This window comes from Nicotiana sylvestris, chromosome 2 (assembly GCF_000393655.2).
Source record: "Nicotiana sylvestris chromosome 2, ASM39365v2, whole genome shotgun sequence".
Taxonomy (NCBI): domain Eukaryota; kingdom Viridiplantae; phylum Streptophyta; class Magnoliopsida; order Solanales; family Solanaceae; genus Nicotiana; species Nicotiana sylvestris.
In genome coordinates this window covers 104,626,826-104,698,914 of record NC_091058.1, presented here as the reverse complement: position 1 = coordinate 104,698,914, position 72,089 = coordinate 104,626,826, and the positions used below count along the sequence as shown (strand labels likewise).

Here is a 72,089-nt window from a genome sequence, read left to right as displayed (position 1 = left end):
TTGAATATTGTATGTGTCGTACATGAATCAATTAAATAAATATTTTTCAATTGAACTTTGATCCAAGTTTTCTTTGTAAGGTCTCCATATTTGCTTCTCATGGTTTGACATACAAAAAAAATATACGAATAAACATTAGTATTTTCACAGAAAAAGAAAAAGAAAACAAAGTTAAACCAATGATTCAATAATGACCTTTTAATGCAATTTCGAGCGAACTCTCATTATCATACAAATAATTTGATTTATTTTTCGGAGTGCTAGTTCTACCTATTACAAACGGTTACACATAATTATTCTTTTAGTGACTCAACAATTGTATCGATCCCGACAGTCGTTTTGAGAGTATTAGCTCTGATCCCCTATTTATTGCTTCCTCTATTTTATTTTATGTTTATGTGACTTGCCAGGAGGATTCGTTTTTGATTTTGGAGTGAAATGGGATACTTAGTCCTTAAAATGGAAACTTAAGTTCTAGGATTTTGACCATAGTTGGAGATGTGTGAAGACGACTCAGAAATGGAGTTTCATCGGTTACATTAGCTCCGTTGGGTGATTTTGGACTTAGGAGTTTGTCCGTATTGTGATTTGCAGGCCCGTAGTTGAATTAGGCTTGAAATGACAAAAGTTGGATTTTTGGAAAGTTTGACTGGGAGCAGACTTTTTGATATCGGGGTCGGATTCTGATTCTGGAAGTTAGAGTAGGTCTGTATGTCAAATGTGACTTGTGTGAAAAATTTGAGGTCAATCGGACGTGATTTGATAGGTTTCGACATCGGTTGTAGAAGTTTAATGTTTCAAAGTTCATTAAGCTTGAAGTGGGGTGCGATTCATGTTTTTAGCATTGATTGATGTAATTTGAAGGCTCAACTAATGTCATATGATGTTTTAGGACTTGTTGGTAGGTTTGGTTGAGATCCCGGAGGCCTTGGGTGAGTTTCCGATGGTTAACTGATCAATTTGGACTTAGTGTTATAGTTGAACTTTAGAATTTGCTGGTGTTTGGTTTCTTTATATGCGATCATGTGGGATGGTCCACGATCACGTAGGCTAAGCTAGATAGTAGAATGATTTGTTCTTCGTATTTGTGGGCAGGAGTATGCGAACGCTTAGTTGTTTGAAGTGGTGCTTCCCGAATGCGTGGCCAATGTCGCGTTCGCATAGCATTTATGAGGCAGAAGCTGGACCATGCACTTTGTTCATCGCGAACGCGTGGTGTCGTTCGTTATCGTATAAGTCTGAGGGCTAGTGCATTGTGTTCGCGTGGAGTATTCTGCTTTCACATAGGGTTAATTTCTGGGGCAGCTGAGTTGTGCTTCGCGATCGCGAGGCTATTTCCGCGATCGCGATTAAGGAGCACCTGGGAAAATTTAAACATTTCAAAATCGAGGGTTTGCCATTTTCTTTATAACTTGAGATAGATGTTGATACCCAATTTTTCCCTCATATATTTAAAGATGCATATATACTTTCAATATAGTGCATGAGCATCAACCAGTATTTTTCCATAATTTTTTGTAATTTTTAAAAAAGGATTTTAATTAATTTATTCCAGCATTTTATTATCTAAATAATTACTAATTGCATCACAAATAATTTTGTAATAATTTGTCACTTGATTTTTATTATTTATATTTATATTAAGCTTTAATTATTTAACATCATTTTATTATCTAAATAATTACTAATTGCATCACAAATAATTTTGTAATAATTTGTCACTTGATTTTTATTATTTATATTTATATTAAGCTTTAATTATTTTATGCATAGTTATATTTGTATCTTTAGGCTATAATTGCAATAACTTTGCAATAATAGCCCATATATGCATAATTACATTGTTTACACGGAAAATGACTTTTTATATTTTAATAACATTAAGTAATTATTTTAAATTATTTTCATGCATAAATGACATTTTTATCATTTATAAATTATTTTATTAAATTAATTGGGTATTTAAAATCTAACCCTTTTAATTAACTAACTTCGGACCTAGCCCAATTATACACATCAGCCCAATAACCCAATACCCTAACCAACTACCCAATACCCATAACCCGTCTAATTAAACCCGTCCCCCTAGATATCCAAAATTCCCCAACCTCTTTTAATATATCAACCCCCCCAAACCCTATCTTATTCACCCAAACCCGCCGCCTCAGTATTCTCTCATCTCCTCCACTTCTCTCTTCGTCAAACCCTAACGTCGTCACCATCGTCCTATGATTCCTACCCAAAAATGGAATCATCTCTTGATTCCTTACCATATCTGGCCTTACCTCCTTGCCAGCTACTCGTTTTTTATGTTACTCAAACTGGTTCGCCTCAAATGGCAAGTTGATCTCAAGAGATTCGAACCAGATTTGGTTCAAAATCTCTTATATGTTGATTATTTCCGTCTGTGTTCATCCTAACCTCTGTAAGTATGAATATTTTCGTATCTTTCAGTCAGGGCTTCAGATTTTGATATGGACAAGATTTGGTCCGATTTATGTTTGTTTTATGATTATTTACTATCTATATTTGCTCTATTACTCACAAATCCATTTATTTTAGTCGAATCTTTTACTTACCCTAAAACTAGGGCTCAAGATCTTTCCAGATCAAATATAATTTTTCTTCCTTTGTATTTTTCCTTTAATGTTTCAGTATATCTACCTTTGTGTTCATATTTTCTTTACTATTTCTGGTCGATTCTGTTTACCCTAAAATTTAGGGTTTTTGATTTCTTAAGGACGAACTAAATCTATGTATTTCCATCTATTATAGTTTCCCTTTTTGTTTTCTATGTTGATTTTACTTACCCTATATTCCGGGGTTTTGATTCTTCGAACAAAATATGGTTCAAACTTTAATTATTTCCGTTTATATGTCTTCGTGTATTTTATTAAAGCTTTTGTGTTTCTGCTTTTTCTTTTGCTTACATTAAGTTAGGGTTGTCATTATTTGGTATTTTTTTTCTTTAAATGTTTCTATCTATTTGCCTCTATGCATCTTTCACTCTTGCCGTTAATTGTTGGCTAGTTTTATTTACCCCAAAATTAGGGCTTCTGAAATCTTTACCAAGATTTTAATCTTTCTCATCTCGTATGTACTGATATTTTCCTTTTTCTGTTCATCCTACCTTGTTCCTTTATTTCTTCACCTTGTTTGTTGATTGATAATTGGATCTATATGATACTTACCTTATTCGGAGTAGTACTTGCCTGATTGCTCGTTAATTGACTGAACTCTGTACTATCTGCCCCTAATTAAACTTCAAATTGATTTTGGAATTATTTCTTTACCTTATTTAACATAGTACACAACTATTACATAACTAAAACGGGAGAAAATAAGATAGAGGGAGAAGCACTGGGCTGCGAACGCCGGGCAGCTACCTAGTGAATCTCCGGAATCTGCTAGACAGCTCTCAACCCTCGCAAACAGGACCTGATGCACCTGAATCTGCACACGGAGTGCAGGGAGTAAAGTGAGTACTCCAACTCAGTGAGTAATAAAAATAAATGCAGACTGAGTAATAAGAAACCACGTAAAGACACATCAACAGACTATAAAGAAGCAGTAAAAGCTAGTAAAAATAATGCAACACTGAAAAATAGATAAATTCGCTTTGGTTCAGTTAAAACTTCTTTGGAATGCCTTTTTAACAGTTAAGCAAGTAATGACAGGCAATTAGGGAAGATAAACACATAAAGAACCGCCCCTCGGGCACAATACCAACAGAATCAGCCCCTCGGGCTATATCTCACATCACAATGGGTACACACGCTTACTAAGGTGTGTAGACTCCTAGAGGGGCCCGTTACGGCCCAAGCACAATATCAAGCCATCTCGTGGCATAATCACATAGGCTCTCTGCCTCATATCAACAAGCCACCTCGTGGCATACAAATCTTAAGTCATCGGCCTCATAATCATAATCAGGTGTTTCGTCACAACATAAGCCCTCGGCCTTACCCAGTCAGAATCTCACAAGCCACTCGGGCAACAGTAAAACATGATACTCATCCCAAAATATCATTCAAAATCATTTTAAGTGTTAAAGTAGAGTAACTATGGCTGAGTTATGAAAGCAGTAAAATATAGCATGACTGAGTTCAGGTATAAAGTCAAAACAGTGAAGAAATATCAGTAAGAATACCGTAAGAGTTCAAATAGTTGGCACGAGGCCCAAATATGGCATTCAGCCCAAAACATGATGATAGCAAACAGTTTTCAGTCAAATACGCAGTAAAACAGTCATTCAGGATGGATTAAGTCACAATCCCCAACTATGCACGACCTCACGCTCGTCATCTAGCGTGTGCGTCACCTCAATATAGCACAACGACGTGTAGTTCGGGGTTTCATACCCTCAGGACAACATTTAAAATCGTTACTTACCTCAATTCGGTCCAAACTCTAGCCCGCGACGCCTTTGCCCCTCGAATCGGCCTCCGGATGCTCCAAATCTAACCAAAATCAGTGCAAAACCATCAAAATATGCTAAGGGAACAAAGCCCACTCGAAAGAAATCAAATTACAATGCAAATCCCGAAATTGGCCAAACCCGACCCCCGGGCCCACGTCTCGGATTCTAATAAAATTTACATCAATAGATTCCTTATTACTCCCCGAGTTTATTCATACCAAAAACATCAAAATCTAACCAAAAACAACCCCTCAAATCCCAAATTTTAGGTCTCCAATTACAAGCCCTAGTTCTTCAATATTAGGCTTAATTTCCATGATTAATTAGGTGGAATTCACATTAGAATCGAATATTAAGTCCATAAATCTTATCTCCAAGTGTTTCCCCTTGAATCCCTCTTCAAAAAGCTCCAAAATCGCTCAAAAATGGTGGAAGTTAACCCCAAAATCGCGGACAAGATGACTATTTAAACATTCTGCCCAGGCCTCCAAACCTTCTTCGTGAACGTGGTCAATGCCTCGCGTTCGCGAAGCACTATCTAACTTTGACCAAATTTTCCTCTTACGCGAATGCGTCCAGTCCCTCGCGAACGTGATGGTTCCTCATCCTAACCTTCACAAACGCGCTCCCTCTCTCGCAAACGCGATGAACAAAACACCCTGAACCCCAGCTACTCAACTTCCTCTACGCGACTGCGGCACAACCTCACGAACGCGATGCACAATGACCCCAGCCCTTCGCGAATGCGGAGCCTCCCTCGCGAACGCGAAGGCTAAATCCTTAGCCTCACCATCTTACCCTTCGCGAACGCGAGGGCCTACTCGCGAACGCGAAGGCCATTTCTCTACAACACTGAACAACAGTTTTCGGCATTTTTCCAATACATGAAATAGTCCGATTGACCACCCGAAACTTATCTGAGGCCCTCGAGACCTCAACCAAACATGCCAACATAACCCATAACATCATTTAAACTTGTTTCAATCGTCGGAATGCTCCAAAACACCAAATTCGCATCAGATTCAAGCCTAAGAATTCCAAAATCTTCTAAATTACGCTTTTGATAAAAAACCCAACCAAACCACGTCCGAGTGACCTAAAATTTTGCACACACATCCCAAATGATACAACAGAACTACTGCTACTCCTAGAATTTCATTCCGACCCCTATGTCAACATCTCACCTATCAACCGAAAAATGCCAAATTTCCAATTTCGCCAATTCAAGCCTAAATCTACTCTGGACCTCCAAAACACATTCTGATCACGCTCCTAAGTCCCAAATCACTTCCCGAAGCTATCCGAACCATCGGAACTCACAACCGAGCCTTCTAACACATAAGTCAACATCTGGTTGACTTTTCCAACTTAAGCTTTCTCAAAAGAGTCTAAGTGTCTCAAACCTTCTCAAAACCTTTCCGAACCCGAGCCAACCAACCCGATCACATATAGAACCGATAAACAAAGCAATAAGAAGCAGAAATGGGGAAAACGGAGAGGTAACTCATAAGACCGGCCGGGTCGTTACATCCTCCCCCTCTTAAACAAACATTCGTCCTCGAATGAGTCAAGAAACATACATGGAGCCTCAAATAGGTGAGGATATCTGCTCCGCATCTCCCGCTCGGTCTCCCAGGTAGTCTCCTCCACGGGCCGACCTCTCCACTGCACTTTCACTGAAGCTATATCCTTTGATTTCAACTTTCGAACCTGATGACCCAAAATAGCTACTAGATCCATATTATAAGTCAAATCATTATCTAATTGAACCGTGCTGAAATCCAGAGCATGAGACGGATCCCCAATATACTTCTGGAGCATAGAAACATGAAATTCTCGATGCACACTCGACAAGCTGGGTGGCAAAGCAAGCTCATAAGCCACATACCCAATCCTCTGAAGCACCTCAAAAGGCCCAATGAACCGAGGACTCAATTTACCCTTCTTCCCAAATCTCATAAAACCCTTCATGGGCGAAACCTTCAACACAACCTCCTCACCAACCATGTAGGACACATCCCGAACCTTTCTGTTAGCATAACTCTTTTGTCTCAACGGCGCTGTATGAAGCCTCTCCTAAATTACCTTCACCTTTTCTAAAGCATCCTGCACCAAGTTTGACCCCAATGGCCTAGCCTCATCCGGCTCAAACCAACCAACTACAGATCTACACCGCCTCCCATACAAAGCCTCATATGGAGCCATCTGAATAATCGATTGGTAGCTGTTGTTATAAGAAAACTCTGCAAGAGGTAGAAACTTATCCCATGACCCTCCGAAATCAATGACACAAACACGTAACATGTCTTCCAATATCTGAATAGCGCTCGGACTGCCCGTCCGTCTGAGGGTGAAAAGATGTGGTCAATTCAACCTACGTACCCAACTATCACTGCACAGACCTCCAAAACTGTGAAGTAAATTGAGTGCCGCTATCTGAAATGATGGAAATTAGGACACCATGCAAACGAACAATCTCCCGGATATAGATCTCTGCCAACTACTCTGAAGTATAGGTAGTACACACAGGAATGAAGTGCGCAGACTTGGTCAGCCAATCCACAATCACCCAAATAGCATCGAACTTCTTCAAAGTCCGTGGAAGTCCAACTACAAAGTCCATAGTGATTCTCTCCCACTTCCACTCTGGAATATGCATCTGCTGAAGCAAGCCACCCGGTCTCTGATGGTCATATTTCACCTGCTGACAGTTGAAACACCAAGCCACAAATCCCACAATGTCTTTCTTCATTCTTCTCCACCAATAATGATGTCTCAGATCCTGATACATCTTCACGGCACCCGGATGAATGGATTACCGCGAGCTATGGGCCTCCTCTAGAATCAACTTCCGAAGCCCATCCACATTGGGCACATATATCCGGCCATGCATCCTCAACACCCCATCAACATCAATGGTCATATCTCTGGCATCATCGTGCTGAACTCTGTCCTTAAGGACAAGCAATGAGGATCATCATACGCGCTCTCTGATGCGATCATATAAGGAAGACCGAGAAATCACACAAGCCAATACCCGACCGGGCTCCGAAACATCTAACCTCTGTCCTTTGGAGCTTTTTGAAGGAGATTGAAGAGAGATTCAAGGGGAATCACTTGGAGGTAAGATTCTTGGATTAAAACTCGATTATTATGTGAATTCCACCTAGAAAATCATGGAAATTAAGCCAAAAAAAATTAAAGAACTAGGGCTTGGAAATTTAGACCTTTAATTGAGGATTTGAAGGACCATTTGTGGTCGGATTTGAGAACTTTTGATATGTATGAACTCGTGAGGAGATAAGGAATCTATTGATTCAAAAATTATTGAATTTCAAGATGTGGTCCCGGGGGTCGAGTTTTGGTAATTTCGGGATTCTTGGTATTATGTGATTGTTTTTGCTTGGGCTTCGTTCCCTTAGCATATTTTGACATCGTGATTCTGATTTTGGATAGATTCGACATGAGTGGAGGTCGATTCGAAGGGTAAAGGCATCGCGGAGTAGTATTTTCACCGGTTTGAGGTAAGTAACCATTGTAAATCTGGAACTGAGGGTACAAACCGCGGTATTTGACTTGTTTTGATAAATGCAGTGACGCACATGCTAGGTGACGAGCGTGTGGGCGTGCACGGGTAGGGATTGTGACTTGGTCTATCCCGTAGCGACTATTAAGCTGCGTATTTGATTTTGGAAATGTTGTATTATTTCGTATTTTGGATATTTATACTGTATTATGGGATGTATGTCATGTTTGGGGCATTGTGCCGACCTATAGAAACCCTTAGGGGCATTTTGACTATTTTTTCTCACTTTACTTGCTAAAAACATATCCTCAGTCATGTCTTACCTGTTTAAATCTTTAAAACTGGTTTTATCTTTCCACTTCTAATTGTGAGGACCGTTTGGGCTGAGTTCCCTAATTTCTATTGTTGTGCCCAAGAGGCTATGAAGATAATGACTGAGAGAGTTGAGAACCTAATAGTGAGGATATGATATGTATATATTACGGATTGGGTTGCACACTGCAGCGATACTTATATGGATCGGGTTGCATGCCGCAACAATATATATATACTGGATCAGGCTGTACACCGCAGCGATATGTATATTGGATCGAGCAGCGCGCCATAGCGATATGACACTTGGGCTATAAGATCCCCTCCGGAGTTTGTAAACCTCCAGTGAGTGTAGTCGACTATAAATTACGGATCGGGCTGCACGCAGCAGCGGTTACTATGATTATTACTATTATGAGATATTAATGAGCCTGAGTGCTGAGAGTGAGTACTGAGTGATGAGAGTTGAGTCACGAGTGACCGAGAGGTTGCTTGAGAGGACATATTCTGAGTGATACCTTTCCCGAGGGGCCCATTTATGATATTTTCACTGATTTCACTCTTCTTTTGAAATAAGCCTCTGTTGAAAAGTGGCTAAGTAAAAGATTTAAGTATTCCAATTGAAATTGAAGTTTTTATGACGAAACTGGATTTTAAACTGTGGAGTTTGATCTGTTATTCTGTTGTTTACTCCTTTATATGATTTTAAACTGCTTGTCACTACTTTCAGACCTTATTTACTTTAGTTGCTTACTGAGTTGGCATACTCACGTTACTCCCTGCACCTTGTGTGCAGATCCAGGTGCCCGAGTGGCAGAGTGAGGGTCCTCAGCTGATTCAGAGGTTGCCGGAGATTTCAAGGTAGTTGCATGGCGTCCGCAGCCTTGTTATCTCCTTCTTATCTTTTTCTACTTCCGCATTTTGCTAGACTTTTGTTGTATCAGACAGTCAGTTATGTAGTAGAGGCTCTAGACTTGTGACACCAGATATTTGGGGTTGTGTTGTCTTATGTTTTATTGGATTCCGCATTATTTGAGCTGTTTTAAACACTTCTTATGAAAACTGGTATTTAGTCCTATGTTGGAAAAATGGTTTTATAAAGGAAATTCGATGTGATTGATGGTCTGGGTTGGCTTGCCTAGTAGTGTGATAGGCGCTATCATGACCGAGTATTTGGGGTCGTGACACTTAAAGGGTTACCAGAGACATTTTTGGTAGCTCTTAGAGATGCTAGAAATCTGAATTTCAGACAGTCTCTGATGAGTTCGATTGAATCTGCTATGGCCTATGGTCCAGTATATTTTAATACTCAACCCAATTTGCAGCTATCTCTTTCTGATGTTAATATTCTTGATGTTTTAACTTTAAATGTGAAAACGCATGGTTATAATTATGTGCCTAGTTCTGAACTTATATGTTTATCTTATAGGATCTATTTCAAATTATTATCACTTTGAATCCTCGATGTAAGCTATACGATACATCGGATCAGAGCATATTGGTAGAAACCAATTTTTCTAGGTCTAAGATCACCACTAGGAGACCTATTAAGTGGGAAGAAATTAATTTCCCTACTACTTGGACTTTAAATTCGGTTACATCCCCAAGTCAGATCACTAATGACTTGTCAAATAGTGAATTTTCGCATATTACTCAAAATCCAGATGGTAGGATTTGTATTCAATTTGATGATAAGTCTACTATTTATAATAGACATTCGTTTTCGAATAATAGACTCTTACCTTCTATTCAACATATTTCTCCTATCTTCAGGCCTTGCATTACGGCCTTAAAGGTATTTGTTTATTTTTTTTATAGTATTTTAATTACTTCGTTTCTCTCCCCAGCCGTGACTATGTCCGGCTAAACCGATTCATATCTATGTTGAAGATCTAACTTCTCTTGCATATTAACCATGAAAAATCCAGTCTCTATCAAAATATAAAGGAATTTTAATATAGTTCCTTGGCTTGGTTCCAAGATGGTGGTACAGTCGACTCTGGTATTACTCTTATTGGCTTTGCCTTAGTGGCTCAGTCTAGCCAGCTGTGACACTAAAGCCTGTTGAAGTAGTTAAAAGGGCGTTCTCTTTCACAGTTAGAACCGATAGACACATGGGCTTAATACGTATTGGACCTAGACAGGCCCCTTGCATGGGTAAAAGGATAGATCCTTCCATACAGTCATTAAAGCTATAATAAAATTCTCGTATATTTCGAATCTTTGCTGGTCGTGCGGACTACCGCCAACCTTTAAAGATACTAAACAACTAGATCTGGATGGCCGTGCGGACTACCACCCGCCTACCCATTCCTGGTAGAAATTCGGTTATATCCCCAAGTCAGATCATTAATGACTTGTCAAATAGTGAATTTCGCATATTACTCAAAATCCAAATGGTAGGATTTATATTCAATTTGAAGATAAGTCTACTATTTATAATAGACATTCGTTTTCGAATCATAGACTCTTACCCTATTCAACATATTTCTCCTGTTGAAAAATCAGTCTATGGTCCAGCTCGTAATCGTGCGGCCTCTTTACACACTATCACTACTAAAGTTAGTGATAAGCTAGTTGAAAGGGCTAAAGTTAACCCTCAAACAAACATTGTTCATGACAATGATAATGTTTTTGATAAAAAAATCCGATTTATGAAAACTCTGACATGTTTTTAGGTATGATGCAAATTGTTACTGCTCATAAATGGTACATCAAATGTACTATTTTGATTGATAATAATTTTTCTGTAACTGATGTAGCCATAATTAATAGTGGAGCTGATGTAAGTTGTATTCAGGAAGGGTTAATACCCACTAAGTATTTTCAGAAAACCACTCATTTGGTTAAGTCCGCTTCTGGTCATGCTTTAGATATAGAGTATAAACTACCGAATACTCATATTTGCCAAAATAAGGTCTGTATTTCTCACTTCTTCTTTTTGGTAAACAATCAGTTATACCCTCCAATTATACTTGGAACTCCTTTTATTAATGCTATCTATCCTTTTACTCACATTGACTCAAATGGTTTTGCTGCCATTTATCAAGGTAAGGGAATAAGTTATTCTTTTGTTACAGATCCCGTAACTAGAGATATTAATACTCTGATAATATGAAGCAGAGACATGTTGATTCCTTACAATTAGAAGTATTGAGTATGAATATATTCGATACTTTACAATCTGCTAAAGTTCAGCAAAAGATTAAATTGATTGCTGATCAAATGGCTGTTGATATTTGTGCCGATCATCTTCAAAATCTCCTTGGTCTTGCTCTGCTTTTTATGTGAATAATGTTGCTGAAAAGGAACGTGGCGTTGCTAGATTGGTTATAAATTACAAAACATTGAATAAATATTTGAAATGAATTAGATATCCTATCCCCAGGAAACTATATTAAAATTCCTCTATATACATAGTAGATACACTATATACATATTAAATACAATGTATAAGGGACCCGTGTAAAGGACCCACTTTACTGTGTATACAATATATCAACTGTGTATACATGTATCTGCTGTTGATGTGGGGTCTTCAGTAACCTTATCAGATAATCATAATCCTCTTTCGTCCAATCTTTTCATTTGTTGGAGGAAATCTTCCACGGTAAATATGTAATAGATCTGAAATATTCAACATAGATATGAAGTTTTTGGCATGGATCTGGGAGAAACAAGTACTAAAAGTACTAGAGTTGAAGAGGTAGATATATCTCAAAACCTTGATTTGTTAAACAAATGGACGATTCCTAAGGTTTCTATTAAAACCATTTATGATTAAGGTTGGTTTGATAAACTTTCTTCAAAACAATTGACAAAGACAACTGAACAGTCTTTGGTGTTAAATTCTTCTGAACAGACTATCCGTTTGTTAAACAAACACGATATTGATTTATATAAATATCATTATCACTACCTACATATTGGCATGGTTCAAATTGCGTTCAAACCATTAACCCTTAAAAGGTTACCAGAGACATTTTTGGCAGCTCTTAGAGATGCTAGAAATTTGAATTTCAGACAGTCTCTGATGGGTTCGCTTGAATCTACTGTGGCCTATGGTCCAGTATATTTTAATACTCAACCCAATTTGCAATTATCTCTTTCTGGTGTTAATATTCTTGATGCTTTAACTTTAAATGTGAAAACGCATGGTTATAATTATACGCCTGGTTCTGAACTTATATGTTTATCTTATAGGATCTATTTCAAATTATTATCCACTTTGAATCCTCGATGTAAGCTGTACAATACATCGGATCAGACCATATTGGTAGAAACCAATTTTGTTAGGTCTAAGGTCACCACTAGGAGACCTATTAAGTGGAAGAAATTAATTTCCCAACTACTTGGACTTTAAATTCGGTTATATCCCTAAGTCAGATCACAATGACTTGTCAAATAGTGAATTTTCGCATATTACTCAAAATCCAGATGGTAGGATTTGTATTCAATTTGATGATAAGTCTACTATTTATAATAGACATTCGTTTTCGAATCATAGACTCTTACCTGCTATTCAACATATTTCTCCTGTTGAAAAACCAAACCAATTTCAGTTCATTATCTTCAAGCCTTGCGTCCCGGCCTTAAAGGTATTTGTTTATTTTATTTGTTTTTTATAGTATTTTAATTACTTCGTTTCTCTCCCCAGCCATGACTATGTCCGGCTAAACCGATTCATATCTTTTTTGAAGATCTAACTTCTCTTGCATATTAACCATGAAAGATCCAAACTCTATCAAAATATAAAGGAATTTTAATATAGTTTCTTGGCTTGGTTCCAAGATGGTGGTACAGTCGACTCTGGTTCTACTCTTATTAGCTTTGCCTTAGTGGCTCCGTCTAGCCAGCTGTGACACTAAAGCCCGTTGAAGTAGTTAAAAGGGCGTTCTCTTTCACAGTTAGAACCGATAGACACATGGGCTTAATAAGAGTATGTATTGGACCTAGACAGGCCTCTTACTTGGGTAAAAGGATAGATCCTTCCATACAGTCATCAAAGCTATAATAAAATTCTCGTATATTTCGAATCTTTACTGGTCGTGCGAACTACCGCCAACCTTTAAAGGTACTAAATAACTAGATCTGGATGGCTGTGCGGACTACCGCCAGCCTACCCATTCCTGGTAGAAATTCGGTTATATCCCCAAGTTAGATCATTAATGACTTGTCAAATAGTGAATTTTCGCATATTACTCAAAATCCAGATGGTAGGATTTGTATTCAATTTGATGATAAGTCTACTATTTATAATAGACATTCGTTTTCGAATCATAGACTCTTACCTGATATTCAACATATTTCTCCTGTTGAAAAACCAGTCTATGGTCCAGCTCGCAATCGTGCGGCTTCTTTACACATTATCACTACTAAAGTTAGTGATAAGCCTGTTGAAAGGGTTAAAGTTAACCCTCAAATAAACATTGTTCAGGACAATGATAATGTTTTTGATAATAAAAATCCGATTGATGAAAACTCTTACATGCTTTTAGGTATGCTACAAATTGTTACTGCTCATAAGTGGTACATCAAATGCACTATTTTGATTGATAATAATTTTTCTGTAACTGATGTAGCCATGATTAATAGTGGAGCTGATGTAAGTTGTATTCAGGAAGGGTTAATACCCACTAAGTATTTTCAGAAAACCACTCATTTGGTTAAGGTCGCTTCTGGTCATGCTTTAGATATAGAGTATAAACTACTGAAATCTCCTTGGTCTTGCTCTGCATTTTATGTGAATAATGCTGCTGAAAAGGAACGTGGCATTCCTAGATTGGTTATAAATTACAAAACTTTGAATAAATATTTGAAATGAATTAGATATCCTATCCCCAAGAAACTATATTAAAATTCCTCCATATATATAGTAGATACACTATATACACATTAAATACAATGTATAAGGGACACATATAAAGGACCCACTTTACTGTGTATACAGTATATCTACTGTGTATACATGTATCTACTGTTGATGTGGGGTCTTCAGTAACCTTATCAGATAATCATAATCCTCTTTCGTCCAATCTTTTCATTTGTTGGAGGAAATCTTCCACGGTAAATATGTAATAGATCTGAAATATTCAACATAGATATGAAGTTTTTGGCATGGATCTAGGAGAAACAAGTAAGAAAAGTACTAGACTTGAAGAGGTAGATATACCTCAAAACATTGATTTGTTAAACAAATGGACGATTCCTAAAGTTTCTATTAAAACCATTTATAATTATGGTTGGTTTGATAAACTTTCTTCAAAATAATTGATAAATACAACTGAACAGTCTTTGGCGTTAAATTCTTCTGAACAGACTATCCGTTTGTTAAACAAACACGATATTGATTTATATAAACATCATTATCACTACCTACATATTGGCATGGTTTAATTTGCGTTCAAATCATTAACCCTTAAAGGGTTACCAAAGATATTTTTGGCAGCTCTTAGAGATGCTAAAAATCTGAATTTCAGACAGTCTCTGATGGGTTCGATTGAATCTACTGTGGCCTATGGTCCAGTATATTTTAATACTCAACCCAATTTGCAGCTATCTCTGTCTGATGTTAATATTCTTGATGCTTTAACTTTATATGTAAAAACGCACGGTTATAATTATGCGCATGGTTCTGAACTTATATGTTTATCTTATAGGATCTATTTCAAATTATTATCCACTTTGAATCCTCGATGTAAGCTATACAATACATCGGATCAGACCATATTGGTAGAAACCAATTTTGCTAAGTCTAAGGTCACCACTAGGAGACCTATTAAGTGGGAAGAAATTAATTTCCCAACTACTTGGACTTTAATTTCGGTTATATCCCCAAGTCAGATCACTAATGACTTGTCAAATAGTGAAATTTCGCATATTACTCAAAATCCAGATGGTAGGATTTGTATTCAATTTGATGATAAGTCTACTATTTATAATAGACATTCGTTTTCGAATCATAGACTCTTACCTGCTATTCGACATATTTCTCCTGTTGAAAAACCAAACCAATTTCAGTTCATCATCTTCAGGCCTTGCGTCCCGGCCTTAAAGGTATTTTTTTATTTTATTTGTTTTTTATAGTATTTTAATTACTTCGTTTCTCTCCCCAGCCGTGGCTATGTCCGGCTAAACCGATTCATATCTATGTTGAAGATATAACTTCTCTTGCATATTAACCATGAACGATCCAGGATCTATCAAAATATAAAGGAATTTTAATATAGTTTCTTGGCTTAGTTCCAAGATGGTGGTACAGTCGACTCTGGTACTACTCTTATTGGCTCCGTCTAGCCAGCTGTGACACTAAAGCCCGTTGAAGTAGTTAAAAGGGCGTTCTCTTTCACAGTTAGAACCGATAGACACATGTGCTCAATAAGAGTATGTATTGGACCTAGACAGGCCCCTTGCTTGGGTAAAAAGATAGATCATTCCATACAGTTATTAAAGCTATAATAAAATTCCCGTATGTTTTGAATCTTTACTGGTCGTGCGAACTACCGCCAACCTTTAAAGGTACTAAACAACTAGATCTGGATGGCCGTGCGGACTACCGCACGCCTACCCATTCCTGGTAGAAATTCGGTTATATCCCCAAGTTAGATCATTAATGACTTGTCAAATAGTGAATTTTCGCATATTACTCAAAATCCAGATGGTAGGATTTGTATTCAATTTGATGATAAGTCTACTATTTATAATAGACATTCGTTTTCGAATCATACACTCTTACCTGATATTCAACATATTTCTCCTGTTGAAAAACCAGTCTATGGTCCAGCTCGCAATCGTGCGGCTTCTTTACACATTATCACTACTAAAGTTAGTGATAAGCCTGTTGAAAGGGTTAAAGTTAACCCTCAAATAAACATTGTTCAGGACAATGATAATGTTTTTGATAATAAAAATCCGATTGATGAAAACTCTGACATGCTTTTAGGTATGCTGCAAATTGTTACTGCTCATAAGTGGTACATCAAATGTACTATTTTGATTGATAATAATTTTTCTATAACTGATATAGCCATGATTAATAGTGGAGCTGATGTAAGTTGTATTCAGGAAGGGTTAATACCCAATAAGTATTTTCAGAAAACCACTCATTTGGTTAAGTCCGCTTCTGGTCATGCTTTAAATATAGAGTATAAACTACCGAATACTCATATTTGCCAAAATAAGGTTTGTATTTCTCACTTCTTTCTTTTGGTAAACAATCAGTTATACCCTCCAATTATACTTGGAACTCCTTTTATTAATGCTATCTATCCTTTTACTCACATTGACTCAAATGGTTTTGCTGCCACTTATCAGGGTAAGGGAATAAGTTATTCTTTTGTTACAGATCACGTAACTATAGATATTAATACTCTAATAATATGAAGCAGAGACATGTTGATTCCTTACAATTAGAAGTATTGACTACGAATATATTCGATACTTTACAATCTGCTAAAGTTCAGCAAAAGATTAAATTGATTGCTGATCAAATGGTTGTTGATATTTGTGCCGATCATCTTCAAAATCTCCTTGGTCTTGCTCTGCATTTTATGTGAATAATGCTGCTGAAAAGGAACGTGGCATTCCTAGATTGGTTATAAATTACAAAACTTTGAATAAATATTTGAAATGAATTAGATATCCTATCCCCAAGAAACTATATTAAAATTCCTCCATATATATAGTAGATACACTATATACACATTAAATACAATGTATAAGGGACCCATATAAAGGACCCACTTTACTATGTATACAGTATATCTACTGTGTATACATGTATCTACTGTTGATGTGGGGTCTTCAGTAACCTTATCAGATAATCATAATCCTCTTTCGTCCAATCTTTTCATTTGTTCGAGTAAATCTTCCACGGTGAATATGTAATAGATCTGAAATATTCAATATAGATATGAAGTTTTTGGCATGGATCTAGGAGAAACAAGTACAAAAAGTACTAGACTTGAAGAGGTAGATATACCTCAAAACATTGATTTGTTAAACAAATGGACGATTCCAAAGGTTTCTACTAAAACCATTTATGATTATGGTTGGTTTGATAAACTTTCTTCAAAACAATTGATAAAGACAACTGAACAGTCTTTGGCGTTAAATTCTTCTGAACAGACTATCCGTTAGTTAAACAAACACGATATTGATTTATATAAACATCATTATCACTACCTACATATTGGCATGGTTCAAATTGCGTTCAAACCATTAACCCTTAAATGGTTACCAGAGACATTTTTGGCAGCTCTTAGAGATGCTAGAAATCTGAATTTCAAACAGTCTCTAATGGGTTTGATTGAATCTACTGTGGCCTATGGTCCAGTATATTTTAATACTCAACTCAATCTGCAGCTATCTCTTTCTGATGTTAATATTCTTGATGCTTTAACTTTAAATGTGAAAACGCATGGTTATAATTGTGCGCCTGGTTCTGAACTTATATGTTTATCTTATAGGATCTATTTCAAATTATTATCCACTTTGAATCCTTGATGTAAGTTATACGATACATCGGAAAGTTAGATCTTTAACGGAGATATGAATCGATTTAGCTCCTCTATACGACAGGCTGAAAAAAAAATTATAAGCAGCCTTGGACTGACCAGCATACTATGCTAGTCAAAAATATCAAACAACGTGTTAAGTCTTTACCTTGCTTAACTCTTGCTAACCCTTCATGGCAAAAGATCATTGAGACAGATGCGTCCAGCCATTTACCCTCCTCAAGCACCTTTTATTTTGCCAATGTGATGACCCGACCAGTCATCTCATGAGTTACCGCTCCGTTTTCCCCCATTTCAACTTACTTATGCTTCGTTATCCGTGTTTTATATGATCGGGTTGATTAGTTTGAGTTTGGAGAGGATTTTGGTAAGAAATGAGACACTTAGTCTCTTTTAAGAAGGCTTAAGTTGGAAAAGTCAATCGGATGTTGACTTATATGTTAGAGGGCTCGAGTGTGAGTTCCGATGGTTTGATTAGCTTCGGGAGGTGATTTGTGACTTAGGAGCGCAATCGGAATGAGTTTTGGAGTTGTAGAGAAGATTTAGGCTTGAATTGGTGAAGTTGATAGTTTGGCGATTTCCAGTTGACAGGCGAGATTTTGATATAGGGGTCGGAATGGAATTTTTAGAGTTGCAGTAGCTTCATTGTGTCATTTGGGATGTGTGTACAAAATTTCAGGTCATTCGGGTGAGATTTGATAGACTTTTGATCGAAAGCATAATTTAAGAGTTCTTGGAGTTCTTAGGCTTGAATCCCATGTTAAATTGGTGATTTGATGTTGTAGTGAGCGTCCCGAGGTTTTGAACAAGTTTGAACGATGTCATGGGATGTGTTGGTACAATTGGTTTGAAATTTCAGGAGTTCCGGGTAGGTTTCGGGATGTTTTAGGCCTAAATCATAGTTGTAGCAGGTCCAGAAGGGTTGTAGGCCTCGGAACCCACCCGCGCGGACGGTACAAAAAGAAGTGTGGCCGCGGTATGTGATGTGCGGACCGCACAAAATGAATTGCGGCCGCGGTGGTTTTATGCGGGCTGCGGTAGTTTTGTGCGGACCACGGTGCTTTTGTGCGGACCGCGGTGGTTCTGTGCGGACCGCGGAGGTGGAAACCTGTGGGGGTACTCTATAAATACGAGATTTTGGGTTTTATTTGATATTTTGACCTAGAGAGCTCGGATCTTGGCGATTTTTCGAAGGTTTTTCAAGAAATTCATCGGGGTAAGTGATTCTAACTCAGATTTGGCTAGAGTACATGAATCTATCATTGAATTCATTATTTAATTCGTGATTTGGGATGGAATTTGGAAAGAAAATTGTGAAATCTTTCAGAAATGTAAAATGATGATTTGAAAGACCAAATGGTATCGGAATTGGATAATTTTTGTATGGTTAGACTCGTGAGAGTATAAGGATTCTAGTTTTGCGAATTTTGTCAAATTCCGAGATAGGAGCCCGGGGGTCGGGTTTGACCAATTTCTGGAATTTTGTGGTAATTCGATTGTTTTTGCTTGGGCTTTTTCCCTTAGCATAATGTGACGTATTCTCTCTGATTTTGGATAGATTTGAAGCGCGTGGAGGCCAATTCGAGGGGCAAAGGCGTCGCGAGCTAGAGAATTAGCCGGTTCGAGATGAGTAATGATTGTAAATGATGTCCTCAGGGTTTGAAACCCCGAATTTGCACATCGTAGTGCTATATTGAGGTGAGACACGCGCTGGATGATGAGCGTGGGGTCTTTTACTACTGGGGATTGAGACTTGGTCCGTCCCGACTGATGATTTTACCACGTATTTGACTGAAACTTATTTGTTATCATCATGATTTGGGTTAATTGCTATATTTGGGCTCGTGCCCACTATTTGAACCCTTTGAGGATTTTGACTGATTTTCCTCACTATACTTGTTAAAAATCATATCCTCAGTCATGTTTCTATCTGTTTTAAACAATTCGAGCTGGTTTTATCATACTATTCCTAAATGAGAGGAATTTGTGGGCTGAGATCCCTATCTTCTGTTATTGTGCTCGAGAGGCTGTGAGGCTAATGACTGAGAGGGGTTAAGAACCCAATGGTGAGGATATTATATATGTTATGGATCGGGCTACACGCTGCAGCAATACTTATATGGATCAGGCTGCACGCCGCAGCAATATAGCACTTGGGCTGCAGGAGCCCTTCCGGAGTCTGCACACCCCTAGTGAGCGCAGTCGACTATCTATATGGGTCGGGCTGCATGCTGCAGCGATGTATGGATCGGGCTGCACGCTGCAGCGGTTATTCTAATTGTTGTTATTATGAGAGATATATGGGTCGAGAGCTAAGAATGAGCACTATTGATGAGAGTGAGCCCGGGGAGTTTATACTGTTCTGAGTGATTGATACTGTGACCGAGGGGCAGATTTCTACTCATTATTTACCTGCTAAATTACCTGTTTTACCTGATTTAGAGAGATTTCACTTGACTTATTCACTGATTCACTGCTTTACGTGATTCTTTTACTGCTTTGATATAGAATTGCTTTGTGCCTTATGTGTTTTCATGCTTTCAGCCATTATTTATAATTATTACTCACTGGGTCAGAGTACTCACATAACTCCCTGCACTGTGTGTGCAGATTCAGGCATCGCTGAGTCCACTCCTGAGTGTTGATCTTCCCGTCCAGGCACTGTTCGGAGATCACGAGGTAGTTGTTAGCATCCGCATCCCCCATGCCTCCCTTATTTTATCATTTTATTGTTCTTAGAACTATTGTATCGGGTTTAGTGATTAGTAGACTGTATCAGGATTTCTCTTAGTTGCTCATGCGGTTTGGGCTGTGTCAGAATCGTTCTTACTGAGGTTATCGTTAATTCCACAAATTATGGATATTATATCATGCTTTAGAACTATTTATGATATTTAACTGTTTAAAAGAGCTATTCTGTTTGAGCTGGCTGGCCTTGTCATCACGAGAGGCGCCATCACGACCAGGTTTGGGAATTGGGTCGTGACAAGTTGGTATCAGAGCCTAAGTTACATAGGTCTCACAAGTCATGAGCGATTTTAGTAGAGTCTCTCGGATCGGTACGGAGACGTCTGTATTTATCCTCGAGAGGCTGCAGAACCTTTTTAGGAAAAACTTCATATTCTTGAAATTCTTGTCGTGCGACCTTGTTGATCCGAGAACTAAACTTTTGTTATTCTATTCTCTCACAGATGGTGAGGACGCGAGCTACCGGACGAGGTGGACGACCACCAGTGCCACCCACTGAGGCCACCAGAGGCCGTGGTCTCAGTCGTGGTCGTGGCAGAGGCAGAACAGCGAGGGCAACACCTGTTGATCCACCAGCTGCCCCATCTCCGGATCAGGCTCCAACAGCACAGTTCAGGCACTAGTTGTGCCCATTCCCAGGTCTACAGGAGGCCTTGGCACAGATCTTGACAGTTTGCACTGGCTTGGCTCAAGCATTTTTAGCCACCACCACAACAACAACTACTTCACAGGCCGGGGGAGGCAATCAGACCCCCGCTGCTCACACACCTAAGCAGGTAGTGCAGGGACTACAAACACCGGGGGCACCTCCAGCCTAGCCGGTTGCGCCAGCTTAGGAGTTCATAGTACCAGTTATACCAGAGGATGAGCAGCTTCGTCTTGAGAGGTTTTGTAGAATCTAGCCTCCGTCATTCAGTGGTGCTAAGGGCGAGGATGCCCAAGGTTTTCTTGATAAGTGTCAGCGGATGCTCCGTTCAGCAGGGAACTAGTGGTGTGCCATTTACCACCTTTCAGTTTATTGGGGCTGCCTTTACTTGGTGGGAGGCGTATGAGAGGCGTAGGCCTGTGGGAGCAGAGCCCCTCACTTGGTAGTAGTTCTCCACTCTCTTTTTGGAGAAGTATGTACCGCAGTCTCGTAGAGAGGAGCTGCATAGACAGTTTGAGTGGTTGAGACAGGGGGATATGACTGTGTCACAGTATGAGTCGAGGTTTTCTGAGTTGGCTCGTCATGCCGTTTGGATGGTTCTGACAGATCGTGAGAGGATCAGGAGATTTGTTGATGGCCTTAACTATCATCTCTGTATTCTTATAACTTGAGAGAGGGTGTTGGGTGCTATGTTTGAGGAGGTAGTTTATATTGCTCACGAGATTGAGACGGTTCGCCGTCAGGATCGAAAGGAGAGGGAGGCCAAGAGTCCTCGAAGATCGGGCAGTTATAGTGGTGCTCCTTCAAGGGCCAGTTCCAGCATGGTAGAGGTCATTCTTTCAGGCCTGGTCAGTCAGCCCGTCCAGAGTATCCCGGGGCATCTTCGGGTCATGGTCATCATGGATCTCAGTGGGCCAGTCATCATTCAGTGCCCTATCAGCCCAGAACTCGTCACGTGCCCCATCAGTCCAGGGTTCTTTCATGCCAGGTCCTTCTACTAGTCATTCCGGTGCCAGGGGTTCCCTTCAATCCCATCTCCAGCGCCGGGTAGTTGTTATGAGTGCAGAGAGTTTGGACATATGAGGAGGCAGTGTCCTTGACTTCGTGAGGGTCATCTTCAACAGAGGGGTCAGCCCTCGACTTCTACTCCAGTTACTTCACCACCCACCCACCCAGCTAGGGGTAGGGGTCAGGCAGCCAGGGGTCGCCCCGAGGGGGAGGTCGATCAGGCAGTGGCCAGGCTTGTTTTTATGCACTTCCAGGCAGGCCAGATGCCATTGCTTCAGATGCTGTCATTATAGGTATTGTTTTAGTCTACCACAGAGATGCTTCTGTATTATTTGATCCCGGTTCCACCTTTTCCTATGTGTCATCATACTTTGCTCGTTATTTGGGTACGCCCCGTGAGTTTCTTGCTTTACATGTTCATCTATCTACCCCGGTGGGCGATACTGTTATTGTAAATCGTGTGTACCGGTCATGTGTGGTGACTATTAGGGGTCTGGAGACCCGAGTAGATCTATTGCTATTGAGCATGGTGGATTTTGATGTCATTTTGGGCATGTATTGGCTATCTCCATGTCGTACTATTCTAGACTATCATGCTAAGACAGTTACTTTGGCTATGCCGGGTGTACTGCGGATCGAGTGGCGTGGTGTGACTGATTATGTTCCTAGTAGAGTGATATCTTTCTTGAAGGCCCAGCGTATGATTGGGAAGAGTTTCCTTTCATATTTAGCGTTTGTGAGGGATGTGGGAGCTGAGACTCCTAGCATTGATTCTGTTCCAGTTGTGAGGGATTTTCCCGATGTGTTTCCTGCAAACCTGCCGGGCATGCCATCGGACAGGGATATTGATTTTGGTATTGACCTGGTACCGGGCACTCAGCCTATTTCTATTCCGCCGTATCGTATGGAACCAACAGAGTTGAAAGAATTGAAAGAACAACTTCAGGAACTCCTAGATAAGGGGTTCATTCGGCCTAGTGTGTCACCTTGGCGTGCGTCCGTTCTGTTTGTGAAGAAAAAGGATGGCACAATGAGAATGTGCATCGATTATAGGCAATTTAACAAGGTAACAATTAAGAATAAGTATCTTTTGCCTTGCATTGATGATTTATTTGACCAGCTTCAGGGAGCGAGGGTGTTCTCCAAGATTGATCTCTATTTGGGTTATCACCAGTTGAAGATCAGGGATTCAGATATTCTTAAGACTGCTTCAGGACGAGATATCATCATTATGAGTTCCTTGTTATGTCTTTCGGGTTGACCAATGCCCCAACAACGTTCATATATTTGATGAACAACGTGTTTCAGCCTTATTTTGATTCGTACGCAGAGCATTTGAGAGTTGTATTGCAGAGATTGAGGGAGGATAAACTTTATGCAAAGTTCTCCAAGTGTGAGTTTTGGCTCGGTTCAGTGGCTTTCTTGGGGCACGTGGTGTCCAGCGAGGGTATTTAGGTTGATCCAAAGAAGATAGAGGTGGTTCAGAGTTGGCCTAGACCGTCCTCAGCCACAGAGATTCGTAGCTTTCTTGGGTTGGCAGGCTATTATTGCCGGTTTGTTCGGGGATTCTCATCTATCGCATCGCCCTTGACCAATTTGACTCAGAAGGGTGTTTCATTTGTATGGTCTGATGAGTGTGAGGAGAGCTTTCAAAAGCTCAAAACAGCCTTGACCACAGCTCCAGTATTGGTTTTGTCATCAGCTTCAGGTTCATATACCGTGTATTGTGATGCCTCGAGAGTTGGGATTGGTTGTGTATTGATGCAAGAGGGTAGGGTTATTGCTTATGCTTTTCGTCAGTTGAAGCCCCATGAGAAGAACTACCCTGTTCATGATTTGGAGTTGGCTGCCATAGTTCATAAATTGAAGATTTAGAGGCATTATTTGTATGGTGCATCTTGTGAGGTATTCACCGATCATCGCAGTCTTCAACATTTGTTCAAGTAAAAGGATCTTAATTTGAGGTAGCGGAGATGGTTGGAGTTGCTTAAGGATTATGATATCACTATATTGTACCATCCGGGAAAGGTCAATGTGGTGGCCGATGCTTTGAGCCGAAAGGCAGTGAGTATGGGAAGTTTGGCATATATTCCAATTGGGGAGAGACCCCTTGCAGTTGATGTTTAGGCCCTGGCCAACCGGTTCGTAAGGTTGGATATTTCGGAGCCTAGTCGGGTGATGGTGTGTGTGGTTTCTCGATCTTTCTTATATGATCGCATCAGAGAGCGCCAATATGATGATCCGCATTTGCTTGTTCTTAAGGATAGAGTGCAGCATGATGATGCTAGAGATGTGACCATTGGTGATGATGGGGTGTTGAGGATGCAGGACCGGATTTGTGTGCCCAATGTGGATGGGCTTCGGGAGTTGATTCTGGAGGAGGCCCATAGCTCGCGGTATTCCATTCATTCGGGTGCCGCGAAGATATATCAGAATTTGAGGCAGCACTATTGGTGGAGAAGAATGAAGAAAGATATAGTAGGAATTATAGCTCGGTGTCTCAATTGTTAGCAGGTGAAATATGAGCATCAGAGACCGGGTGGCTTGCTTCAGCAGATGGTCATTTCTGAGTGGAAGTGGGAGAGGATCACTATGGACTTTGTTGTTGGACTTGCACGGACTTTGAAGAAGTTTGATGCTATATGGGTTATTGTAGACCGGCTGACCAAGTCCGCGCACTTCATTTCGGTGTGTACTACCTATTCTTCAGAGCGGTTGGCAGGGATTTATATTCGGGAGATTGTTCGGTTGCACGGTATTCCGATTTCCATCATCTCAGATAGAGGTACTCAGTTTACTTCGCAGTTTTGGAGAGTCGTGCAGAGAGAGTTAGGTACTTAGGTGGAGTTGAGCACAACATTTCATCCTCAGACGGACGGGCAGTCCGAGCGTATTATTCAGATATTGGAGGACATGTTGCATGCTTGTGTCATTAATTTCGGAGGATCATGGGATGAGTTTCTACCGCTCGCAGAGTTTGCCTACAACAACAACTACCAGTCGAGTATACAGATGGCTCCATATGAGGCTTTGTATGGGAGGTGGTGTAGATCTCCAGTTGGTTAGTTCGAGCCCGGCGAGGCTAGACTATTGGGGACAGATTTGGATCAGGATGCCTTAGAGAAGGTGAAGGTGATTCAGGAGAGGCTTCGTACAACGCAGTCACGTCAGAAGAGTTATGCGGACCGGAAGGTTTGAGATGTGTCCTACATGATTGGCGAGAACGTCTTGCTGAAGGTTTCGCCCATGAAGGGTGTTATGAGATTTGGGAAGAAAGGGAAGTTGAGTCCACGGTTCATTGGGCCTTTTGAGGTGCTTCAGAGGGTTGGGGAGGTGGCTTATGAGCTTGCTTTGCCACCCAGCTTGTCTAGCGTGCATCTGGTATTTCATGTTTCAATGCTCCGGAAGTATATTGGGGATTTGTCTCATATGTTGGACTCCAGCGCGGTTCAGTTGGATGATGATTTGACCTTTGATATGGAGCCAGTAGCTATTTTGGGTCATCAGGTTCGGAAGTTGAGGTCAAAAGATATAGCTTCAGTGAAAGTGCAGTAAAGAGGTCGGCCCGTGGAGGAGGCTACCTGGGAGACCGAGCGGGATATGCAGAGCAGATATCCTCACCTATTCGAGGCTTTAGGTATGTTCTTGACTCGTTCGAGGACGAACGTTTGTTTAAGTTGGGGAGGATGTGACGACCTGACCAGTCGTCTCATGAGTTACCGCTCCATTTTCCCCCATTTCAGCTTTTTTACGCTTTGTTATCCGTGTTTTATGTGATCGGGTTGATTAGTTTGAGTTCGGAGAGGATTTTGGTAAAAAATGAGACACTTAGTCTCTTTTAATAAGGCTTAAGTTGGAAAAGTCAACCGGATATTGACTTATGTGTTAGAGGGATCGGATGTGAGTTCCGATGGTTCGGTTAGCTTCGGGAGGTGATTTGTGACTTAGGAGTGCAATCAGAATGAGTTTTGGAGTTGTAGAGAAGATTTAGGCTTGAATTGGCGAAGTTGATAGTTTGGCGATTTCCGGTTGATAGGCGAGATTTTGATATAGGGGTCGGAAAGGAATTCTGAGAGTTGCAGTAGCTTCGTTGTGTCATTTGTCATATGTGTACAAAGTATCAGGCCACTCGGGTGAGATTTGATAGACTTTTGATCGAAAGCATAATTTAAGAGTTCTTGGAGTTCTTAGGCTTGAATCTCATGTTAAATTGGTGATTTGATATTGTTGTGAGCGTCCCAAGGTTTTGAACAAGTTTGAACGTTGTCATGGGATGTGTTGGTACAATTGGTTTGAAATTCCAGGAGTTCCGGGTAGGTTCCGGGATGTTTTAGGCCAAAATCATAGTTGTAGCATGTCGAGAAGGGTTGCAGGCCTCGGAACCCTCCGGCGTGGACCGCACAAAAAGAAGTGCGGCCGCGGTATGTGTTGTGCAGACCGCACAAAATGAAGTGCGGCCGCGGTGGTTTTGTGCGGACCGCTGTGGTTCTATGCGGACCGCGGAGGTGGAAACCTATGGGGGTACTATATACATACGAGGTTTTGGGTTTTATTTGATATTTTGACCTAGAGAGCTTGAATTTTGGCGATTTTTCGAAGGTTTTTCAAGAAATTCATCGGGGTAAGTGATTCTAACATAGATTTGGCTAGAGTACATGAATCTATCATTGAATTAATCATTTAATTCGTGATTTGGGATGGAATTTGGGAAGAAAATTGTGAAATCTTTCAAAAATGTAAAATGATGATTTGAAGGACCAAATGGTATCGGAATTGGATAATTTTCATATGGTTAAACTCGTGAGAGTATAAGGACTCTAGTTTTGTGAATTTTGTCAAATTCTGAGATGTTGTCCCGGAGGTCGGGTTTGACCAAATTCTGGAATTTTGTGGTAATTTGATTGTTTTCGCTTGGGTTTTGTTCCCTTAGCATAATGTGACGTATTCGCTCTAATTTTGGGTAGATTTGATGCGCGTGGAGGCCAATTCGAGGGGCAAAGGCGTTGCGAGCTAGAGAATTAGCCGGTTCGAGGTGAGTAATGATTGTAAATGATGTCCTGAGGGTTTGAAACCCTAAATTTGCACATCGTAGTGCTATATTGAGGTGAGACACACGCTGGATGATGAGTTTGGGGTCTTTTAAGACTGGGGATTGAGACTTGGTCCATCCCGACTGATGATTTTACCGCGTATTTGACTGAAACTTATTTGTCATCATCATGATTTGGGCTAATTGCTATATTTGGGCTTTGTGCCCACTATATGAACCCTTCGGGGATTTTGACTGATTTTCCTCACTATACTTGTTAAAAATCATATCCTTAGTCATGTTTCTATCTGTTTTAAACGATTCGAGCTGGTTTTATCATACTATTCCTAAATGAGAGGAATTTGTGGGCTGAGATCTCTATCCTCTGTTATTGTGCTCGAGAGGCTGTGAGGTTAATGACTGAGAGGGGTTAAGAACCCAATGGTGAGGATATTATATATGTTATGGATTGGGCTGCACGCCGCAACAATACTTATATGGATCAGGCTGCACGTCACAGCAATATAGCATTTGGGCTGTAGGAGCCCCTCCGGAGTCTTCACGCCCCCAGTGAGCGCAATCGACTATCTATATGGATCGGGCTGCACGCCGCAGCGATGTACGGATCGGGCTGCACGCCACAACGGTTATTCTGATTGCTGTTATTATGAGAGATATATGGGTCGAGAGTTGAGAATGAGCACTAGTGATGAGAGTGAGCCCGAGGAGCCGATATTGTTCTGAGTGATTGATACTGTGCCCGAGGGGCAGATTTCTACTCGTTATTTACCTGCTAAATTACCTGTTTTACCTGATTTAGAGAGATTTCACTTGACTTCTTCACTGATTCACTGCTTTACGTGATTCTTTTACTGCTTTGATATAGAATTGCTTTGTGCTTTACATGTTTTCATGCTTTTAACCATTATTTATAATTATTACTCACTGGGTCGGAGTACTCACATTACTCCCTGAACTATGTGTGCAGATTCAGGCATCGCTGAGTCCGCTCCTGAGTGTTGATCTTCCCGTCCAGGCAGTGTTCGGAGATCACGAGGTAGTTGTTGTCGTCCGCAGCCCCTGTGCCTCCCTTATTTTATCATTTTATTGTTCTTAGAACTATTGTATCGGGTTTAGTGATTAGTAGACTGTATCAAGATTTCTCTTAGTTGCTCATGACTTATGACACCCCGGTTTGGGCTGTGTCGGAATGGTTCTTACTGAGGTTATCGTTAATTCCATAAATTATGGATATTATATCATGCTTTAGAACTATTTATGATAGTTAACTGTTTAAAAGAGCTGTTCTTTTTGGGCTGGCTGGCTTTGTCTTCACGATAGGCGACATCACGACCAGGTTCAGGAATTGGGTCGTGCCAGCCTAATAATACAGGTATCACATTAGCTGTTTTTCAAAAATTTGTTGATGAAAATGTTGCAGCAATTAGTATCGCTGAGATCAATAAGTTGATTTCTCAAAACAATTATTTGGGTTTATATGTAAAAATTTTGGGAGAACATATCAGTTCTCTTGAAAAAAAGCTTGATGATTTGACTGTTTTGATAAAAGAAATTAGTACTAACAAAGGAACAATGGATATTGTCTCCACTTCGGGAAGCAAACCAATTGATCAAACTGTTCTTACTCATGTTTAAAGACCTCCTAAAGTTCAGGATTTTAAATTCAAATCTCTTGATGACTTAGCTGAACTACTTGATAAAAATCTTTCTGGTTTAAATATTAAATCGATTGATTTGTCAAAAAAAATTGCTGATAAAATTGAGACTGTTTCCGATTATAAAAATGAAACGTGGTCAGAGTTTAATAAACTCAAGGGTTTAATTAAACCCAATAGTAAGTATGCTGACAAACCCAGAATGCAAACTTACTACTATTCCCATCCTACTCCTCAAGACGTATCGATAGAGGAACGAGATTGGGATCAGACTAATACGTCTTACAACGGTTCCGAAATTTATGAATGGAATCTTGATGGTTTAACTGATAGACAGTTAACTATTCTTGTACATAGAATGCTTATGTACTCAACTATCTATATTAAACCTAGATATGCCCCTTGCTTGGGTAAAAGGATAGATCTTTCCATACAGTCATTAAAGCTATAAAAAAATTCTCGTATATTTTGAATATTTACTGGTCGTGCGGACTACCGCTAACCTTTAAAGGTACTAAACAACTAGATCTGGATGGCCGTGCGGACTACCGCCCGCCTACCCGTTCCTGGTAGAAATGGTATCAGAGCTTAGGAACTTCCATGGTAAATATGTAATAGATCTGAAATATTCAACATAGATATGAAGTTTTTGGCATGGATCTGGGAGAAACAAGTACTAAAAGTATTACACTTGAAGAGGTAGATATACCTCAAAACCCGCCTACCCGTTCCTGGTAGAAATGGTATCAGAGCCTAAGAACTTCCATGGTAAATATGTAATAGATCTGAAATATTCAACATAGATATGAAGTTTTTTGCATGGATCTAGGAGAAATAAGTACTGAAAGTACTAGACTCAGATATACCTCAAAACCTTGATTTATTAAACAAATGGACGATTCCTAAGGTTTCTATTAAAACCATTTATGATTAAGGTTGGTTTGATAAACTTTCTTCAAAACAATTGATAAAGACAACTGAATAGTCTTTGGTGTTAAATTCTTCTGAACAGACTATTCGTTTGTTAAACAAACACGATATTGATTTATATAAACATCATTATCACTACCTGCATACTGACATGGTTCAAATTGCGTTCAAACCATCAACCCTTAAAGAGTTACCAGAGACATTTTTGCCAACCTTTAAAAGTACTAAACATCTAGATCTGGATGGCCATGCGGACTACCGCCCGACTACCCGTTCCTGGTAGAAATGGTATCAGAGCCTAGGAAATTCCATGGTAAATATATTAGATCTGAAATATTCAACATAGATATGAAGTTTTTGGCATGGATCTGGAGAAACAAGTACTAAAAGTACTAGACTTGAAGAGGTAGATATACCTCAAAACCTTGATTTGTTAAACAAATGGACGATTCCTAAGGTTTCTATTAAAACCATTTATGATTATGGTTGGTTTGATAAACTTTCTTCAAAACAATTGATAAAGACAACTGAACAGTCTTTGGCATTACATTCTTCTGAATAGACTATCCATTTGTTAAACAAACATGATATTGATTTATATAAACATCATTATCACTACCTGCATATTGGCATGGTTCAAATTGCGCTCAAACCATTAACCCTTAAAGGGTTACTAGAGACATTTTTGGCAGCTCTTAGAGATGCTAGAAATCTAAATTTCAGACAGTCTCTGATGGGTTGGATTGAATCTATTGTGGTCTATGGTCCAGTATATTTTAATACTCAACCCAATTTGCAGCTATCTCTTTCTGATGTTACTATTCTTGATGCTTTAACTTTAAATGTGAAAACGCATGGTTATAATTATGCGCCTGGTTCTGAACTTATATGTTTATCTTATAAGATCTATTTCAAATTATTATCCACTTTGAATCCTCGATGTAAGATATACGATATATCGGATCAGACTATATTGGTAGAAACTAATTTTGCTAGGTCCAAGGTCACCACTAGGAGACCTATTAAGTGGGAAGAAATTTATTTCCCAACTACTTGGACTTTAAATTCGGTTATATCCCCAAGTCAGATCATTAATGACTTGTCAAATAGTGAATTTTTGCATATTGCTCAAAATCCAGATAGTAGGATTTGTATTCAATTTGATGATAAGTCTACTATTTATAATAGACATTCATTTTCGAATAATAGACTCTTACCTGCTATTCAACATATTTCTCCTGTTGAAAAACCAGTCTATGGTCTAGCTCGCAATCGTGCGGCCTCTTTACACACTATCACTACAAAAGTTAGTGATAAGCCTATTGAAAGGGTTAAAGTTAACCCTCAAACAAACATTGTTCAGGACAATGATAATGTTTCTGATAAGGATATTCCTTCTGCATCTGAAATGGATTTTAACCCCAACGAGATTTAATGATTCCACACCAAATTGATTTTAGCCCAGGTTCTCGGGCAAGAAAATTTATTCAAAAAGAATTTTTTAGTGATAAGTGGAGCCAGTTTAAAACTTGATTTTTTGATGCTTATAGCAAAGATGATTTGAATAGTATTTCTCAAGAGTTTTACGAAACTTGTGCCTTGCATAATCAAATTATGTATTTTTTCCCGGGTTTATAACTACTTTTTTACCTCTTTATATAAAGGTTTTGGAAAGATCTTATAAAGATGGGAGCGGTAGTATTACTAAAGCCATTTACCCTCCTCAAGCACCTTTTATTTTGCCTAATAATACTGGTATCACATTCGCTGTATTTCAATATTTGTTGATGAAAATGTTGCAACAATTAGTATCGCTGAGATCAATAAGTTGATTTCTCAAAACAATTATTTGGGTTTATATGTAAAAATTTTGGGAGAACATATCAGTTCTCTTGACAAAAAGCTTGATGATTTGACTATTTTGATAAAAGAAATGAGTACTAACAAAGAAACAATGGATATTGCCTCCACTTCGGGAAGCAAACCAATTGATCAAACTGTTCTTACTCATGTTCAAAGACCTCCTGAAGTTCAGGATTTTAAATTCAAATCTCTTGATGACTTAGCTGAACTACTTGATAAAAAGATTTTTGGTTTAAATATTAAACCGATTGATTTGTCAAAAAATTTTGCTGATAAAAAATTGTGACTATTTCTGATTATAAAAATGAAACGTGGTCAGAGTTTAATAAACTCAAGGGTTTAATTAAACCCAATAGTAAGTATGCTGACAAACCCAGAATACAAACTTTCTACTATTCTCGTCCTGCTCCTCAAGGCGTATTGATAGAGGAACGAGATTGGAATCAGAATAATACGTCTTACAGCGGTTCCGAAATTTATGAATGAAATCTTGATGGTTTAACTAATAGACAATTAAATATTCTTGTACATACAGTCAACTATTCTTGTACATAGAATGCTTATGTACTTAACTATCTGTAAACGTGTTAAAAATACAGATAGAACTATTTGCAAAAAGATTATTACAAGCTTTACTGGCCAACTTCATGGCTGGTGGGATAACTATTTATCCACTGAAGAAAAGGCCTCGGTTATTAATACTATAGCCACTGACGAGGGAGTTGATAACTTAGGCATGGCTCTAGTAAAAAATAGATAAGATGTTGTTTATACCCTTGTCCTTACAATTTTAGAACATTTCAACAGTGGATTTACCAATCAGCATGAGACTGTCCGTACTCTGTTAAATGGGCTTAGATGTAAGACCCTTAGTGAATTCAAATAGTACAAAGATACCTTTATGAGTAGGGTTATGGAATTACCCGAAAATAAGTATGAACATTGGAAAGCTAAGTTTATAGATGGCCTTCCCTCCTTATTTGCTGAGAGAGTTAGAAAAGCTTTAAGGGGTAGTTACGGTGAAATTCCGTATAAGAATTATACCTATGGTAAGCTTATAGGACTTTGTACACAAGAAGGATTAAACTTGTATAATGAGCTGAAACTATCTAGACAGCTTAAGATAGATAAGCTTACAGAGAAATCCCAATTAGGAGATTTTTGTACCCACTTCGGTCTACCCGGAACTTCCACCCATAAGAAGAAGAAGAGTAGATAGCATGGTATCCTAACTCAGATAGCCCGTATAAGAAAAAGAGGTCTAGATATAGATCTAAGGAAGAGCGTGATGCTAGAAAAACTCATCATAAATCTACTAGATTTGCGAAGAATAGATCTAAGAGAGATCTTGCTGACATTAAGTTCTATAAGTGTGGAAAATTTGGTCATATTGCTCCAAATTGCAAGCTTAAAAAACTGAAGACCCTAGAACTAGATGATGAGTTACGTAATAAGGTCTATAGTTGTTATACACTTCGGGATCAGAATCTGATTATTATTCTGAGACTGAATCTGAAGATGAAGTTGATTTACTTGATTTATCTGATAGTGATAAAATTATTGATAATACTTGCACAGCTTGCAAAGGTAATATTTGTACTTGTGATGATGATGAATTTTATAAATTGCAATCACAATTTCAAGATTTGAATATAAAAACCATTACATCTAATAATGTAATAGATCTTTTAAAGGAAGTTACTGATGAAACACTTCGTGAAAAATTATTAATTTGGCTGCATGTTCTAGTTCTAGTAGTTCAAAGCCTTTTGAAAAACAAAAGAATGAATTTGAATATTTTGCGTCTTATTCTTTGTCTGAAATTAATAAACGTCTTCATAAGACAAATACGCCAAGCAGAGATGCTTCTTTTGATGATTTAAAGGTCGAAATTGAAAATTTGATAAGAGATATTAAGTCTCTTAAACAAAATCAAATGATTTGTGATCACCGGATTACTCAAATTGAGAAACATAATTCTCTACCTGATTTTTCAACTAAAAGAATTTCTGAATTTTCTAATGACAAAGGAAAATAAATTTCTGATAATAAAAATCCGATTGATGAAAACTCTGACATATTTTTAGGTATGATGCAAATTGTTACTGCTCATAAATGGTACATCAAATGTACTATTTTGATTGATAATAATTTTTCTGTAACTGATGTAGCCATGATTGATAGTGGAGCTGATGTAAGTTGTATTCAGGAAGGGTTAATACCCACTAAGTATTTTCAGAAAACCACTCATTTGGTTAAGTCCGCTTCTGGTCATGCTTTAGATATAGAGTATAAACTACCGACTACTCATATTTGCCAAAATAAGGTCTGTATTTCTCACTTCTTCTTTTTGGTAAACAATCAGTTATATCCTCCAATTATACTTGGAACTCCTTTTATTAATGCTATCTATCCTTTTACTCACATTGACTCAAATGGTTTTGCTGCCACTTATCAGGGTAAGGGAATAAGTTATTCTTTTGTTACAAATCCCGTAACTAGAGATATTAATACTTTGATTAATATGAAGCAGAGACATGTTGATTCCTTACAATTAGAAGTATTGAGTATAAAATTCTATACTTTTCAATCTGCTAAAGTTCAGCAAAAGATTAAATTGATTGTTGATCAAATGGCTGTTTATATTTGTGTCGATCATCTTAGTGCCTTTTGGAATCGAAAAAGGCATATTGTCACTCTTCCTTACGAAGAAAACTTCTCCGAGGATGATATTCCTACTAAATCTCGACCTTGCCAGATGAACGCTGAATTGGTCGAATTCTGCAAAAAAGAAATTGATAATTTGTTACAAAAGGGTTTGATAAAACCTTCAAAATCTCCTTGGTCTTGCTCTGCGTTTTATATGAATAATGCTGCAGAAAAGGAATGTGGCGTTCCTAGATTGGTTATAAATTACAAGCCTTTGAATAAATATTTGAATAAAAGGGATTTGCTATCTAGATTATATGACACCAATATATTTTTAAAATTTGATTTAAAATCTGGATATTGGCAAATTCAAATTTTTAAAGAGCATACTTATAGGACTACTTTCAATGTTCCATTTGGTCAATATGAATGGAATGTCATGCCCTTTGGTTTGAAAAACGCCCCTTCTGAATTTCAGAAAATTATGAATGATATTTTCAACCCTACCTGGATTTTATCATCGTTTATATTGATGATATATTGGTATTTTCTAAAACCTTTGAGATGCATATTAAGCATCTTGATATTTTTAAAAAAATTGTTATACAAAATGGTTTAGTTATTTCTAAACAGAAAATGAGTTTATTTCAAACTGATGTTCGATTTTTAGGTCATAATATTTGTCAAGGAAAGATTACTCCTATACAGAGATCGATTGATTTTGCATCAAAATTTCCTAATGTGATTACTGACAGGACTCAATTACAGTGATTTTTAGGAAGTTTAAATTACATATCTCCTTTTTATAAAAGCTTATCCCGAGATTTAGCCCCTCTATACGACAGGGTGAAAAAGAATTATAAGTACCCTTGGACTGACCAATATACTATGCTAGTCAAAAATATCAAACAACGTGTTAAGTCTTTACCTTGCTTAACTCTTGCTAACCCTGCATGGCAGAAGATCATTGAGACAGATGTGTCCAACATTGGCTACGGTGGGATTTTGAAACAAGTAAATCCCAACAATAACTGTGAATATTTGATAAGATTTCACTCAGGAAAATGGACTGAAGCCCAGAAGAACTATGCTACTGTGGCTCATGAGATGTTGACTATTGTTAAATGTGTTTTGAAATTTCAAGATGATTTATATAATCAAAAGTTTTTGATAAAAATTGATGCTCAATCCGTTAAGTATATGTTTAACAAAGATTTTAAACATGATGCTTCAAAATTAATGTTTGCTAGATGGAAGGACCAACTACCGCCTTTTGATTTTGAAATTCTGTACAAAAGGGGAATTGATAATTCTCTTTCGGATTTCTTATCCCGGGAATACTTAGATTAATTATGAATTTCTACACAGCCTGTCTCAATAAAGAATTGTTAATCACTATTCTTAAAGTGGTTAAGTTAAATAGAGACTTACAAGGTTTCATCATTGAAAAAATCATAGATATTATGGCTGTAGATGAATTTTCAATTCATGATTATTCTGAAGAAATCAGAGATGATATGCAAGATTATTACTTCTCTAAATAAACTGGCTTATTATCTATGCAGAATGGACCCTTCGTGGGCCACCAGAGGCAGAGGTAGAGGAAAAAGAGGAAGATCATCCTCCTCCTTAGGAAGATCATACTCGCAAGGATCGTCATACGGATCCTCATCTAATTTCCCAGTAATAAAAATGGGAAAGAAAAGCTTGATTAACTCAAAGGTTCCTCTCAAAGGAGAATCTTCCTCAACACCTTCTATTCATCTGGAAAATATTCCAGAAGATAGTCCGTTATACGGTCATCTGCAGGCATTTTTAGCCGCTAAAAAGCAAAGTGATACATTTGCTTCAGTTGCTAAAGAAGAAGATACTGATGATATTAGATCTTACGAAAAGTTAGTAAACAAAGAAATGATATTTCTTTTAGAAAACTCTGAGATTCAGAGAAAAAATGAGCCATGGAGGATATTCCAAAGATATTTGATCAATGGGATATACTATCTAGAGGAGTCATATAAAACCCGTTTGTATTATGAGACTATTCTCATCAGTAAAAGTAGTGTAGAATTTCAGCACTTTTCTGGTTACAACACCAATGAGAATGTTTATAACTTCTCAAAGATTATTATTAAATAGATTATATCTGTTGAAGATTGGGGAATATCCATAATGAAAGAAAGTGTGACGACTTGGCCAATCGTCTCATGAGTTACCGCTCCGTTTTTCTTATTTTTGCTTCTTTATGCTTTGTTTATCCGTGTTTTGTGGTACGGGTTGGTCGGATCGAATCCGAAATGATTTTGGTAAGATTTGAGACACTTAGTCTCTTTTAAGGAAGTTTAAGTGGGAAAAGTCAACCGGATGTTGAATTTTGTATTAGAGAACTCGGATGTGAGTTTCGGTGGTTTGGTTAGCTTCGGGAGGTGATTTAGGACTTAAGAGTGCGATCGGAATGGGTTTTGGAGGTCCGAAGTAGATTTAGGCTTGAATTGGCAAAGTTAATATTTTGGCGATTTTCGGTTGGTAGGCAAAATTTTGATATAGGGGTCAAAATGGAATTTCGAGAGTTACAGTAGTTTCGTTGTGTCATTTGGGATGTGTGTGCAAAATTTCAGGTCATTCGGACATGGGTTGGTTGGGTTTTTGATCAAAAGCGAAATTCGGAAGAATTTATAAAGTTTGGCTTGAATCTGATGTGTTTTGGTTGATTTGATGTTGTTTGAGGTGTTTTGAAGGTTGGTACAAGTTTGAATAAGTTTTTGGGTTATTTTGTGCCTTTGGTTGAGATCCCGGGGGCCTCGGGTGAGTTTCGAGGGGTTGAACAGATCATTTTGAAGTTAAGAAAGTTGCAGATTTTGAGTTCCAGCAGTTGCAGGTATTTTGGTCTTCGCATTCGTGAGTGGACCCTCGCATTTGCGAAGGGTCAGGAAGGGAGGCATCACATTTGGCCTTCGCATTCACGAAGGGGAGTCCCGCGTTCGCGAAGGGCCGGGTTAGTATGCATCGCGTTCGCGAGAGGCATTGTCGCGTTCGCGTAGGTTTGAGAGGCTGAAGCATCGCGTTCGCGAAGGAGAGTTTTGGTCAGCGGAATTTTTGTGCTTCACGAACGCGAGGCTTTGACCGTGTTCGTGAAGAAGGAATTAATGCCTGGGCAGAAGGTTTTTGAGCTCGTCACGTCCAAGATTTTGGGGCTTATTTCCTCCATAGTTGGTCGTTTTTGGAGCTTTTTGAAGGAGATTGAAGAGGGATTCAAGGGGAATCACTTGGAGGTAAGCTTCTTGGACTTAAAACTCGATCATTATGTGAATTCCACCTAGAAAATCATGGAAATTAAGCCAAAAATTGAAGAACTAGGGCTTGGAAACTTAGACCTTTAATTGAGGATTTGAAGGACCATCTAGGGTCGGATTTGAGAACTTTTGATATGTATGAACTCGTGGGGAGATAAGGGATCTATTGATGCAAAAATTATTGAATTCCGAGACGTGGGCCCGGGGGTTGGGTTTTGGTAATTTCGGGTTTTGTATAGCATTTTGATTATTTTCGCTTGGGCTTCGTTCCCCTAGCCTATTTTAACGTCCTCGTTCTGAGTTTGGATAGATTCGACGCGAGCGGAGGCCGATTCGAGGGGCAAGGGCATCACGAGCTAGAGATTTGACCAGTTCGAGGTAAGTAATGATTGTAAATGATGTTCTGAGGGTTTGAAACTCCGGATTGCACATCGTAGTGTTATATTGAGGTGGGCACGCGCTCGATGACGAGTGTGGGGTCGTGCACTATTGGGGATTGTGACTTGGTCCGTCCCGATTGATGATTTTACCGCGTATTTGATTGAAAACTATTTTCTATCATTATTATTTGGGCTGAATGCCATATTTGGGCCTAGTGCCAACTATTTGAACCCTTCGGGGTTTTTTATTGATATTTCCTCACTGTTTTGACTTTATTCTTGAACTCAGTCATGTTATTTTCCATTGTTTTCATACTCAGCCATGTTTACTCAGTTTTAAGACTTAAATGATATTTTAAATGATGTTTGGGCTTAGAAACACTATTTTACTATTTCCCGAGGGGCTTGTGAGATTTTTGACTGAGTAAGGCTGAGGGCCTATGTTGTGAGGAGACATTTGATACTGATTATGAGGCCGAGGGCCTAAGATATGTACAACACGAGGTGGCTTGATTGATATGAGACCGAGGGCCTAGTGATGATGCCATGAGGTGGCTTGATATTGCGCTTGAGCCGTAAGGGGCCCCTCCATGAGTCTGTACACCCCCAGTGAGCGTGGGTACTCATTGTGATGTGAGATTGAGCCCGAGGGGTTGGTATTGTTTCGAGATGTTGCCCGAGGGGCAGATTTGTTAATAATGTTCCCGAGGGGCGAGCCTTTATGTGTTTATATTTCATATTTGATTGTCAATTACCTGCTTAATTATTGAAAAAGGCTTTTCATGAAACTACATTTGAGTTAAAGGATTTTACCTACCTTTCACTGTTTAGTGATTCTAAATGGTTTTACTGCTTCTTTATAGAATGCTTTGTGTCTTACGTGATTTCTTGCTTTCAATCTTTATTTACATTTGTTACTCACTGAGTTGGAGTACTCACTTTACTCCCTGCACCTTATGTGCAGATTTAGGCGTAGCTGGTTCCGCTCCCGAGTGCTGATCCCACCAGCTTCAGGCGGACATTCCGAGTTCACGAGGTAGTTGTTGGCATCCGCAGACTCATGTCTCTACTCCTTTATCACTCCTATCTCTTTTCAGACAGTTGTACTAGTTTATTGACTTAGCGGATTTGTGTTATGACTTATAGATGCTCATGACTAGTGACACCCCGGTTAGGGCTGTGTATTTCCGCATATTTATGTTATCATTATTATTTTGGATTTATTTTATCATGTTTAGACCGTATCTTAAATGCCTAACTGGTAATAATTGGAAAACAGGAAGTGTCGGCTGGACTTGTCTTCACGAGAGGCGCCATCACCACCGGGACCGGGTTAGGGTCGTGACAAGTTGGTATCAGAGCCTAGGTTACATAGGTCTCACGAGTCATGAGCAGGTTTAGTAGAGTCTCGCGGATCGGTACGGAGATGTCTGTATTTATCCTCGAAAGGCTGCAGAACCTTTAGGAAAAACTTCACATTCTTGAAATCCTTGTCGTGTGAATTTGCTGATCCAAGTACTAAACTTATGTTGTTTTATTCTCTCACAGATGGTGAGGACACGCGCTACCGATCAGGATGGACGACCACCAGTACCACCGGTTGTGGCCACCAGAGGCCGAGGATGCGGTCGTGGTAGGGGCAGAGCAGCTAGGCAGCACCTGCAGATCCACCAGCTGCCCCGGTTCAGGATCAGGTCCCAGTTATGGACGCTCCTGCAGCACCAGCTCAGGCACCCGTTGTGCCCATTGTGATTCCGGGTCTTCAGGAGGCCTTGGCTCAGATCTTATCAGTTTGCACTAGCCTAGTTCAGGCGGTTTCATCCACTACAGCCGCAGCTACTTCTCAGGACGGGGGAGGCAATCAGACTCCCGCTGCTTACACACCTGAGCAGGTCATGCAGGGACTTCAGACGCTGGGGGCACATCCAACCCAGCTGGTTGTAGCTGCTCAGGACTATGTAGTTCCTGCTATGCTGGAGGATGAGCAGCGTAGGTTGGAGAGGTTTGGTAGACTGCAGCCTCCGACCTTCAGTGGTGCAGAGGGCGAGGATGCCCAGGGTTTCTTAGATAAGTGCCAGAGGATTCTTCGTACAACGGGTAATTTGGATACCAGCGGGGTCACTTTCACTACTTATCAGTTTTCTGGAGCTGCCTTCACTTGGTGGGAGGCTTTTGAGAGGCGTAGGCCTGTCAGTGCATCACCCCTTACCTGGCAGCAGTTCTCCGTTCTCTTTTTGGAGAAGTATGTGCCGCAATCCCGCAGAGAGGAGTTGCGTAGGGAGTTTAGGTGGTTGCATCAGGGAGAGATGAATGTGACGCAGTACGAGATAAGTTTCTCCGAGTTAGCTCGTCATGCTATTTGGATGGTCCCGACAAATAGAGAGAGGATTAGGAGGTTTGTTGATGGCCTCACTTATCAGCTTCGTATTCTTATGACTAGGGAGAGGGTGATTGGTGCTACTTTCGAGGAGGTTGTGGATATTGCCTGTGATATTGAGTCTGTTCATCGCCAGGAGCGAGAGGAGAGGGAGGCCAAGAGGCCTCGAGGGTCTGGTAGTTACAGCGGTACTCCTTCGAAAGGTTAGTTTCAGCACGGCAGAAGCCATCCATTCAGGCATGCTCAGCCAGCTCGCCCAGGTTATCGTGGGGTGGCATCGGGTCATGGTTCTCACAGTTCTCATCAGGGCCAGTCATCACTTAGTGCCCTTCCAACTCAGAGTTTGTCCTGTGCTCCGTCAGTTGAGGGCTCTTCTATGCCGAGTGCATCTGCTAGTCACTCCGGTGCGAGAGGTTCCCTTCAGTCCCCTTCTCCAGCACCTGGGAGTTGTTATGAGTGTGGTGAAATGGGTCATATATGGAGTCAATGACCTCGTCGTCTTGCGAGCTCATCTCAGCAGAGGGGTCAGTCGTCGGCTTCAGCGCCAGTTACTTCACCACCATCCGCCTAGCCAGCTAGGGGTGGAGGTCAGTCAGTTAGGGGTCGCCCCAGAGGGGGAGGTCGATCAGGTGGCGGTCAGGCCTATTTCTATGCACTTCCAGGTAGACCCGATGCTATTGCTTCAGATGCTGTCATTACAGGTATTGTTTCAGTATGCCACAAAGATGCCTCTATATTATTTGATACCGGTTTCACCTTTTCTTATGTGTCATCATACTTTGCTTGTTATTTGGGGCCCGTGAGTTTCTTGCTTCACCTGTTCATGTATCTACCCTGGTGGGCGATACTGTTGTTGTAGACCGTGTGTACAGGTCGTGTGTGGTGACTATTGGGGGTCTGGAGACCCATGTGGATCTTTTATTATTGTGTATGGTGGATTTCGATGTCATTGTAGGCATGGATTGGCTATCTCCGTGTCGTGCTGTTCTGGACTGTCATGCTAAGACAGTTATATTGGCTATACCGGGTGTGCCACGGATTGAGTGGCGAGGTGTGACTGATTATGTTCCCAGTAGAGTGATCTCATTCTTGAAAGCCCAGCGTATGGTTGGGAAGGGTTGTCTTTCGTATCTAGCTTTTGTGAGGGATGTCGGAGCTGAGACTCCCAGTATTGATGCTATCCCAATTGTGAAGGATTTTCTTGATGTGCTTGTCACACCTCCTTTTTCCGCCCCGGCGAGGGTGCGTGGGGGAGTTTTCTCCAATTGAAGGACAGTCAAAACGGGATTTGTTTGTTTGTTTCAGAGTCGCCACTTGGGAATTTTAAGGCGTCCCAAGTCACCAATTTTAATCCCTGAATCGAGGAGAATATGACTCTGTTTATTATTCTGCGAACCAGAAATCCTGAGTAAGGAATTCTGTTAATCCGGAAGAAGGTGTTAGGCATTTCCGAATTCCGTGGTTCTAGCACGGTCGCTTAACTGTTTTTATTCTTGGCTTAATTATCTCGATTTTACATTTTTTATTGCATGATTTTGTTATCGCTTCTGTTTAGATTGTTTATAATTAAAGACCCTTCTTCGAATCGAATCACGCATACGTGTATCCGTTTTATATATTATATATATTTTTAACGTGAAAAATCGTGTCACGCGTACGTATACACAATGATATTGATAATATAATAATTATTTTTTCGAATTTTTTTTATTATAAAAATAGACTTAAGTTCGAAATTGTGCTTAAAATAAAATTAAGAATGTCCGTCGCTCTTGTATGATTAAATAGCGAACTGCACATCTCGGGTTATATGAAATTAATTTAAGATCCTCCGACGAATCTCTTTTTATTAAAAATTTGCTCGAAGTTGCGCGAACGCATAATCCGAATTGCCTTTAGAAGTATAATCAAGTCACGCGAACGCATCCCTAATTATGCAAATATTCTTGACAATAATATAAATTCTCTACAAATGTTTATTGCATCCATCTATTTTTAAATGGAAGTCATGAGAAATCACTATTTGAGATGCCTCTAAATTCCTTGAAAAGAATTCACAATACATTAAGTGTTGACCGCAAATTATATTTTTACGTGTGAATTATATTCCTCAAAAACCATGAGTTTAAAGAGTAAAAATAAAAAATAAACAACGTGTGATTAATACTACCATTTTTATTGTAAATACAATATTTATCTACCCAAAAAGCGAATTGCGTATAAAACTTAGGAAAACAATTGATTTAATAAACGAAGTAATATTTTTTGAAGAATTTTCATTGTTATATTTGGAGCAAGCGCTATTTACACATTTTTTGACTTAAAATGTTACAATCTATAAATCCCATCCTTCTTTTACACCACTTGTTTTTAGTCAGAGGTTATAATTGTTTGGTTAATTTTGCTTACGAAGATTGAGTTTGAGATAAATAAACCAATTCTTATTCTCTGCCTATGCGAATATTTGCAAATACTAACTATATATTTTGTAAAAAATTCATTGACATTATTTCATACATTAAAAGAAATGAGTTGATCGCGTTCCTAAAATAACTAAGTCATTTGTTATTAAGAAAGAGAACTAATCTGCCAATTGATTTAATAAGACGACATCACATATAACGTAAACATACATCATGACATGTTCGCAATATTCCAGCATTGTAATAGTAATGGATTATATTAATTCACCTTTAAACTATGGGTTATACACATAACCGTTATTACGCCATATACGAACAAAGTACGACTGACATCATCTAGTCTTAAACAAAATTGGATATTTGACAGAATAAGCTAGTAATGTAATTTCTGGGTATTTTCGTACTATTCTTTACTTAACTAACAATATCACAAGATTTAATTAATGGTCAACTTTCTGCCATGTTCCCTATCTCAACAATTCAAACAGTAAATGTCATCACTAGTCCTCAAAACATATATGATTATCGTGGAATTTATTACTCCAGAAGGTTAATTAGTTAACAGTTTATCATGTCAAGTATAATACTATATTAACCAACTAAAACAAAACTGAAACTTAAACTAATAAAATTTAAATGAGTAGAAGACATCCTTATAATTCCAAACTTCATTTACTTGTCATGTTGAAGCTTTTCATGACATGAATTTACAGATATGTACCTGATATTGGAAGCAAAAGAAAATGATGATGAGAATCAGCGGTAGTAATAACAATACAGCAACAACAATCCAGCAGCAGTAACAACCCAGGAACAGAGTTTGCAAACCAGTAGAACAGTAATCCCAAAAACAAAAGCTTCAAGCTTGGAATGAAACAACAACCATTAATACTAATTTCAAACAAAGAAAGAAAGCAGAAGATTTTTTAGTTTTTATTTTTATTTTGAAAGCTTAAATATTTTTCGGAATTTTCTTTCTCTTAAATGTTCAGCCCTTTTTTCTCTCTTCTATTTTTCTTCTCAGATTCGTTTCTCTTATCTGTGTTTTTTCTCTATTTGTCTTTGTGTTTTTTTCTCTTATGATTTCAAGACTTCTTATAACTCATCCCATAAATCTTTCAATTAATTAAAATCAATACTTTTTCTCTACCCAACCCATTATCTTCCCACTCATCCCCATTACATTAAATAAACATATCACACCACCCCATTATATTTTGTCCCCCATGCCTAACATAAAATAATACAAGATTCCCCCCACTAAATTTTGTCTTGTCCCCCCTTTATATTAAATAACCATATCACCTCCGACCCTATTGCAAATTACTATTTTACCCCCGAAAGTACTATAAATTACCAAACTACCCATCAGCTATAACACATCAATTAATCAAACTTAACCAAAATATAGACAATATGATTAATTTCTAACAATGTTCAAACAACAAATTTCATGAACATGATTTCTTCAACATTTCAACAACAAATCACATGAACATGATTTCAACAACATTTCAACAACAAATCACATGAACACAAATTGAACAACAAAGAACAACTAAAATTTGATTGAACAATATTTTAGCAACAAACAATCCTATTTTCGGATTCAATAATAACAACAAACAAGTATATTTAGATTTCTAAATTCAATAATATTGAACTTAAAATCAACTCTAACAACATTACAACCAACAATTCCTATATTAAACTTAAACAAGATTATGAGACAAATTCAAGAAATAATCATAAATGATAAACAAGAAATCAAACTATACAAATTTCGGATTCAAGATCATCCAAACAAAGTACGAACATGAATTAAATCTATTTTAAACAACAATCATGATGGATTTAAACGATTAAACCAACATATTTCCCTAACACAACTAAATTCTTTTAGACAAATAACAAGATCGACGAAGAAACAATTATGAACTTAAACTTGAACTTAACAATATTAACAATTTCTAACAATACATAAACACATGAAACAAATTGAAGAAACAATTAATTAAATTTCAATTTGTATCTTACCAACATTAAACTAACAAAATCTTACCTAAACAATAAAACAAACATGAAATAAACATGAAAAACAAATTAATTAATTTACCATTTGAATCTGAAAATTAAAATCAACAAAACACATGAACAAACTAGAAAATTATCTCAACGATGAACAACGAACAAAACAAGAATCAAATATTTAACGATTTTAACTTCGAGAAATATAAAAACGAAATATGGACAAAATAAAACTCAAAAACAACTAACCGGAGATGAATCAACGAAGAACTTTGATTGTAAACAAATCTGTCCGAAAGCGATTATCGCACCAAAATCGACTCGAATCTGCCCGGAAACTTAAACAGTAGACGAAGCTCGACGGAGGGGTGTTTGGAAACGTGGGGTTCTGAAGCAGCAGCAGCACGTTGCTGCCATGCTGCTGAAGCAGTAGCAGCACGAGCAACAACATGGAGAAGAAGAACGCAGCAGCAACCCGCGAAGGAGCTGCCATGGCAGCGATGGGGGAGCATCCGCGACATGACGAAGAAAACATAGCCATGGCAGTCGTGATGCAGTGGTGACACTGCTGGTGGAGCTCGACGGAGCAGCAGCACGGAACAGTAGCAGCAGCAGTGTCGGAGAAGATGCAACGGCAGTTCGAGCTCGATGAAGCTCGTCCATGGCTGGACGCGGCGGGCAGCAGTTGTGGTGGTTTGTTTGGACGATGCAGCAGCAACATGAAGGATGAAAAACACAGCAGCAGCAGTGTCGGAGAAGAAGAAAACGCAACAGCAGGAGGAGAAGCAACTACGGGCAACAATGGTGGCGTAAAAGTTGCTCGACGAATCTTGAAAAACGCAGCCATGGCAGCGAGGGGATGTCGTGGGGGTGAGAGTGGTTGTGTTGTGTGTGTGTTGACGTGAGGGGGCAGGGGTGTGAGGGGGAAGGGCTGCCATGGGAGGAGCTTGGGGTAGGAGGAGAAAGAGAGGAAGAAGAAGAAGATAGGAGGGGTGGGGGCGGATGACTTAGTCTAGGGTTTTCTTCTTTTATTTTTTTTGTTTTGTTTTTGTTTTGTAAAAAATGAAAGACAAAGGGGGTTTGGGTCTTTTGGGTTATGGACTGGGTCGACCCAGTTCGAAATGGACTGGGTCGTAGGGAAGATTGGGCCTGTGGCTTGAAATTGAAGAAGAGGCCCAATTCCGACTTTCCTTATATTTTTGCTCTCTTTTCTTCTTTTATTTCTCTAAAACTAAATTATAAAAATACTTAACTTATTATTAAGAACTAAATTAAGTTATAAAAGCGCAAATTAACTCCCAATAACAATTAACGCACAATTAAGTAATAATTAAGCATAAAATTGTATATTTGGATATTAAATGCTAAAAATGCAAACGATGCCTATTTTTGTAATTTTTAATTTTTGTAAAACAAATTTAATTACTAACAATTGTAGAATTAAATCCTACATGCAAAATGCGACATATTTTTGTATTTTTTTATTAATTTAGCAAATAAACACGCACAGACAAATACAAATAATTATTCAAAATATCACAAAATTGCACACCAAAGAAAAATCATTTTATTTTTGGATTTTTTGGGAGTAATTCTCATATTGGGCAAAAATCACGTGCTTACAGTGCTTCCTGCAGACCTGTCGGGCATGCCACCGGACATGGATATTGATTTTGGTATTGACCTGGTGCCGGGCACTCAGCCCATTTCTATTCCTCCGTATCTAATGGCACCAGCGGAGTTGAAGGAATTAAAAGAACAACTTCAGGAACTCCTTGATAAAGGGTTCATTCGGCCTAGTGTGTCACCTTGTGGTGCGTCGGTTCTATTCGTGAAGAAGAAGGATGTCACTATGAGAATGTGCATTGATTATAGGCAATTGAACAAGGCAACAATTAAGAACAAGTATCTTTTGCCTCGCATTGATGGTTTATTAGACCAGCTTTAGGGAGCGAGAGTGTTCTCCAAGATTGATCTCCGTTTAGGTTATCACCAGTCGAAGATCAGGGACTCGAATATTCTTAAGACAGCTTTCAGGACCCGATATGAGTTCTTGGTGATGTCTTTTGGGCTGACCAATTCCCCAGCAGCATTCATGCATTTGATGAACAGCGTGTTCCGGCCTTATCTTGACTCATTCGTCATAGTCTTCATTGATGATATTCTGGTATATTCACGTAGTCAGGAGGAGCATGCGGAACATTTGAGAGTTGTGTTGCAGAGATTGAGAGAGGAGAAGCTTTATGCAAAATTCTCCAAGTGTGAGTTTTGGCTCAGTTCAGTTGACTCATCGCCCTTGACCAAGTTGACTCAAAAAGGGTGCTTCATTTGTATGGTCGGACGAGTGTGAGGAGAGCTTTCAGAAGCTCAAGACAGCTTTGACCACAGCTCTAGTGTTAGTTTTGTCATCAGCTTCAGGTTCATATACCGTGTATTGTGATGCATCGAGAGTTGGTATTGGTTGTGTTTTGATGCAGGAGGGTAGAGCTATTGCTTATGTTTCTCATCATATGAAACCCTATGAGAAAAACTACATCGTTCATGACTTGGAGTTGGCTGCCAAGTGCATGCATTGAATATTTGGAGGCATTACTTGTATGGTGTGTCTTGTGAGGTGTTTACTGATCATTGTAGCCTCCAGCACTTGTTCAAACAGAAGGATCTTAATTTGAGGCAGTGGAGGTGGTTGGAGTTGTTTAAGGATTATGATATCACTATATTATACCATTTGGGAAAGGCCAATGTAGTGGTCGATGCTTTGAGCCGAAAGGCGGTGAGTATGGGAAGTTTGGCATATATTCCAGTTGGGGAGAGACCTCTTGCAGTTGATGTGCATGCCTTGGCCAATCGGTTCGTAAGATTAGATATTTCGGAGCCTAGTCAGGTATTAGCTTGTGTGGTTTCTCGGTCTTCCTTATACGAACGCATCAGAGAGCGTAAGTATGATGATCCGCATTTGCTTGTCCTTAAGGATAGAGTTCAGCATGATGATGCCAGAGATGTGACCATTGGTGATGATGGGGTGTTAAGGATGCGGGGCTAGATTTGTGTGCCCAATGTGAATGGGCTTCGAGAGTTGATTCTGGAGGAGGCCTATAGCTCGCAGTATTCCATTCATCTGGGTGCCGCGAAGATGTATCAGGATTTGAGGCACCGCTATTGGTGGAGAAGAATGAAGAAAGATATTGTGCGATTTGTAGCTCGGTGTCTCAATTGTCAGCATGTGAAATATGAGCATCAAAGATCGGGAGGCTTGCTTCAGCAGATGGCTATTCCTGATCGGAAGAGGGAGAGGATCACTATGGACTTTCTAGTTGGACTTCCACGGACTTGGAAGAAGTTCGATACTATTTGGGTGATTATGGATCGGCTGACCAAGTCCGCGCACTTCATTCCGGTGTGTACTACCTATTCTTCAGAGCGGTTGGCAGGGATCTATATCCGAGAGATTGTCCGTTTTCTTGGTGTCCCAGTTCCCATCATTTCAGATAGGGGCACTCAGTTTACCTCGTAGTTTTGGAGGTTTGTGCAGCGAGAGTTGGGTACTCAGGTTGAGTTAAGCATAGTTTTTCATCCTTAGACAAACGGGCAGTCCGAGTGTACTATTCAGATATTGGAGGACATGTTGCGTGCTTGTGTCATTGATTTTGGAGGGTTATGGGATCAGTTTCTACCGCTTGCAGAGTTTGCTTATAACAACAGCTACCAGTCGAGTATTCGGATGGCTCCATATGAGGCTTTATATAGGAGGCGGTGTAGATCTCCAATTGGTTGGTTCGAGCCCGGTGAGGCTAGGCTATTGGGGACGGATTTGGTGCAGGATGCTTTGGAGAAAGTGAAGGTGATTCAGGAGAGGCTTCGTATAGCGTAGTCGAGGCAGAAGAGATATGCAGATAGGAAGGTTCAGGATGTGTCTTACATGGTTGGTGAGAAGGTTTTGTTGAAGGTTTAACCCATGAAGGGTGTTATGAGGTTTGGGAAGAAAGGGAAATTGAGTCCTCGATTCATTGGACCTTTTGAGGTGCTTCGGAGGATTGGCGAGCTTGCTTTTCCACCCAGCTTGTTGAGTGTGCATCCGGTATTTCATGTTTCCATGCTCCGAAAATACATTGGGGATCCATCCCATGTTTTGGATTTCAGCATGGTTCAGTTGGATGATGATTTGACTTATGATATGGAGCCAATAGCTATTTTGGGTCGTCATGTTCATAAGTTGAGGTCAAAGGATATAGCTTCAGTGAAAGTGTAGTGGAGAGGTCGGCCCGTGGAGGAGGCTACCTGGGAGACCGAGCGGGAGATGCGGAACAGATATCCTCACCTATTTGAGGCTTCACTTGACTCATTCGAGGAAAAACGTTTATCTAAGTTGGGGAGGATGTGATGACCCGGCCAATCGTCTCAAGAGTTACCACTCTGTTTCCCCCATTTCTACTTCTTTATGCTTTGTTTATCTGTTTTATGTGGTATCGGGTTGGTCGGATCGAATTCGGAAAGGATTTGGTAAGGTTTGAGACACTTAGTCTCTTTTAAGGAAGCTTAAGTTAGAAAAGTCAACCAAATGTTGACTTATGTGTTAGAGAGCTCGGAAGTGAATTCCGAGGGTTCGTTTAGCTTTAGGAGGTAATTTGTGACTTAGGAGCATGATCGGAATGGGTTTTGGAGGTTCGGAGTAGGTTTAGGCTTGAATTGGCGAAGTTGAGATTTTGGCGATTTTCGGTTGGTAGGAAAGATTTTGATATAGGGGTCGGAATGGAATTCCAAGAGTTGCAGTAGTTCCGTTGGGACATTTGGGATGTGTGTGCAAATTTTTAGGGCATTCGGACGTGGTTTAGTTGGGTTTTTGATCAAAAGCAGAATTTGGAAGATTTTAGAAAGTTTGGCTTGAATCTGATATGTTTTAGGTGAATTGATGTTGTTTGAAGTGATTTGATGATCAGAACAAGTTTGGATAAGGTATTAGGATATGTTTGTGCTTTTGGTTGAGGTCCCAGGGGCCTCGGGGTGATTTGGGATGGTTAACGGAGAAGTTGGATTTTTGTTGCACCTGCTGAATTTGTTGCTTCTAATCTGCGGATTGGGGACCGCAGGTGCGGCGCCGCACGTGCGGGAGAGGAACCGCAGAAGTGGATTTTGAGGATTTGCCAAGAACCACAGATGCGGTGTGGGACCGCACCTGCGGAGCTGCACGTGCGGAAGGCTGAGCGCAGAAGTGGCAGTGGGCTTTTAAGTGAAGGACCGCAGAAGCGGCGGTTTGGCTGCATATGCGGTACCGCAGAAGCGGTTAAAGGATCGCAGATGCGAAAATCCCTGGTCAGAAGGTATATATTGTCTTCTTCGCAAAATTTTGCCAAGTTCATCATTTTTTAAGATAGGAAAGAGGCTAAGGCATAGGATTTCGAGAGGAATCAAAGGATATCAGTTGGGTAAGTGTCACGATCCCAAATACCCGGTCGTGATGGCGCCTATCACATTACTAGGCAAGCTAACCCAAACCATCAATCACATCGAATTTCTTTTATAAAACCATTTTTCCAACATAGGACTAAATACCGGTTTTCATAAGAAGTGTTTAAAATAGCTAAAATAATGCGGAATCCAATAAACACATAAGACAACACAACCCCAAATATCTGGTGTCATGAGTCTAGAGCCTCTACTACATAACTGACTGTCTGATACAACAAAAGTCTAGCAAAATGCGGAAAAAGAACAAGATAAGAAGGAGATAATAGGGCTGCGGACGCTATGCAGCTACCTTGAAATCTCCGGCAATCTCTGAATCAGTTGAGGACCCTCACTCTGCCACTCGGGCACCTGTATCTGCACACAAGGTGCAGGGAGTAGCGTGAGTATGCCAACTCAGTAAGTAACTAAGGTAAATAAGGAGAAAGCAGTGACAAGCGGTTCGAATAAAACATATAACTGAATACTCAACAGAATATCGGATCAATGTTACAGTTTAAAAACCAATTTCCTCACAAATCAACATTTTCAGTTTAAAACACTTGAAATCATATACTTAGCAATATTTCCAACAGAGGCTTGTTTAAAAGCAAGAGTGAAATCAGTGAAATCGTCATAAATAGGCCCCTCGGGCAGGGAATTACTCAAAATACAGACCCTCGGGCAGCCTCTCAGTCACTCATGACTCAACCCTCGTCACTCAGTACTTGCTCTCAGCACTCGGCTCATTAGTACCTCATAATAATAGAAATCATAGTAACCGCTGCGGCATGTAGCCTGATCCATAATTTACAGTCGACTACGCTCATTAGGGGTGTGCAGACTCCGGAGGGGCTGCTACAAACCAATCGTCATATCGCTGCGGCGCGCAGCCCGATCCAATATACATATCGATGTGGCGTGCAGCCCGATCCATATAAGTATCGTTGCGGCGTGCAACCCGATCCATAATGTATACATATCATATCCTCACTATTAGGTTCTCAACCTCTCTCAGTCATTAACCTCACAGCCTCTCGGGCACAACAATAGAAATTAGGGAACTCAGCCCAAACAGTCATCACAATTAGAAGTGGAAAGATAAAACCGGTTTTAAACATTTAAACAGGTAAAACATGACTGAGGATATGTTTTTAGCAAGTAAAGTGAGGAAAAATAGTCAAAATGCCCCTAAGGGTTTCTACAGGTCGGTACAAGGCCCCAAACATGGCATACAGCCCATAATACATCATAAATATCCAAAGTACGGAATAATATAATATTTCCAAATCAAATACGCGTCTTAATAGTTGCTACGGGACGGACCAAGGCACAATCCCTACCGGTGCACGCCCAGACGCTCGTCACCTAGCATGTGCGTCACCGCATTTATCAAAACAAGTCAAATACTGGGGTTTGACCCTCAGTTCCAGATTTAATATGGTTACTTACCTCAAACCGGTCAAATCTCTAGCTCGCGACGCCTTTGCCCCTCGAATCGGCCTCCACGCGCGTCGAATCTACCCAAAAATCAGAACGAGGACGTCAAAATATGCTAATGGAACGAAGCCCAAGCGAAAAAAATCAATAAATGGCACAAATTCCGAAATTACCAAATCCCGACCCCCACGCCCACGTCTCGAAATTCAATAATTTCTACATCAACGGAATCCTTATCCTCCCACGAGTCTATACATATCAAGAACATTGAAATCGGAGTCCAAATGGCCCCTCAAATCTCCATTTAGAGGCCTCTTAAACTCAAGCCCTAATCCCCAATTTTTCTTCCTTAATCTCCACTAAAACTATGATTAAACAATTGAAAAATGATCTTAAACCCAAGTAATTAAGCTTAGGGAGCTTACCCAAGTGATATCCTTTGATTCCTCTTGAAATCCTATGCCTTAACCTCTTTCCCGTCTTCAAAAATGATAAACTTAGCAATATTTCGCGAAGAAGACAATTTATACCTTCTGCCCAGACCTTTTCGCATCTGCGGTCCCATACCCGCTTCTGCGGCACCGCAATTGCGGTTCAACTTCCGCTTCTGCGGAATAACTTAAGTTCCCATCCATCCACATCTACGGTTCTCCTAGCCGCTTCTGCGGTCCCAGTCCAACATACATGTGGTCGCTTTTGCGGCCACTCCCTCGCATATGCGGCGCCGCACCTGCGGTCCCCAATCCACAGGTGCGAAAATACCAGAAGCAGCAATTCAACAGCTGCAACAACAATCCAAACTTCCCGTTAACCTTCCGAAATCACCCCGAGGCCCCCCGGATATCAACCAAAAGCACAAACATATCCTAATACCTTATTCAAACTTGTTCCAATCATCAAAACACCTCAAACAACATCAAATCACCCAAAACATATCGGATTCAAGACAAACTTTCCAAAATCTTCCGAATACCGCTTTTGATAAAAAAACCCAACCAAACCACATCTGAATGACCTGAAATTTTGCACACCATCCCAAATGACACAACAGAACTACTGCAACTCTCGGAATTCCATTCCGACCCCTATATCAAAATCTCGCCTACCAACCGAAAATTGTCAAAATATCAACTTCGCCAATTCAAGCCTAAATCTACTCCAGACCTCCAAAACCCATTCCGATTGCACTCCTAAGTCCCGAGTTTCCTCCCAAAGCTAACTGAACCATCGGAACTCATATCCGAGCCCTCTAACACATAAGTCAACATCTGGTTGTCTTTTCCAACTTAAACTTCCTTAAAAGAGACTAAGTGTCTCAAACCTTGCCAAAATCATTTTGGATTCGATCCGACCAACTCGATACCACATAACACGGATAACAAAGCATAAAGAAGCAGAAATGGGGAAAATAGAGCGGTAACTCATGAGACGACTGGCCGGGTCGTCACAGTAAGTATAATCTTAATTACTTGGGTTTAAGATCATTTTTCCATTGTTTAATCATGGTTTTAGTGGAGATTAAGGAATAAAAATTGGGGATTGGGGATTAGGGCTTGAGATTAAGAGACCTTTAAATGGGGATTTGAGGGGCCATTTGGACTCCGATTTCAGTGTTCTTAATATGTATAGACTCGTGGGAGGATAAGGATTCCGTTGATGTAAAAATTATCAAATTCCGAGATGTGGGCCCGGGGGTCAGGTTTTGGTAATTTTGGGATTCTTGGTAATATTGGATTGTTTTCGCTTGGGCTTCGTTCCCTTAGCATATTTTGATGTCCTCGTTCTGATTTTGGTTAGATGTGACGTGAGTGGAGGCCGATTCGAGGGGAAAAGGCATCGCGGAGTAGTATTTTCACCGGTTTGAGGTAAGTAACCATTGTAAATCTGGAACTGAGAGTACAAACCCCGGTATTTGACTTGTTTTGATAAATGTGATGACGCACATGCTAGGTGATGAGTGTGTGTGTGCGTGCACCAGTAGGGATTGTGCCTTGGTCCGTCCCGTAGCGACTATTAAGCCGCGTAATTGATTTGGAAATATTATATTATTCCGTATTTTGGATATTTATACTGTATTATGGGTTGTATGCCATGTTTGGGGCCTTGTGCCGACCTGTAGAAACCCTTAGGGGAATTTTGACTATTTGTCTTCACTTTACTTGCTAAAAACATATCCTCAGTCATGTTTTACCTGTTTAAATATTTAAAACTGGTTTTATCTTTCCACTTCTAATTGTGAGGACTGTTTGGGCTGAGTTCCCTAATTTCTATTGTTGTGCCCGAGAGGCTGTGAGGTTAATGACTGAGAGAGGTTGAGAACCTAATAGTGAGGATATGATATGTATACATTATGGATCGGGCTGCACGCCGTAGCGATACTTATATGGATCGGGCTGCACGCCGCAATGATATGTATATTTGATCAGGCTGCGATATGACGCTGCAGCGGTTACTATGATTTCTATTATTATGAGATACTAATGAGCCGAGTGCTGAGAGTGAGTACTGAGTGACGAGGGTTGAGTCATGAGTGACTGAGAGGCTGCCCGCGGGGTCATATTCTGAGTAATTCCTTGCCCGAGGGGCCCGTTTATGATGATTTCACTCTTCTTTTAAACAAGCCTCTGTTGGAAATATTGCTATGTATATGATTTTAAGTGCTTTAAACTGAAAATGTTGATTTATGACGAAATTGGTTTTTAAACTGTAACATTGATCCGATATTCTGTTGAGTATTCAGTTATATGTTTTATTCGAACTGCTCGTCATTGCTTTCAGTCCTTATTTACTTTAGTTACTTACTGAGTTGGCATATTCACGTTACTCCCTGCACCTTGTGTGCAGATCCAGGTGCCCGAGTGGCAGAGTGAGGGTCCTCAGCTGATTCAGAGGTTGCCGGAGATTTCAAGGTAGCTGCATGGCATCTGCAGCCCTGTTATCTCCTTCTTATCTTGTTCTTTTTCCGCATTTTGCTAGACTTTTGTTGTATCGGACAGTCAGTTATATAGTAGAGGCTCTAGACTTGTGACACTAGATATTTGGGGCTGTGTTGTCTTATGTTTTTATTGGATTTCGCATTATTTTAGCTATTTTAAACACTTCTTATGAAAACCGGTATTTAATCCTATGTTGAAAAAATGGTTTTATAAAAGAAATTCGATGTGATTGATGGTTTGGGTTGGCTTGCCTAGTAATGCAATAGGCACCATCACGACCGGGTATTTGGGGTCGTGATATGTATATTTCGAATCTTTACTGGTCGTGCGGACTACCGCCCGCCTACCCGTTCTTGGTAGAAAGTATTCCCGGGATAAGAAATCCGGAAGAGAATTATCAATTCCTCTTTTGTACAGAATTTCAAAATCAAAAGGCGCTAGGCCTGAAGATGATGAACTGAAATTCTTTATTTACTTCAAATGAATACTTACAAAAGAAAGAGAGATTTACAGTAGAGAGATGAATTCAAGAGAGAAAGGGGATTTTTTCTGATGCCTCTTCTAAATGAATCCAGATCTAGTTTTTTAGTACCTTTAAAGGTTGGCGGTAGTCCGCACTTAAAGTGGTTAAGTTAAATAGAGACTTACAAGGTCTCATCATTGAAAAAATCATAGCTAGTATGGTTGCAGATGAATTTTCAATTCATGATTATTCTGAAGAAATTAGAGATGATATGCAAAATTATTACTTCTCTGAATAAACTGGCTTGTTATCTGTGCAGAATGGACTCTTCGTGGGCCACCAGAGGCAGAGGTAGAAGAAAAGGAGGAAGATCATCCTCCTCCTCAGGAAGATCATACTTGCAAGGATTATATATATATATAGTTTATATGTATTAGATATATATATAGCTTATATATATAGCTTATATATATATATATATATTGCCTTATATATATGTAGTTTATATGTATTAGATATATATATATAGCTTATATATATCATATATATATATATAATATATATACTATATCAAATTTAAACACAAAATAAATTGCAAAGAAATATTCAAGGGAATGTCTTATAATTTTTATTATTACGACATTAATAAAAAATGGCAATATCTCTCTTAGTCTTCCTCCCTCCAATGGAATGAGCACAACAAGGTACTAATACCACCATTAAAAGGAAAAAAATTAAGGAAGTGTGCCAAAATACAAGTTACATATTAGTCTATGTATTATCTCTAACAAATTTCATAAATCCTTCAAGGTTCGGAGGAATTTCCGTTGGTGGTGGCGGAAAAGAAACTTGTTCATCACCGCTTCCGGGCGAAGCAGCATCCTGTGCAAGTTCCGCTAGCATTTCTTCATAAGCTTCGTCTATCTCCGGTTGTGATTCTGTAAGTTCAAAATTTCTTCTTTCCGAACGGATCCAATCTCTGAAGAGTACTGATTTTTCCAAGCTCTCCCTCATAGACGCTCTATGATCACCGATTTGAAGTCTCATTTGACTGAAAGCGCTCTCTGATGCCACTGTTGAAGCTTGAACACTTAAAATATCTCGAACCATCCTTGAAAGAATCGGATAGTGTTTTTGTTTGTCCTTCCACCATTCCAAAACATCAAAGGAGCCGTCGGGATTCTCTGATTTAAGTCCCTGCGACAAATAAACTTGAAGCTCATTTAGTTGTGAACTATCACCAATATTATCACCTTGAGAACCCCTGAACTCCGTCCAAACATTAAGGGCATTAGATGATTGCGAACTAGACGAAGTAGGAGTTGGAACATTTGGTCTAGCATGATCTAAGGCAAGTTTAAGCGTTATAAATTGTTTAATCATTTATTTTAATTGAGGCTTTTGCATCTCCAAGTGTAGCAAATTCCTCATCTTAAAAGTGATAAAGTGTTATAAATTTTTGTGTACCAAAAGTGAGGACCTCCTAATTTCATTGTAGGATTTAACATGGCAGCAACACCAAAAATAGGGGGGATAGAGAAAAAATATTTTTTAAACTTATCTTTCATAGAATTAATAGCAAGTTGATAACTTACCCCACCCTCTGAAAATTGAGTAAACAAATCTGCAAGTGCTGCAATATAAACTAAACAGTTAGAAATAGTAGGATAATATTGCCCAGATAATTCATTTGTAGCAACATGAAATTGTTCTAAAAAGTCTACAAGCATTTTAACATTAGTCCAATCCTGATTTGTAAGGTGCTCATTATCATTATCATCATCACCACCAACACGAGCATTATACGTTGCGTTTATTGGGTTTCTATATTCATATGCAACAACTAAACTTTCATACATGTAATTCCATCTAGTCGGACAAGGTTTAGGAACCTTTCTTTCTCTAAAGCCAAATTCATCACATTTTTTAAAATATTCCCTAAGTCTACTTCTACGGTTTGAATAAAAAGCCAATTAAGAACCATTTTAACCTTTTCAATTTTTACATTTAAAATTTTCATACCATCACGAACGATTAAATGGTAAATATGACAAATACATCTAACATGAAAAATATTACTAAATGCAGGATTTAGTGTAGTTATTGGCAAGCCTATAGCATTAGTGTTACTAGAAGCATTATCCATTGAAACCGACATTATTTTATCTCTAATGCAAAAATATCTACAAATATCTGCAACTGTGTTAACAATAAACTTACCTGTGTGGCGTGAATCAATTATTCTATAAGCAATAATGCGCTTTTGCATTATCCAGTCCTCATCAATCCAATGACTTGTAACAGTTAGATAATCACAGTCATTACCGCTTCTACCAATATCAGTAGTAATAGCAATGCGACAATCCATATGAGTAAATAAATAGCCAAATATTGTTCATATTCATATTTATATTTATATATATTGCTCTTTACGGTTGCGCGAGGTCATCCTTTATAAGTAGGATTAAACACTCTTCTAATATTATGCACAAAGTGAGGGTTAGAAGGAAAACTATAGGGTAAGCACATAACAGTAACTATTTTTGCTAGTTCTTCACGATCTTTATTTGGATCATAATATAAAATGCCACCGGTAACAGTGTTAATTCCGTTTGAACTAGATTTGACCATATACTAGGGTTAACCTCAGTATCTAAACTTCTACCCTCTTGCGCAGCTTTCATTTGTAAATATCTAGTTTTATCTCTAGGGTGTTTCTTTATGTGTCTAGTCAAAGTACCCATACAGCTACGGTATCCAGTATATTTATGAGCCATCAAAGACCCACAAGTTTTACATGTAGCCTTATTGTTTTCTCTTAGTTGAGTAAAAAAGTGCCAAACAAGAGATGTTTCGGTCCATTTAGAAGGTTGTCTGTTAAAAGTAGGAGTTACTACAGGAGGGTCAGGCGGGGCATCATTTGGATTATTATCAGTTGGTTTATTAACAGGATTAGTAGGTGTATCATCTAAATCCGGTTGTGTTTCATCTAAATCATTATTTTCCTCATCATTTTCAAAGATAGTTTGATTAGGATAAAGAGCATTCATAACTTCATCATTTAATTATTGACCTGGTGCAACATCATGGCAAAATTGACTATCGAAAAATTGAAAACAAGGGTTATCACTATCAAGAATAACAGGTGGAGGAGGACGGGTAAGAAGTCTGGGTCGGGGAGCCAGGGGAAGAGTAGTAGCTTGGCGACTAGATTCACCAATTTTAGATTTTTCCTTACCCTTACCACCAAATATTTTTTTCAAAAAAAAGTCCATATTAATTATAATTACACTAACTAAAACAAACAAAACTATAATATTAAAACTTAAGAGTTGGAATGAGTTTACCGAATTGACGAACAACTTCTTGAAAATTGAATATCGTTGAAGACTTGAATACTTCAATTCACCAACTAAACATTTTTTCACAAAATTGCAATAATAAAGTAAGCAATTATAGAAGAAAATTAGAGAGAGATTGATGAATTTGTGAGTAAAAATGAAAGAATGAGGGGGTATAGTTGAGAATAGGCAAAAAGTGAAATTATAAAAAGTTTGGGGTTAAAACAAAGTTTGGGGGCCAAATGGCTATTTTTTAAAAAGCCAAACGGCTAAAATTGCAGGCCAACGACTAGTTTTTAAATTTCAGATCGTTGGCCTATTTTTTTTTAAAAAATGAAAAATAGTCGTTGGGCCCGTTAGGCCCGATTGAACCGACCCAGGCCCGCTTGCCGGTCCCGGGCTCGCGGTCTATTTGGTGAGGACCGGCCCACAGTGGGCTTTTAGGACCGTTAGGGACCGGCCCGTTTGAACCGCCCCATTTGGCCCGTTTGCTAGCGGTCCCGAACCGGTCCCGGGCTGGGCCCGACCCATAATACACCCTCACGTTAAACTATGAAACTCTATTTGAAGTATTTGTTTGGAAAAGAAAAAAAAATTGCCTTCAAAACACCTTTAGGATACTTTGCAAAAACTTTCTTGGAAACATTAAAAAATTAAATGGTTTATGTCTTTTGTGATGGGAAATACATCCTAAAGGTCGGAGGCTGGAACTAGGATTTGAATCTTATGGGTTGGGGATTATAATCCTTTTAAGTTACTGAGTTTTGAATTAATAATTTGAACATATTAATTGGATTCTTATACAAAATATAGGGTTTGAATAAAAGTTACTGGGTTCGGCCGTACCCGCAACCAACGGTGTAGCTCTGCCCCTGCTTAAAGGTGTATACGAATATTGTTGCAATGAAGTTCACGGTGAAATTAATAAATGAGTAAGTTTATTATATGCAGCTCGTATAACTTGTGATTTGTATCTCTAGTGTTTCCCCATGTAACTCTAGATGGCTTAAAAAAAAAAAAAAAAAAAAAAGATTAAAGTAGGAGGTGATAAATGGAGAAAACAAAAGTAAAAAAAGTAGAAAGTGATGGTTTATTTCTTTAGTGATGGGAAATAAATCCATAAATATCGGCTGATGAGGGAAAAGGAAAGCTTACGCCGAAAGAAAGAAGTGGATCAAAGGCCTAAAAGGTGGTCAAAATTATCGCAATTTGCGAGTAAGCCCGTAAATACCGCATACCTATATAGGCACTCTCCTTTCATTTCTCACTTTGTCCAGTCCTTTGTAGTATTAGTGTGTAAAACAACAGAGGAGATGGAGTCAAGACTTAGAAGAATAATCCCACAACTCTGTTGTACACAGAAGAATAACCAAAAGTTTCTTAGCATAAATCTAGCCACAAGCTATCCTAACCTTAATGAGCAAGTCAAGGCATGAATTTTCTTTTCTTTTGTCTCCACTACCTTCATGTGTTTCTCTATTCTTGGCCCCATATGCCACTTTTGTTTTTTTTCTTCTACCTCAAAATCAAGATCATAGAGTATATCATGCCGAAATCACATGGAATGGTTCTTGTTCCGTTCATTCTTTTATTAATTTCAACAAATATGGTAGCCCAAAAATCTATTGTGTTTGGGTTCATTGATCATGATCAAGTTTCAAAAAGACCTGATCCTCTGCACCAGTTCAAGTTATATAACGGAACTTATAATCTTGGCAACAAGCACTATTGGGCTGTAAGTTTTATTTATAATGAAATAAATTAAAAAAGTTAGTACATATTTTTGATAGCTAACAAGGGAAGCTGCTGATATGTGTATTTGTTTTTCTTCCTGAAATTTATAGTCTGCGGCTTTCACAGGCATTCACGGCTATGCAATTGCTGGGATTTGGTTATTTTTTGGATTGGGATTTGGGAGTTATATGATATATAAGTATTTTCATGGCAACTCAGCAACTCCAATTGTTGACTATCCACCTTCTTCCTACATTTTGATGTTTTTGCTCGTTCTTCTGTTTACCATTCTTGCCATGTAAGCTGTGCTTATTTCTTGGTTTTTGGATTTCGACTATCAAGTATGTTGGAGAACTATTTTTGAACTGATTCTGTGCTCTGTTACAATTTTAGAAAGAAAATACACAAACACACACACGTTTGTTAAGATGAGAAGGAAGTTGTTTCAGGAAATAACTTTAGTAGTAGTAAATAATATCGTATTCTTAAGTAAATAAGTAAAAGGACACGTTGATTACAAAGCCAGAATTTTGCTTGTTATCTTGCTAACAACTTTGTGTATGCATTATGGAAACCACTCTAGAAGTTTTCTATTCATGAATTATTCGTATTTATGTTGGAGTAAGTTGTCTTGTCTTATTTTCACGCAACTAGTTCACTTATTACGGAAAGTTAACACTGTCAATACAAAGAAGTTCAAAGTCATTATTAAATGCATTTTTCTCCGATGAATTAAGGGAAAATATATTGTACAGCTGCTCTCAAAATAATAGCCAAAAAACCGTATATTTTTTGTATCAATATACATTTTATATGTTATATACAAAAACTATACAAATTTTATAGATGTCTACCTAATCTCTTAACTAAAATAGCCGACGGATATATAATATATGTATAACAGCGTGTAATCAATGCATACCGTTAGAAAAAAATAAACATTGAATCTGACCGGCTATTTGTGTAACAATCCCTTTCTTCTCCCCTAGTTGAAATGATGATTAATGACGTCTGGTAAAATGGGAATAAAGTAGAAATTACAACACATTTCATTCATGTTAAGTTTTACGAGAGGAGTAAAAGAAGAAGACCGATTGATGTGTCTACTTTTTTGGTTTGGAAGAATTGCAAGCAGTGTTATTTTGGCAGCAAATAATGGTTTTGAACATAGAGTGGAAACGCTTCGCCAAACAATTTTTGATGCTGGTGGGGATACTCGTCATACCATTAGAAGAGTAATAAAGGTTTTGCTAAATATGCAAACTGCTTTAAGCCCTTATGATTCAGTAGCAAACCAGATGTTGAATGTTACAACTCATAGGCTTCGAAGAGGATCTATTATGATTCAACAGTTTGTTGACAAAACCAGACATTCAAGTAATGAAGCAATTACAAGTCTGTAAGTCATGACTTCATTCCCTGTGCTATTGCCCTTCTTATGTTCAATATATCTCTTTCATTAACCTATTGCTCTGTTCTGCAGGTATGTTGCAAATATTGTTGTTGTGACTGTCAATTTGGTATTTTTGGTTAGTGCATTAGGTGAGATTCATTGCATAAATTTTTAGTCTTATTAGAATGTTTGAAACTAAACATACTTCAATTCAATGTTTGGGTGTCAAACTAGAGAGCTAGTGATTTTGTGTGAGTTATAATAATATAAGCGAGTGTTACACAATTTCTACTTTTGCTATTGCTTTTTTCTCTTTAGTTCTTTCTAACGTACGTGTAAATCGATCGATGACATGGTTAGACTAATGGAATGCTGCTTTGGCTCAGTTTTGCTCATTTGGCATTGGCCTCTTGGATTTATAATGTAAGTGAGATTTTGGCACTTCTAATCACCTTTATATTATGAGGAAGCCTAAACTGCTGTTAATCTTTATTATTGTGTTTAATTTTAGAATAATCTTTTGCTGCTGGATTTTGACAACTCTGAGTTGGGTGCTGACTGGCTTTGATTTCTTCTCCCATACGTGAGCACATATCCTACTCTCCCTCTCAATTAAGGTTATTTTTCATATTATGTACCATATATAACTTTAGTACATGTTACATATGTAGCTTTGCAGAAGACACGTGCTCAGCTTTAGAGGACTTTCAACAGAACCCTAAGAACAATAGCTTGCAACTTATACTTCCCTGTGCAGAAGCTGGAACTTCTGATAAAACATTGGCGCAGATTGGCTCCACTGTTCACAATTTCATAACTCAGGTACTGTTATCTACTCCCATTATAGAAGAAACAATACACACAGCATTACTGAGTCAGATTTTTTTGTTTTTTTGTTTTTGCTGTTGATTTCCAGCTAAATTCTAAGCTGACAGAGGTGCAAGGATTAGGATTAAATGATATGGGGGAAAATAACTCAGGAAAAAGAGGAATTTGCGACCCCTTCTCCGGTGCACCTAATTTCAGCTTCACACCTGATCTCTGCCCTAAGGATACTATTCCAATTGGAGAACTGAAATATGTAAGTTTTAGGCAGTATCTTACACAACATGAATAAGAATCTTTATGGCTCATCTAGTCTAGTTAAATATTGGAAATTTCTTCCTGTTTCCGTATCACAATGCTATTGCATTCGAATTTTTAGTTATATACACAAACAACCATCAATTCAATTCATTTCCAGTTATTACTTTTTGTCACGTTACTATGGGCTCTATATGAAAAGTTAACCGTTGTTAGTTTATAGAACTTAAATTCGTTTATTTCTTCCTCATGGCACCCCATTTTCTTCCATCTGTCAAGGTTATAGCTTTACAAAGGATTTTAACATTTGATCTCTTATACACACTACCGGTGTAAATAATTTTTGCACTATTAGTATATTTTAACCTAGATTACCTATTTTATTTTTCTAAAGTTATGAATCCCACAAACTATGGACGATTACCTGTAGTAACTTGATAGTATATCTTATGTTGTCATTGTAAAAAAAAATTGAACTCTATTAAGAATGCTTATGTTTGCCTGTAGGTTCTGTCAAGAGTCACATGTTATGGAGAAAATTCTACAGGTGATTGCTTGGGTGAAGGAAGATTCATTCCACAGGCCTCATCTGTGGTGTTATTTGCTTACACTGAATCTATTCAAGACCTAATAGAAATATTCCCTGATTTATTGAGCCTAACTCAGTGCTCCACAGTAAAACAAGCATTTTCCAACATTTTACAGCACCAATGCAGGCCATTTAGAATTTCAGCACGAATACTATGGTCATCTATGTTGTCACTTTCTATTATTATGGTACTTCTGGTATTAACTTGGATAGTAAAAGCTCATCAAGAAAGAGGAAGAAGCTTTGATACGTGTTCCATTGTCCCTAAATCCGTCTAACATGGCAAGAAACTTGGCCAAAAAAACAGATAATTGTGCAGGCAATGTAAAGATGTAGATGGTTTGCCTTTTTTTCTTTTGATAATTATAGTTGAAGTATACGGTATACTCTTTCCCCTGAAGTCGCAAGACGCCAAACAAATGGGGGTTAAGCTATACAAGAAATATAGAATATCTACCAAAAATGTACTTGGTTTATTAATTGGTTCTTGATGGGTACTCGAGGCTAAGTGTTGGCCATGTATATTTGCTAACTTTGCAGATTTGATACGCTACCTCTTGATTAATTTTAGTTCTGTCTGTTAGTTGGATTGTTTTGAAGGTTACTGGATCACTTTCTGCAGATTGGTAAAAAGCTTTAGAAAAAAATATCAGCAGCATTTAGTGTTTGCACTAAAAAAATATAAGACATGTCACACATATGAATATTTTATCGCTTGATTATAATTAAAATGATATATATTTTTTATTTATTAATTTACAATTTTCAAAGTTAAATTGTTATTATATGGTATAAACTCCAGAGTTCGAATGAGTATTTTTCCTAGAACATACATGATGACAATGCACAATTAGTGTAACATTCCTCAAATTTATTGTTTACCTCGAAAAATTTGAGTAACAATTAAAGGTGATCTGTGGTTTTAAAGATATGTGATTTATTCCAATACTAGTGAATATACAAGTAATATTAGATTTAAATAAGAAGAATTGATGAACTAAACCAGTGTTGTTAGAGCAACGGGGACCTCGAGCTCGATTATCTCGGGGGCCTCGAGGCGAGTTAAAGAGCAAATAAAGTAAGAACAATAAAATTAAAATAATAAAGCTGAAGAACAATTGTGGAGCACGAGAAAAGCAAAGTAGAATATTCTATTGCAGTGATAATATGTTCTTTACAAATGATTGGGGTCCCCTTTATATAGGAGGAGAAAACCCCAATATAGTACATTTCTAATTGTGGTAAAGAATTCTATTGGTACAGCTATATAACGACCTAGTACGGACCTGTACCAACTCGTACAAATCTTATCCTTAGATATTTATACGTTTAAAAAATTCCCCCTTTTTCTTGAGTGTCATCGAAATTATACTGTCCTCGAGGCAGATCATGACGGGTCTCCGATTGGCTTCTCGAGGTGCGCATATCCGGCCAGGCTCGATTCTTACTTCGAGCTTCCGAACTCGAGCTTGGGGTATGATCAAGTCTTCGAAATCGAGCTTTCCGATTTAGACCGTATACAGATAGTCCCCACGTTTCTTAGAATGACATGATATGAAACGATTTGAATTTTCGAAGTCCTTCATGATGGCATCACTCTTATGACGTAAGCGTTGAAATGACCGAAGCGTCCCGTCGGTTCTCTTCCCCAAAAAGCATTAAATGCACGTCAGAGCCGGTCGGCCATCAATATTAACGAATCGTCGCCGCCTTCCTCTATATATACTTGTTTCTCATTAAGAACTTTTCCACCTTGCAACACCTATTTTCCTCTATACGTTTCCTTTTCACCACCAGTTTCTCCGACGTATTAGCTCAAAACCTCGCCGATTTATTCATTTCTTCCTTCTTTTTTTAAAGAACCGATGGCAAAAACTTCCAAGTCTGTTCCTCAGAAAGAAGGAACCTCCACTTCTACTTCCCGTCCGGCCGGTGGTAAACCACCGGCGCTTCACGAGATCGTACCGAGCAGTTTTTCCTTGAAAAAAGACTTTATAGTTGAGAACCCTCCCGATGTCCCTGGCCATCGAGAGCATGTATCGAGGTACATAAGGCCAATTGAGAAAGAACTCCTCGACGCTGTGAGGAGAGAGTGCAAATGGGAAGAGAAGGTCGTTCTGCAAATACCTTCTTGTGAGGAGGACATCACAACTTACGTAAATGGGTTCCTAAGTGTGTATACATACCCCTTTACGTTGGGTCCTCTCGATCCGCTCATGCTTGAATTCTGCCAAAGATATCAAGTCACCTTGGGTCAGATTCATCCATCCTTTTGGCGGATCGTAATGATGATGAGGTTTTTCATTGAAAAGGACGGGCTCGAGTTCACCCTCAGCCACCTCATCCGATTATATCGACCTCAACATTTTCGAGGTTTAATCAAACTCCAACGCCAATTAACCAATTCCTTCTTTGCCAGTAACGACGAAGACAAGGATCGAGGTTGGATGATCTGGTTCATCCGGGTAAGGACCGTCGATGTTATTCCCAAGGAGTCCCTTTCGAGCGTGAGTGGAATTCTTTGCTTTAGTTCTTTTCCATAAATTTTGCTAAACTTCGCATAATTATTCCTTTCCCTTTTCCGCAGCGGTCTCGTGGATGCCTAATGTGGTCCTCGATCTCGAGGTCTGGGTTCGCAAACTAGCTGCTACTTCATCATACGACAAACGCAAGTGGCGAAACTTGTCGAAGGGCAAGTGGGAGGCGAAACACCATGGTACGCGTTATAATGTTTTCTTTCCTTATTAAGAATGTCTTTCTTCATGCGACCTAATTCCTCCATCGCAGGTATTGGTGAGTTCTTCAAGATGAGGCTGCCCCCTTCCGGGGAGGAAGTAGGATCTTCGGCTCCAAAGCCAAAGAAGGATAACAAGAGAAAAGGGTCCTCGAATATCAAGGACACTCAAAGCCAAGAAAAGACCGCTCGGAGGCGCAGGAAAAGCGTCGTCATCAATATGGATATTAACTCGGTCCACCAGTTCATGGACAATAATGGTGACGAGATGGAGGGTTCGACATTAGTGACTCGAACCAGGAAATCTTCCGTAGATATCAAGCCTGCTGAGATCGGGGCCTCTAGCCTCGAGAAAGTAACTTTAAAAGAAAATGGGGATGAAGGCCCTGCATCACCTGACGCGGTAACTGCTTCTCAAACTTCTAGAAATACCCCAAAGGGAGCAAGCTTCAAAGCTCCTTTGCCTAAATAGAGCACCTCGGGCGATCTCCCCGAGGCCATGACAGTAGGTTATTCGTCGTCATTTTCAGCCTTCTCCGAGGATGCCATTAGGGATGCTCAGAACTTGAAGGCGTCCGAGCTAGGAGGAGTCCCGAGTGAAAATGACCTCTTCCAGGGTTGCTTTGCTGGGGTCGGATGCAAGCTCAATCTTCGAGGAGGCTCAATGTCTTTGCTCAATTGTAAGTTTTTAGTGGCACTGCAATTTCTTTGACGTCATACTTTCCTATTTTGTCTAATCAATCTTTCCTTTCTATAGGCCTTCGATAAACTTAAGACCGAGTTGCGTCATTGTGAAGTCGAGTTGCGTAGAGCTTCGAATAAGGAGAAAACCCTTAGGCTTCTCCTCGACAAAAAGGAGGAAGAACTGAAGCATCTTCGATCGGAGTTGACCAAAGCTCGGGAATACGAAAATGAGTTAGAAAAGCAGGTAACCTCTGTTCTGAAAAAATACGGGCTACCTCTCCCGTCTTCGGAGGCTAATACTTCACTGTCACAGCTGCATCAAAAGCTAGATATGATTGGGTAGCTTCGGGGCGAGGTAGATCAAGTTCGAGCTGAGTGCAATAATTCGAAGGCAAAGATGGACACCCTCGTTGTGGCTAAAAATGATGCACTGCGAAGGTATTGACCCTCGAGGTTCAACTTCAAAATGCTCAAGGGAGCAACTTGATTTAGGCTAGCAGAATAGCCGAGCTCGAGGCTGGTCTTGCGAAGGCCAAAGCCGAAGTTGTGGAAGTTTGGGTCGAAGCCAAAGAAATACAAGCCAAGGCCGACAAGACGGTGGCCATCTATTTGAAGGATTCTACCGATACTCAGATAGAGTTGACGGGGGCTTCCGACCGAGAGAAAAGAAGCAATGACTATGCCCAACGCCGATCCCGAAGGGAGACCCTCGAAGAGATCCATGCTAAGGGCTTTGATCTTTTCGAGAAGATAGAGCAAGCTAAGGCAGATGAGGCTGATGCCAAATTTGTCCTTTCCTCCGACAATGATGATGACGTCGAAGATGATGAAGAGGAGGGGGTTTCCGAATAGCTACCCCAGGGGAAGATGTTGGTCCTGGGGGAGGGGGGATGCCCCTTCGGCGTAGGTAGAAATTTTTTCTATCTTTTTGTAATTTTTTGCTTTGTAAGAATCCTATGTAATATCTTTTTACATATATAAAAAGGAAAGGAGTTTCCTTGATTGTTTGTCTTCAATTTTTCTTCAAAGTTTTCTTGATTTTTGATGCTATAATCTCTGAGCGTTGATTCAAATTCGGGGTAGAGTACACCCTCAAGTTTTGTGTTTTGATCAACGATCGATAATAGGTTACCACTTAAGGTTCCGAGCTGGGTTTTAGCTTAGGACTTTAGAGTCTGAGCTGGGTAAGGTCTCGAGCATGGTGTGCTTCGGCCTTTAAACTCTTTAAATATTGGCCCTTAGGCTCTTTTAGGTTGGACCTTTGGCTCTTTTGGGTTGGCCCTTAGGCTCTTTAGGTAGGGCCAGTTCGGCCTCTAAAATGGCTATAATTTTTCCCTCTTTCTCGCTAAAGACTTAGTGAAAATTTTGGTATGCCTTAGCATGTATTTTTGTATTCATTTTCGTTCGATTTTCTCGAAGGTTCGATTGATTGGAACCTCGTTTGTAATTTGATATGCAACGTTAATCGACTACCTTTTGAGGTTTTTTCGAAGGCCGATGTTATCGAAGCCTTTGCATTATTCGAGGGCTGATTTTATCGAAGCCCCTTATAATTTGCTTTTGCCAAGGGTAGCCTGATTTAACCAATTTTTTCAAAGTATTTGAAGGCCTTTAGTTTTATGGCGGAAGTCGGATGTCTCCGAGCCGCATTATTTCGGTTATAGCCTTTTCATATGACCGTAGTCTTTTATATGGTCGTAGCTTTTAGTCCCCGAGTGTGATGGCCTTGGCCTTAATATCGAGGGGATGCCTCTTTGAGGTCTTGTGAGCTCGAATGTGCCTCTTTGAGGTCTTATAAGTTCGAGTGTACGATGGCTCGATATGTCGATCGTCGATAACAGTCCCCCAGTGTTCGGGTGCATTTGGGGTTTTGGCCCTTGAGCCGTTAAATGTGAAAATAGTAGACTTCTTTGAGGCACAAAGTGTTTTTATATAATAAGAGTGCTTCTTCAAATAATGGATATGTGCATACATATTTTGCCGCAGGGGGATCGACTATTCTATATGGACACGGTTCATTTGGCCATTTGGCCCATTACAACATTCCTCTATCGAGGCCCTCCTTGGCATGAATTACTTTCTTCGAAGATGCGTCCTCCGAGGGTGATGCCCCCCCGTGTTCGAGGTTGATTGAAAAGAAGCCTTGAATACTTGTTGAATATTTCTTAGGTAGCATATAGGTGTTGCCTTGTTAAAAATCTTGCCAGTAAAATTCATTTGGGATAAAACCCGATCTAAGGAAAAAAGAGTGCAACACATGCTTTAAAACCCAAGGTCTTCGAGCTGAAAGGTGCCTCGATGTTTCCAATCGAACATCTGCAAGGAGTTAGATTTAAATACGAATGGAAAAAGGGGAGGAATTGTCACGACCCAAACCGATAGGCCGCGACGGGCACCCAGTACCTTACTCAACCGAGTACCAACGTAACGTATCTTTCTTATTACATCATCATATACATGTGACATACGGGCCTAATAGGGCAACATGATTATTTATAAACTCAAAACATAGGCCGACAAGGCCGTACAATCTTTCACGTACACGATATATGTCTACAAGCCTCTAAGGGTACATAAATGTCATAAAGATCGGGACAGAGTCCCGCCATATCAAACAATACACGTCTAAATCATACTAACTAAACAAGCAACTCCGAAGCAAATGGAGCGCACCAACGTCTTCCGCTGAACTGATAGCCTACTTGAAGGGCTCTAGACCTGTCTATCGGGACCTGCGGGCATGAAACGCAGCGTCCTCAGGCAAAAAGAGACGTTAGTACGAATAATGTACTGAGTATGTAAGGCATATAAATAAGTACATAACAGACATGGAGGAAATATATAGTAAATGACTCCACCTAAAAGTCTGAATAACTTTGTAAATCGTGAAATAATTATAGTATCATGTATATGCGTATGAATGTCATGTCGTGCATATGTACATGTTTCATAACATCATCAGTCTCTGAGGGCATCCCATCATATCATCTTGGCCACTGTGGGCAAAATCATCAACGTATACCAGCTGATCAGGTGGTGGTGCGTATATAACGTCATAACCTTTCACATATCTCATATACATATATATACATACATATATATGCATATATAACACCGTCTGAGTCATGGGTCAATGTACATGAATGCAATGCATGAAAAGTACATTAATAAATCTTTCGTAATTTCATAAGACCATTTTGTCTTTGAGTAATATCATAAAGTAAACTCTTTTCAACTTTCGTATTTTTCTGGGACCCATGAACAGATGATAAAATATTATGACACATGGGAGAACAAGAATATACACATCTCTAGCATTTCTACGAATAGAATAATTTATGGAAGTTGTGCATTTACTCGTTTCGTTCGTTCGTATAAATTATGCCAAAAACAAAGAAGGGGTAACATTAACATACCTGAAGTAGGGAAAACTCCGTATAATATTCCGTTGGAAAACATTCGTTGATTGAACAAAATTTGCCCAAGACTTGAATATCATATCGTAAGCAACCCCGTATGGACCATAAGTAGTCACTTGTATTCCTTTACTATCATATACATCTTCATGTTCATGCAACATTGGTAATATAAAAGCTATGACTTTGTCTCTATTCAAAGAAAGCCTGTTGAAGTTATCGCTTAAATATGTCTGTGTCAAGTGCTTTTCGAAGGGTTCACTGCATATTCCAAAGATTCCTCTTAAACTTTGTATTAGTGGAATTCTTGGCAATCTTTTGCTGAAGCTATCTATTGCCTATCACTTTTATATAAGACCTCTATTTAAATTAGAGTGGTTTTATGCCTTAAATGGTGTGGCCCCACATATCAATGACTAAGCCACATGATCTATTATTGTGCCACCTTTCAATTCTAATATAAGAATCACCCATTCTTGGAATAGGGGCGGCCACGTTCTCACCTTAGTATTTATCCAAATTTTTTAATTAATTTAATTAGGTAATATCCCGCTACCAGGTAATTAATCAATTACCCGCATAATTTAAAAATTGCATCAAATTACTTAAATTCTATTTATTTTTAATATACTTTATACCTTATACTACCGTGGTCATATGGTACCTTGCATGGTACTTATTTATAATTATCGGGTATTATCGCTCGAAATACCGCTCGACCCGTATTTTATCTCAAATGCCAAACTTGGACGAAAATTCGTTTCCTTTGAATTGCTTCCCCTCTCACCTTCACGAATTTACTTATTACTTATTTGAAATAGCATAATCCTTATAATCTCCGGATAATCTTTTCCTTGGAGTGATGTCAATTACCTTACGATAAATTTCACGTACAATACTATAGGGTACAACATCATCGTAATGTAGTATTGCGGAACGTGACATCTCACTTTCGGTCTCTTATTAATTTATTTATGGCGTGTTTTCATGTACGAAAATATGGGGTGTAACAGGAAGTCATACCTCAGCAGTAATAGCGTTTGAGCAACGATATATTTCAATTGTTTGGTAGTTGCTCGCCTTCCATTGTGCTAAGTCTGTAGGATCATTTCCCTATGACTCCGAGGACACGGTACGGTCCTTCCCAATTGGGGCCTAGTTTCCCTTCGTTTGGGTATCGGGTATCGAGGGTGACTTTCCTTAGGACTAAGTCCTCGACTCCGAAATATCGAAGGTTCGTCCTTCTATTGTAATACCTTTCGATCCTTTGTTTTTGCACGGCCATTCGAATTACTGCAGTCTCATGTTTTTCATCTAGTAGTTAGAGAGAAGTGTTCATAGCTTTGTGATTTGAGTCCTCGGTGGCATGCTAAAACCTGACACTAGGTTCCCCGACTTCAACCAGGATCAATGCTTCGGACCTGTATACCAAAGAAAACGGGGTCTCCCCCGTGCTCGACTTTGATGTCGTTAGATATGCCTATAACACCTTGGGCAATACTTATCTCAATTTCCCTTTTGCATCATCTAACCTTTTCTTTAAGTTTCGAATGATGGTTTTGTTTGTGGACTCGGCCTGACCATTTGCACTTGGGTGGTAAGACGCTGATAGAATCCTTTTGTGTTTATGGTCCTCGAGGAGTTTTGTTACTTTGATGCCGATGAATTGTTTTCCATTGTCACATGCTATTTCGGCAGGTATCCCGAACCGACATATGATGTGGTCCCATATGAAGTCGATGACTTCTTTTTCTTATATTCTCGAAGGCCTGTGCTTCTACCCATTTTGAGAAGTAGTCAGTCATAAATAAAATAAATTTAGTTTTACCTGGTGCCATTGGTAGGGGGCCGACGATGTCCATCCCCCATTTCATGAATGGCCACGGGGATAGGACTGAATGGAGTTGCTCACCGGGTTGATGGATTATCGGTGCAAATCTTTGGCATTTATCACACCTTCGAACGAACTCCTTGGTATCCTTTTCCATGCTATCCCAATAATACCCCGCTCTGA

At 39.1% G+C, this 72,089-nt stretch overlaps 1 protein-coding gene across 1 annotated transcript; it reads left to right on the top strand.

The window, feature by feature from the left end:
- The first annotated feature begins 59,599 nt into the window (after positions 1–59,599).
- Positions 59,600–63,845, top strand: LOC104230305 (uncharacterized). Its single transcript, XM_009783071.2, has 9 exons — positions 59,600–60,177; positions 60,287–60,474; positions 61,300–61,575; positions 61,660–61,718; positions 61,956–61,992; positions 62,081–62,152; positions 62,241–62,391; positions 62,486–62,650; positions 63,160–63,845. The coding sequence occupies exons 1-9, from the start codon at positions 59,875–59,877 to the stop codon at positions 63,517–63,519; spliced, it is 1,611 nt and encodes a 536-aa protein (XP_009781373.1). The 5' UTR covers positions 59,600–59,874; the 3' UTR covers positions 63,520–63,845.
- The last annotated feature ends 8,244 nt before the right edge of the window (positions 63,846–72,089 follow it).

Excerpts from the sequence above, each read along its gene's own strand:
- LOC104230305 (XM_009783071.2), top strand. The coding sequence starts at position 59,875 with ATGAATTTTCTTTTCTTTTGTCTCCACTACCTTCATGTGTTTCTCTAT. Across the intron at positions 60,178-60,286 it reads GCAACAAGCACTATTGGGCT|TCTGCGGCTTTCACAGGCAT; the intron begins GTAAGTTTTATT and ends TGAAATTTATAG. Across the intron at positions 60,475-61,299 it reads CTGTTTACCATTCTTGCCAT|AATTGCAAGCAGTGTTATTT; the intron begins GTAAGCTGTGCT and ends TTGGTTTGGAAG.